A 72,089-nucleotide genomic window follows, 5' to 3' on the forward strand; every position below is an offset into this window, starting at 1 on the left:
TACATGAAGTACCGGTCCATGAGGTTCCAGTGCAAGAGAAAGGGTTTGGCCAAGCCAAAGTGATCGAGCAAGCAGGCCAAGCTAATGTGGCCGAGCAAGTAGGGCAAGCGGAAATTCCAGGGCAAGCGGGCCAAGCTGCAATGGGGGCCCTAGCTCGAGAAATGGCGGGGGCTTTGAGGGAATTGATGAATATGTTGAGGGCGAATAACCAAGTCAGAGAGAACGCCGTGGAGACAAGGGCGAGTTGTCTCATTAGAGAGTTTTTGTGGGCCAAACCGGATGAGTTCCATGGTGGCCTTGAGCCCAAGAAAGCGGACGAGTGGCTCGAGCAAATGGTGAAGACATTTGAGATGCTTCACATTGAAGATAGCGAGCTAAGGGTGACTCTAGCGAGTTACTGCCTTAAGGGAGATGCGGGCCAATGGTGGAAGTACGCCAAGGGTAGATTGGAACTAACATGGAAAGCCTTTGTGGTTGCTTTTCAAGATAAGTATCTACCTCCCACTGCTAGGGAGAGACTGAGGCAAGAGTTTTAGGACCTCAAACAACTTAACCTATTCGTAGTCGAGTTCGAGGCGGCCTTTACTAATTTGTCTCGGTTTGCACCGGAGTTGGTGGCAATGGAGGAACGCCGTTGCATAGATTTTGAAAAGTGGTTGAGAACCAAGATTTTGTTCAAGGTTTCCAGAAACATGATCCGGAACTATGACTGCCTTGTGGAGGCGGCGGCACATGTGGAGATTACGGTACAAGCTGAGGAGGAAAGAATTCGAAGTTCAAAGTCTAGGGGCCAAGAGTCACAGGGAGATTTTAGACACAATAAGAAGAACATGGGAACCTTTTCATCCCAATCTCAGTCACAACAGTTTAGATCTACCTTTTTCTTACCTAGTGCGGGCTTGGGGAAGAGTGCACCGGGCAATTTCTCATGTTTCAAGTGTGGCCAACCGGGTTACAAGGCCTTTTCCTACCCATAGAAGGGAGGAGGGCAACAGACGTTACCACCACCACCATCTAACCAATTTTAGAGTTAGTCTTAGAATAGAGGGCAATGACTTACTTGTTTTCAGTGTGGTTAGTTGGGGCAGATGAGGAGAGCTCTCACGCAGTTGGGAGACGCATTAGGGTCGAGGTAGGCGCAGAGCCAGTAGTAGGCTCATTCAGTTCAGGCTTTACGAGTTAATTAGGTAGTTGCTTCAGCTCAGTCAGTGCAGCAAGCCTATGCTCCGAGAGACGAACAGGTTGAACAGAGGCCACAAGGGCGTGTGTATGTAGTTACCGCACCAGAGCAGTTACCAGGATCCTCAGTTGTGAGAGGTATTTTTGTTGTGTGTAATTCTTTGGCTAATGTATTGATAGATACTTTTGCGTCTCATTCATTTATATCTACTACATTTGCTTATGCATTGGGTTTAGAGGTGGCACGGTTAACGTCTCCGCTCAGGGTAGAGTCACCAGTCGGGGATATAGTTGACTTAGACCGAGGATATTGCAGTTACGAGATAGAGGTCGCCGGGCATCGACTCTCGTTCGTCTTTTTGTTGTTAGACATATTGGGTTTTGATGTCATCTTAGGCATGGATTGGTTATCTTCGTATCGAGCTATGATTGATTGTTATCGTCAGAGAGTTACAGTGTGCACCTTGAGCGGTAACTATTTTTATTTTCTAGGGGGTCGGGTTGATAGGGTCTCATCACCAGTTTTTGACTCTCGTAGTAGGAGCAAGCTTAGTTTCCTTCTTGTAACTCTCTTGGATAGTGAGGGTGACGGGGCTCGTGTTGAATTGCCAAGGGTAGTTTGTGAATACCCGGATGTCTTTTCCGAAGATCTTACTAGTTTGCCACGCCATCGAGAGATCGAGTTTTCTATTGACTTAGTGCCTGGCACGGCACCAATTTCCATGGTGCCATATAGATTTGCACTTGTTGAATTGCATGAGTTGAAGATTCAACTCCAAGAGCTTTTAGATAAGGGCTTCATTCACCCTAGTACATCGCCTTAGGGAGCACCGACACTTTTTGCGAAGAAGAAGGATGGGTTATTGTGGTTACGTATTGATTACTGCAAGTTAAGCCGGGTTACCGTTAAGAACAAGTATCCTCTACCCAAAATAGATGATTTGTTTGACCAACTTAAAGGGTCTTGCTGCTTTTCAAAGATAGACTTAGGGTCAGGGTACCATCAGTTGAGAGTCTGGGAGGAAGACATCCAGAAAACGACCTTTCGCACGTGTTATGGTCACTATGAATTCCTTATAATGTCTTTTAGTTTGACCAATGCACCCGCTTCCTTTATGGATTTGATGAGCCAATTTTTTCGAGAATTCTTAGACCCCTTCGTGGTCGTTTTTGTGGACGACATCTTGATTTATTCTATCTCCGAGGGGGAACGCGAGAGCCACTTGTGGTTAGTGCTTGATTTGTTGAGAGAGCACCAATTATATGCCAAGTTTCGAAAATATGAGTTCTGGTTGACCGAGGTGAAATTTTTGGGACATGTAGTGTCGAGCGAAGGAGTAACTGTAGACTCTTCGAAGATAGATGCTGTGCAGGATTGGGAACAACTACTCATGGTTCTCGACAATTAAAAACTCATGAGAAAAACTACTCCCACCCATGATTTAGAATTAGCGGCGGTAATTTTTGCCCTGAAAATTTAGAGACACTACTTGTATTGTGAAAAGTTTGAGGTTTTCATCGATCATAAGAGTCTAAAGTATTTGTTTTCTCAAAAAGACTTAAATTTATGCCAACGGAGGTGGATGAAATTTATGGAGGATTATGACTTCGAGTTACACTATTATCCGGAGAAGGCCAATGTGGTGGCCTATGCTTTGAGTCAAAAATCGGTGAGTAGTTTGGCAAGCGTAGCCATTTGGGAGTGGGAAATGTTAGGCTATATCGGTGAGTTTGACTTGCATTTGGGTGAGTCTAGCAGGGGTGCTACCTTAATTACTTTGGTTGTTCAACCTACCTTGATTAGTACGGTCTTAGAGGCACAACAAGGTGACCGTGAGGTAGAGTCGATCCGTGAGAGAATCTCCAATGGAAAGGAAGAGAAGGGTTTGAATATTCACTTGGATTGGAGTGTACGTTATCTAGACCGTTTGTTTGTACTTGAGTTTTGTAAAGAGGATGTGCTTCGAGAGTTCCATCACTCACGCCTTGCGGTACATCCGGGAGGCACCAAAATGTATCATGATCTTAGTCGTTAGTTTTGGTGGAGAGGTATGAACGGGATATCGCCTTATTTGTATCAAAGTGCCTTACTTGTCAACAAGTGAAGGCCGAACATCAGAGGCCAGCGGGTTTGCTACAACCCTCACTAATAGCCGAGTGGAAATAAGAGCATGTTACCATGGATTTTGTAGTTGGGCTTCCTCGAACACAACAGGGTAATGATGCTGTTTGGGTGATTTTCGATAGGTTGACTAAGCCTGCGCATTTCATTCCAATGCGCACTAACGATTCAGTTGAGCATTTGGCAGAGTCGTATATTAGAGAGATAGTTCGACTTCACGGGGTTCTTATGACCACTGTATCAGATAGAGATCCTTGTTTTACCGCTCGGTTATGGCAAAGCATTCAAGAGGCGTTGGGAACTAAGTTGACCTTCAGCACCACTTACCACCCTCAAACTGATGGGCAATCGGAGCGTACCATCTAGATTTTGGAGGACATGCTTAGAGCTTGCATCTTTGACTTCAAAGGGTCTTGGGAGAGACATTGCCATTGATTGAATTTTCTTATAACAATAGCTATCAAGCTAGCATTGGGATGACATCGTTTGAGGTCTTGTATGGCTGACTGTGTAGATCACCGGTTTATTGGGCCGAGGTGGGTGATACACCGTTGTTGGGTCTAGAAATTGTTAGAGAGACAACCGAGAAAATTGCTTTCATTCGAAAGAGGTTGGCTACGGCTCAAAGCCGACAGAAGAGTTATGCCGATAAGAGAAGACGACCCTTAGTTTTCGAGGTTGGAGATCACGTGTTCCTTAAGATCTCACCCAAGCAGGGTTTGATAAGGTTTGGTAAGAGTGGTAAATTGTCTCCAAGGTTCATTGGGCCTTTCAAGATATTGGAGTGAATTGGCGAAGTGGCATACCAGTTAGCCTTACCACCATATCTTTTAGGGGTTCACATTGTGTTCCATGTATCTATGCTTAGAAAGAATGAACCCGACCCTTCCCACGTGCTTGATTGGGTTGATTTAGAGGTAGACAAGGATGTCTTTTACGAAGAATGACCGGTTCCAATATTAGATACCTGGGAGCAAGTCCCACGGGGCAAAACTATACCATTGGTCAAGGTGTTATGGAGACACCATGGGATTGAAGAAGCGACTTGGGAACGGGAGGCGGAAGTATGCTCCAAGTATCTAGATTTGTTTGAAAATGCTTAATTGTTTAATTTGAAATATTCCCTAGTGATTGAGGGAAATGTATCAAAGTTGTTAATCATGTGTTGTTACGTGTATTATTATTTTAAGGTATGAGATTGCTATGAATTGCTATTACTTTGTTGAAAAGTTTCATGCTTATGAACCATTGTTGTTAGCATTATGAATAAGACACTTGGAAACCATGATGAAAATGGTGAATTTTGGTTGAGAATAAATATTGTGATTTGAAACAGTATTTAGCATGGTTTTGATCACTTGTTGTCCTTATTTTGTTTGGGAAGTTGTCTAAATTTCGGGGATGAAATTTCCTATGGTGGGAAGGTTGTGATGACCAGGTATGCTTTTTGTCTCATTCCCTTTGAGTTATGATCGGATTTACTCTGTTATAGTGTAGGGTTTTAATGCGAAGTTTTGTTAATCGTTGGGTTCGTTGTTTTTAAAAACTTACTTTCAAAATTCTCGTTCTTATTTACTTCTATTTTGAGTTTCACTCGCTTCGGGAGGTGCGAGGTTGGATCCAAGGTGTCTAGAGTTGAATTGCTGAATTTTATGTCTGGAAGTAGGACCGCACGTGTAGGGGTTGAGAGCTGCACGTGCAGGAGAGGGGCCGCACGTGCAGGGGTTGAGAGCTGCACGTGCGGGAGAGGGGCCGCACGTGCGATGAGGGAGGGATTTTTAGGTTTGGCTATTGCAAAATATGCAGGTGTGGGGGAGGCGCCACACGTGCGGGGATGGGTGTCGCACATGCGGGACTTCGCTAAATTCGAAAATTTGCTTGTTCTTTCCATCTTGGGCTGTGTGTATACCACTTTTTGTATATCTTTCTCTCTCTCTCTCTCTCTCTCTCGCTACAAACTCATTTCTCCTCATTCTCTTTACGTATCTTCCCCTAAACTAGTTTAAATCCTTGATTTCTCCAAAACCATTAACATTTTGACCCTAGTCCTTTGATCAAAGTTGAATAACTTCTCGAGGGCTTCGTAGTGTGCGGTGGAGATCAAGTTCCCACACCGTTGATTTTGGGGGTTTCATTTCATTTCTTCTTTAAATTTGAGATAGGGATTTTCTTAGAGTTATATATATATTTTTGAAAGACTATATTGATTTAGAACAAATTTTGGGAAGTATGGAAACTTTATTTTCAACTCATAAATTGAATATGATTTTTTTTTTTTTTTTTTTTTTATAAAAAAAATGTGGGTTTCCAAAATGTTTCATATGAAATCATGAGATTTTGAGTTATGTTGTTATTGGAGAATGTTTTCTTGAGATAATAAAATTTTTATGAGAAGGAAACCTCATTTATGGAAACCCTAGAAAATTTGAGATTTTCTTTTGAGAAATATGGTGATGTTATGATATTGATGAATGTTGAAATGAAGAATTTCTTAGTGTAAGAGGGTTTGTTGATTAAGAATTGTTGTTGAAAGAAAAAAATGTGACATAACCATGAAATGATTAATTTGTTGAGAATACTTGAATGTGGTAATTTTATTGCTCTTAATGGGTTTATATGGATATATGGTGATCTTGTGAATTTCATTGGAAAGGGAAATGGAAATTGTGATCACGAATGGAACAATTGTGTGGAAGTATTGTAAATGTAAGAATGTTGCATTCCATGGATAATTGTTGCATTACATGGATAATTGTTGCATTGGCATTTCAATCCATTTTGTTATTCCAAGTTTTTGTATATAGAAAATGAAAGTTTGCATTTGAAAAGGGAAATGTTTGTGAAATGAGATCTTCATTGATTTATTTTGAGGTAAATACGTTGGTAAGTTCGGATAGAGGGTGTAGATGAAATTGTTAAAGTTGACTTGAGTGTCTAGGGTGAAAGACCGAAAACTCGTGCGGAGTAGGTACCACGTGCCTTCCGGTTAGCTACTGGTAAAGTGGGGGATTGGTAGTGCTAGTTATGCTTACTTGCAGACACTCACTTAGAGATTACCTGAGTCATATTTACCGCCGCTTGGATTTGATGTAAAACTATGAAATTGTTAAACTTTTAATATCTTTGTGTATGAAGATTTTTCTTTAAGGGAATAAAGATGCGAATATCTTTCAAAGACATAGCATGGCATGTGCATTTCATTTCATGAGAATTGTATAAAATGTATATACTTTGTTAAGAATTTACTACTGGGCTTTATGCTCACCCTATGGGATCTTGGTGCGGAAAAAGACATAGTCAATCCGCTAAACTAGGCCGTGGATGTATATGTTGAGAGCACAATGCTCTTGCTTTGTTTTGTGTATATTTTGCTAGCCAAGAGCTATACTTGTATGGTTTCGAGCAATTTTTTTTGTGTAACTAGGCTTAAGCCCTGGAATTTGTAGCCCTTGAGGGCATTTGCTTATTTTTGATTAAAAGTTCTACATACTATAAATTCATGTACTAGGAATCGTTGAATGTATATTTGCATGTGGAACTATTTTGTACAAACCTCATGAACGTGTACTGCATATATATTGGGGATTCATTTCCGGTTTATTATATGGGATAGTGGTGATTAGGTTATCATTATGTAAATTTTTTTTTTTTTGGGGCATTACAAGTTATATATGGCTATTTTTTTTTTGACTTTTTATATAAAGATTTTTAAATTCCAAAATTATAGATATGGTTAGATGTGCTAATATTTTTATCTTAGGTGTTTAGGGTTAGGGTGGCTGCTGTGCGGGGGCACAACAACCACTGCTGTGCAGCAAAATGAGTCAATTTCGGGACTCATTTCGATAATCCAAACCATTCACATTTTAGAATACATTAAGTAGAACATGTCTGTAAAAAATCAAGTTAATCGGATATTGTTTGCCCATTCATCCACTCACATTTGTATAATAATAATTGTGATTTAAAGTATAAAAATGAATACAAATGAAAGTGGATGAATGTGTAAACGATATTCGATTAATTTGATTTTTTGCAGACATGTTCTACTTAATGAATTCTCAAATGTGAACAATTCGGATTATCAACATAGGCCCGAAATGGGCCCATTTTGCTACACAGCAGTGGTTGCTGTGCCCCCTGCACAACAACTACCCCAAACCCGTATATTTCTTAACTTTCAAGATTTAAAAAAAAAATAAAAAATTAGGAAGTTTAGATTAACTTTAAAGTTTATAGTCTTATGCCATTATAATATATAGATATGAGTATAGATAGATAGATATAGATATAAATTATGTACTAAATTTTTAGGATGATTTATTAATTGAGTTCAGTTTTGACATAATTATTGAGACTTTGCATGGTCTGATTATTAATATTGATGTATAATATGTAAACTATAATATGTAGTGTGTATCCCTAACAAAGATGTCAAATAAATTATTAAAATTGACATAAATCAATATATACATAAATAATAGATTATAATATATTAGATTAGAAAGCATAGATTGGAGAGAAGATATAATGGCCTCGTTTGGGAAGTGACTATTTTAGAAATTTTTTGACTTTTTGACTATTTTAATAGGCTATTTTAGTTTTTGTGTTTGGGAAGATGGGATAGATTTTTATTTGAGTTGGTGTATTGAAAAATGTGTTGAAATGATGTTTGTAATTAAAATGACAATTTTATCCCTATTCTCACATTTTTCAAAGTAAATCAATAGGGGCAAAAATGTAATTCTACTACCTGTCACTGTGACAGCCTACCACTGTCACAATGACAGCCACTGCCGGCCTAATTTTTTTTTTTGTTGAAAACCTTTTGATCTGGTGGCTTTTAGGCTATTTTTGCTTTGGAGGCTATATTAGCCTAAACCACCTCTTCCCAAACAGCGCCAATGTGAATATTTCTAATTTAAAAGCCATAAATCATGCATTTTGAAATCCATAAATCAAGGGATAATTACCTTTTAAATAATTAATTAAATAGATTGGTTAATAGGCTTTTTTGTAATCTACTTAGTAAACTAAAAATTCAACAATTTTAGGATGGAACTTTGAAATCCTCGTAGGCCTCCTCATTAGAAACCTCTTTTTTCTTATATAACATATATATTATTTAATTATGTGAATAAAGGTAATCTATTCCATATTTTCTTTGTTTTATATATATATATACTAGTATATTATCAATGCTAGGATGGAATTTAAAAAACTTATTTATGATTATGTCAAACATATTTTTAAATTGTTAGCATAAAATATACGTAATTTTAAAAGAAAATGTTGACATTATATAATTAAAGTAATAAAAATAAGAATTTATTACATTTGTTCGAAATTCACTGAATAAATAAAACAAAGTAAACTAAAATCTAAATTGTTGTGGGTTTTTATCAGCATTCCTGCATTATCAACATGATAGTTAGTACTATAATTCATGAACTACACATATATTATGTATTTATAAAATGTTATACTTACATATATATATATATATATATATATATATACCTTCTAAAAGATATACACATTCTTCATACCAATCTATATTTAAAACAAAGGTTACGCACGGTGCACAATTTAGTTGACTTTGCATTGTTGGTATAGGTATAAATGCATAGGCACGATATTGACATGACACAGTATAATCGTTAATCATTCTAACTCTATTATCCTATAAAATTTTGGAATTATAACAATGTGTTTGAAAATGTAGGAATAAGTTATTTATAATAAATTATATAGTTTTGCACATTTGATCTCATATTCTTCAAATATGATGGTTGACATCGCAAGATAAACTTTGCCTGTTTATCTTGAACAATGAGATTTATTGAACTAGTATTGTCTTTGACCAAAATGTTAACATTGTATCTAAAAAAAAATATAAGAAAAACTTGTTAAAAGAAAATATTGTATTTAATAAAAAACTTAAAACACTTGTTAAGTTTGAATTATTATTGTACATAACAATTATTTACATAAAGAAAATTACCTCGTTACAATCACCGTATTGAAAAATAAATTAAGTTCAATCACAATCACAAAATATAATCCAATCATCATCAATCAAACAAAGTGTAAAAATACAATCACAGTATTGAAAAACAATGAAGTCAATTGGTAATTAAAAAATAAAATTATTTTTTTTTGTAAAAAAAATATACAAATTAAGTTAATTGATAGTTAAAAAGCACAACCTTTTTTTTTTTATATAAAAAATACAGTGATTACTTTATGTGAATCTAATTAATACAATCTATTTTTTTTTTCCAAACAACATAGACTAAAAATACAATCACCATGTGATTGTATTAAAAAAACATGAATACAATATATTTTTTTTCCAAAAACGCATTAAATAGAATGTAAAAAAAAACATAATCATTTAAAAAAATAAAATCACCTTGTGATCAAAATAGAGTATAAAAAAACATAATCACATTTTTCCTCATAAAAAAAACCAGTGAAGTCACTTGATAATTAAAAAACACAATTATTATTATTATTATTATTATTATTATTATTATTATTATTATTATTTTATCAAAAAGCATAGTGAATTACAAACCCAATCAGAAATTAAGCACAATTATTTAAAAATAAATAAAAATACAGTGAGGTAAAAAACTCAATTACAAAAAATAATCTAATCATTACCATTAATATCTAATCATCATCAATAATTAATATTTTATGTGAACCTAATGAATACAATCATTCTTAATCAATTTTAAAATATAATCACTATGTTAAAAATAAATGATTTACTCACAAAGCTAATATCCAAAACCTAAGGAATACAATCACTCTTAATCAATTTTAAAATATAATCACTATGTTAAAAAATAAATGATTTACTCACAAAGCTAATATTTAATCATCATCAATAATTAATATTTTATATAAACTTAATAAATATAATTATTTTTAATCAATTTAAAAATATAATGACCATATTAAAAAATAAATATTTTACTCACAAAGCTGTTGTAGCTGAACTCTCTTTCTCTCCCTCTCCCACAAAACTGCTGCTGTTGATAGTAGGGGTGAGCATGGTCCGGATTGGACCGGGTTTGAGTAAAACCAGGACCAATCCGTTATCTACGGATCTTGAAAAATTGGAACCAATCCAATCCGTTTAAATCATGGAACCAATCCGAACCAATCCATTTAAACACCGATTAGATCGGTTTAGGACCACGGATTTACATAATTAAATAACAAAAAATATATATACAACACTTTAATTTCATAAAAATATAAATATAGCACCATATTAGTTTCACAATAGCAACATGTCTTTTCGTAATAGCGACAAACTGTTTTAGAATTTAAACAACTATAAGAAAACTAGTTCCATCATAAGTATTTAGACCATTACAAATTAACACTAAAAACTAGCAAACAAAAGTAATAAAAGAAGATACTATGCAAGTTTAGGTTTGGATTTAAGTTTTCTATGAAATAAGAGAAGATACTATGTAGGAGGGTGTATAATAAAAATATAGACTATTTGTATACAGTCCGGATCGGTTCCAATCCCGAACTGTGGGGTTCAATCCGGAACCAATCTGTGAACTACGGATTTTTAATTTTTCAATCCGGAACCGAACCATGGATTCCAAAAACCAATCCAAACTTATTGGATTGGACTGGACTGGATCGGATTACGGATTTCACGGATTCCTAGCTCAGCCCTAACTGATAGGAAGGCTTTAGCTAATATCCGATCATTCTTTAGGGCTGCTGTGGCCTAAAGAATATACAAATTAGAAAAAATAAAATTATTTTTTTAAAAAATATATATATAAATTAAGTTAATTGATAGTTAAAAAGCGCAACTTTTTTTTAATGAAAAATATAGTGACTACTTTATGTGAATCTAATAAAAACAATCTATTTTTTTTTTCAAACAACATAGACTAAAAATACAATCACCGTGTGATTGTATTAAAAAAAACATGAATACAACTTCTTTTTTTTTCAAAAAACATAGACTAAAAATACAATCACCGTGTGATTGTATTAAAAATACATGAATACAATATATATATATATATATATATATATATATTCCAAAAACACATATTAAATGGAATGTAAAAAAAATAATCATTTAAAAAAATAAAATCACCGTGTGATCAAAATGGAGTGTAAAAAAACACAATCACATTTTTCCTCTTAAATAAAAAAACATGAATACACCATGTGATTGTATTAAAAAAACATATTTATCCAAAAACACATATTAAATGGAATGTAAAAAAATATAATCATTTAAAAAAATAAAATCACCGTGTGATCAAAATGGAGTCTAAAAAAATAGAATCACATTTTTCCTCATAAAAAAACCAATGAGTTATTATTATTATTATTATTTTTTATCAAAAAGCATAGTGAGTTAAAAACCCAATCATAAATTAAGCACAACCATTTTTTTTAATGAAAATACAGTAAGTTAAAAAATTTAATTACAAAAAATAATCTAATCATAACTATCAATATCCAATCATCATTAATAATTAATATTTTATGTGAATCTAATAAATACAATCATTCTTAATCAATTTAAAAATATAATTACTATGTTAAAAAATAAATAATTTATTCACAAAACTAATATCCAAAACTTAATAAATACAATCACTCTTAATGATTTTAAAATATAATCACTATATTAAAAAATAAATGTTTTGCTCGCAAAGCTGCTGCCGCTGAACTCTCTCTCGCCCACAAAGCTGCTGCCGCTGATAGAATATAATCACTACGCTAGGGCTGCTATGGCTTTAGGTTGTTCTAGCTTTAGGTTTCTTTAGGGTTGTTGGGTAATAAGGGGTTATTTATAACAATGATAGAGATCATTAATTTTGAAACTCTAAAAAGACCACTAATAACGCGTCCGGATCCTCTAGAGTAACTCTCTAGAGTGATCCTCTAAGAACTACAAAGTACAACCAATGCCAAAACCTAGCATTACATCAAAACTGGCTCATTATATGGACCCATCTCTAAAAGCCCAGAAAAGTCAATAAGAGATGAGCAACACAACCTCCATATCTCTTGGGGAACAACAAAATGACATTGACCACTTTCAAACCCCTTTCTCAAAAAAAAAAAAAAAAAAAAATTCAATCCCCAAGTTGCTCTTCTTTACGTCAACAAGCGAGTTTCGCTCAAAAAAATTCACAGGAGGATCATTCCCACTACAACAAAAAAAGATTTTTACGACGCACAATACATGTCGTAAAAACCCTTCTACGACGTGCAGCGCGCGTCATATTATGACCAATCATGAAAAGTCATTCACTTTCAACGACATGCTTCGTACGCCGTTAAAAATTGTTTAACGGCAAATTTTGTATGTCGTTACTTTTTCTACGACATGCTGTAGTACGCCATTAAAAACTATGTAACGGCAAATTTTGTATGTCGTTATTACTTTTTCTACGATAACTTTTGCACGCTATTAATTGGTGAAACAAATAATGACATGTTGTAGTACGCCGTAAAAAATATATACAATGACCTATTTTGTCTGCCGTAGATAACCCAAGTTTCACAGTATTTCTTGCATGCCGTAAAATATGTTTAGTTAAAAAAAAAAATAAAAAAATAAAAAAAAATCAACAAGTTTTATTTCACCTGTACAATATAAGAAAACATTACAAACATGCTTTATAAACATATATATATATATATATATATATATATCAATCGACCATCAAAATATTGTTTCGAACATCCAAAACAAACTATCCATAAGTTCTAAGTATCCAAAAATTATCTGTGCATTCCAAATCATCTAAAAATTATCTTTCTAAACATTAAAAACTATCGAGTTCAACACCATCCAAAATGTTCTAAATCATCCAAAAAAAAACTATCATTAAGTTCTAAACCATACAAAATTTATCCAAATATCTTCTTGTTAGTACACCATCATGAGCTGATTCAATTGCATTAACACTCGACTTGTGCCCTAGAACAAGCACCTGACAGATTCAATCCACCTGGCTCAGACAGTTCCTTCACCTTTTGGGTCTCTTAGCACCTTCATGGTACCAGATGCCTCCCCTATAGGACCATTTCCAAGGTTTCTTATTCTTCCTTTAATTGGAACTTAGGCCGCTCTCTGTCAAAAAAAACTATGCAAAAGAAATACTATGCACCTGCAAGAATGGCTACAGTGGAAAGTAAAATCAATTGGTTACAAAGTGTTTGGGGTAAAATCAGTTTCAAATAATACCAAGAAAGCACTCATGTAACCAATACATTGCAGGTGCAAAATAAAAATAAAAAAATAAAATTAACCAACCATTACATCAACTAAAAGTAATTAAGTGCTCAAATAAACCAAAAGAGATGATAATCCTACACTTAGTGATAATCTTCATTTATGGGGATAATAAAAATTCATTTAGTTATATATAACAACCCTTAAAAGAATAACAGAAAATAAAGTGAGAAATATAAAATGCACCTAAAGAGAGGACCAAAATGAAGGTGATGGATGGAACAAGATTGGTCATGGCAGTAGCAAAGGTTGCTAAGGTTAAAACCATACTACCCATGCCAGATTACCGTAATTGCTTTATTACAGAATAAGTACAGCTTACCCAAGTAATCTACAAAGAAATGCTTGGCAAGCTGCTATATGTTACATGGACTCGGGTACGGGTGTCGGGTGCGGGTATGTATCTAGAGGTCGGACTCATCAAATCATAAATTTAAGGATACGCGGACTCGGCAAAAAAATGTCATATTTTTATATTTTTAATCTAATATGTGAGATAAATGGTATTATATTTAACTTATAGTGTCAAAATGACATTTATAGCAATTATATAACAATATATACATATAATAATAGTGTTATATACAATTATATAAGAAGTATCCGTTGAAAAGTATCCGACACATATCCCATACCCTTGTCCGAGTGTCGGGTGTCCGACACGGGTATTTGATTTAATTTGAAGAGTCCATGACCTGCTTTTCCTGTAATAAGAAAAATTCAAATAACTGTCAAAATGAAATTTTAAATCAGTACATTACCCACCCATATATATATATATATATATATATATGAATTGACGATAATCTCAATACCTATATTTGTCCTTTTATCATAATTTTCTTCCCTAGACCACTGGTTTTTCCTATTCTTGAGATGAACTGTCAAGGAGTCCAGAGCAATAGGAATATGATTTACTAAATTACTTTCTTACCCAAAAAATTAAACCAAACAAACAATTTTTCAAGAACACATGATATCAAAATTTTCCTTCTTCATCATCATTAAATAGGCCAATGTACAATAGAATTTATTACTCTATATATTGTCTCACATATACTGTAACTTAGTTGACAGTATGTAAAGGCCAAAAGCTAAGCTCATGAGCTTCCTGATTTACAAAATCATTACTTCACTCAGGTATGCATAAGAAATAAAATAAGGTTTTAGCCATATCTTTATATACAGGTTTGAAGCAATTAAAGAATGCACAAGAAATACTATGCACCTGCAAGAATGGCTTTGAAAGCATTGCAACAAGAAGTTTACTAAGAATCTGCAAGACTTGATTTCTGATATACTATGATTAGAAACCCATCAAAAGTAAAACCAGTATAATGAAAAATAAAGATCAACCATTTAATTTTAGCTTGCATGATATATAAAATTATATGAAATCTATCAAAAGGTAAAGCAATAGAATGAAAAATAATGATTGACAACCTCATGTTAGATGCTTTGCCTTTGGAAATTTGAATACATACCAAAGCAGCATGTTCCTCTTGTATGTGCATCAAATACTATCGTGATTCTCCCTTGCATTCTGCAAGCTTTTGGTCACATTTGCTTTTCATTTCTTGAACAGCTTTATCAGCCTGAAGGTGAAGCATGCAAGCAACATGATTCACAACCAAAAGAAATTGCAACTAACCAGGATTATGACCATACCTTTTCTTTCTCAATATTGACACCCTCCAGCTTCCCAACTTCAAACCTCTTGCGGATATCATTAATGGCCTGATGGAAACTCCACCAGAGTCAATCAAAAGAAGCTCGCTCATTGTTTACAAATATAAAGTACACAGTGAAGGGTGGCACCTGGTCATTTTTCTGAGATAATTCTTTCAAATGCCTTGACAATTCTAATTGTTTACTTTCTAGCATCAGATCGTGGTGCTTCTTTGCATCTGCAAGTTGCTTCCAAATGCTTGATTATAGCATCTGTGTGAAAAACAAGAAGCAAGTCTACTAATAAAAATTTAGATAAGAAGCCAATTGCTGTTATCATGTGATAGGCTTGCAACTCCTAGACACTAATCCACATGCAAAAACACTTCTGCAAGCACATGAGTATAGAAGTATGCCGCTGTTTCAAATTGGAATGGCTTATTTAAAACTCCAAATGCATTAAAATTCATTAAATAAATCATTAAGTTAAATGTGTGATATTACTACTATCACTAATACAGGAAGAGCGGGGTGGCAGCAGCAACAAAGTGGTAATAGAAACCGAGCTCAATTCAACTCACTCAGCACGCCTTATTGTTACAATAACTGTTCAGATTGTCTTCAAATGTTAATGATATTATGACAACCCATATTTTGGTCAAATCTATTAATTTCTCAAATAAGGAAAGGTACCTCGGCTGCACCTTACTCTAGGCAAGATGTGAACCATTAGGTATGTTAACCTCAAAGTGTTTTCATGCAGCTTTTTTAGGATGCAAGCTTTAATTTGCTACTCATTAATACATTATTTCAATGACTTGGTCTTGAACCAGAGTAATTTGAGTCTTGATGGAGTAGCCAGTCCAGAAACAGACCATAAATAGAAGCAGTCAATGAAGACGCTAGCTCTATAGCTAATGAGGATTCATCTATTCTATGCTAAAAAACACAATTTAGGACAAACAAATCAATCAGGTTGGATAACTTGTTATAGTTTCCATGGAGAGCAAAGCTAGACAAGCAAGTGACAGAAAGGCAAAGTTGAAGGTACCAGCTCTTAGGTTTTGCTGGCATAGAGGCTGCATTCCTTCCACTACACTCCTAAATGTGAAGTCATACCTTTGTTTACCCAAAATAAGTGATATTCGGAACTTTGATTGCCAATGTCATTAAGTCTAACCTTTTAAACCTTTGTTAACACTTAAGATGAGAACAAGTTTAGTTTTCATTTTTTTTCCAACTCTTTCTTGTTCTCCATGGATATATATATATATATATACTTCTCCAATTGTGCTCAAGTCAAAAAAGTTTTTTCCAAAATCAAAACCTCATCATACTTGACCATAGAATAGAGAAACAGCAAATATCAAACACTAATCATGAATAGAAACACTAGGAAAAAAAAATTTGTAAATGCAAGAATCTGAAATAGATCAAACAAAATCCTTTTCATGGACACATCCAAATGGGTCAGAAATAGTAACAGACAATACCATGCCAAAACAATAAAAATTACACCAATAAACTATTTGAATCAATGAAAAGTTGAATAATTATCATATAGTCATAAATGAAATGCTTAGCAAAAAAACATCACAAGTTGATCAAACCTGCGTCAGGAACACATGTAGCTAAGGATGAGAATTTGGGTCAACTGTATCAGGAACCATTAGGAACCATTAGGTATGTTAACCTCAAAGTGTTTTCATGCAGCTTTTTTGGTCAAATCTATCATCCTACCACGCAGGAAATTCAGAAAGGCGGCAAAGATGAGATGTTTTGAAGCAAATTCACGTAGGATGATGTGAAAATTCTTAAATGAAGAAACCGTATAGACACATTTTAACCTCTCTGGGGTTAATGATCTATTTCAATGAATTCATATTTAAGTTCTAAACCTGTTTGCTTCCAACAAGAGAGAAATTTGACCGAAAAATTTAAAATTCTGAAGTACTGATGACAAATTGAGTAAAATGATATCAGTGAACTAGTCTTTAGATTTTGAAGATTTTTACCAATCTGTCTTGGTAAAAAAAAGGCTCTAGAAGTGATGTCCAGTCACTGGAAAAATTTAATATATAACAGAAGTTTCATAAAGTATATCTAAATGCCAAACATAAACAAGCTGTAAACAATTCAGTCTTATGATTTCAACATGAAGCAACAAAGAAAGGTAATAAGGGGAAAACTATGAGAAAGTAAAGAAACAAAAAAGAACTCTAAAGCAGCATGCAACAAGAGATTGAACGCAATAAATAATAAGAAAGTAAAAACAATACTGACGTGCATGATTCAGGGATAACAACAATTCCAATTTCAACCAAAATTTGTAGTGCAGACAGTTGTGCAACATCATCTCTTCTAACTGGATAATTGCCCAATATATAATCATGTTGTAACTGTCACAGTACAACCAAAATCATCACATTCAAAAGTCAAAAATGATTTAAACTTCAAAAGCATTGCTCAAAATCTACTAGTGGTTAAGAAACAGAAGCAAAATAAAAGCATGATTACATACTTGAACATAAGATAACTGTACAAACATTGGTTCTCCTATAGCTTCATCCGACTCCCGAAATAACTTTTTTTAAATGTCAATTTGCAGTGCAAGATTTCTCCTTTACTTCGGTCCTTTGCTGCCTTAAATTCAGCTAGCAGATCCCCAATGTATTTGTTATCATCCAACCCAATATACTCCTCTATATGACATCAAAATGCATATTATTATGAAAACAAAAGAAAATATATATATATATATATATATTTTGGAACGCAGGTAAAATAAATACCATTTCCAAGATCAGGTGATTTAGAACCAGCAATAACCTTCCAGCACTCAAACAGACTGAAGCTAGAATATGCCGACAATTTAATAATCCCTGTAAGCTCTTGAAGTAGTAATGTTGTTAAACAATACTCATAAACCACAAGAAAAAATCAATAAAGAACAAAAAGAAGATGCATACTGAAATGTTATAGAAGCGAACAAGAACACAGTAACTATCTACCATTTGAACCCAAAAAGTGTCAATTTTTATAAGTATATCCATAACTGTTCAAAGCCAAACACATATGGTTCAAATATCTCAAATGTCAAATCAAAATTTTAGAACACAAGGGGACCAATAACGACATGTATACAGTTAGAAAAATGTTTGAGGGCACAAAATCAGTGGCTCAAATGGCTTGAAACTGCCAAAACGATGCTGTTTTGGCTTGTTTTTTCGCCCAAAATGACGTCGTTTTGACAGTTTCGAGCCATTCGAGCCACTGAATTTCGGGCCACCAACCATTGCTGATACAGTTAATGGACTACCACATAACAAATATAGCAACAAAGGAGGCCATTAAAATTACAAAAGCATGTAATACAAACAATATGTATTTTAACAAGTCAAACTTATACAAAATAATCTAAAACTAACACTATAAAAGGAAATAACTAATAAGGCATAATAAACTCAAATTTTGTATGGCTAGAAGGAATATCTAAAATAACTTACTTCCTACTATCATTTAGATGACTACTAGATCAAATGCATCACATGCAGAGATTGCAGCAACTGGTGGTGACGCCCTTGAGCTTCTTGAAACAAGCAATGATCTTGTCGAAATGTAGAGTCTCTTGACGCCCATCTCTTTTCACAACATACATCTTTAAAAAGCTCCCAAACTAGATAGATAGTAAAGAATTTTCAGAGAGGACTTTCATCGAATAGGTTTGGTGCACAATGTGGCTGGTACAACCAAATCAAACAACAATCAGATACCCAATTACACACATATACAGACTTTGAATTTCCATTTCCTCCATTAGGGTTTGGAAATCGAACAATTAGATACCCAATTACACACACACACATATAAAAATCACTGAAGCTTTACATATATATATAACTTTGAACATAGATCATGAACCAACAAAAATTGAACACAGATTTGGCCTCCATCGTTCATCTCGGTGGTTGTAGCAGCGGAGGAAGAGCCCTCACATCTCAGATCTACCATAAATCCAACAGATTTGAAGCCTTCATATCTCATATCGTCGTCGTCCAAGAATGGAACGAAGATGGTGAAGACGGTGCTGATGGTTGTGGTGTACGGTGGATGTGAGGGTGAAGATGGTGGCGGCCATGGAAGAGGAGTAAAGGGCAGGGGGACCGTTGTCGATCTGGTGTTTGGAGTTTTTGATACCCAAGAGTTCGAGTTTCTGATTTTTTTTGGGCAAGAGTTGGAGTTTTTGATTTTGATTTTGATTAAATTTTTTTTTTTTTTTTAGTGTTTGGTGTTCAATATTTTTATTTTGACGCCTATTTTTATTTTGATCATACTATTCATGCCAGAAATTGTATGTCGTGAAAAGTAAAATATTTTTAACAGTTAGTATATGTGCGTTGTGAAAAGTGTACTTTTTAACAGCTGACTTTTTGTGCGCTGTAAAATGTTCAATATTTTTAACGGCTGGTGTATGCGTGTCGTGTATAGTTGATGTATTAACGGCATGCCAAATGCACGTTGTAGAAAGTTTTATTACTTACGGCTAATATTGTAAGTCGTAAAAAAATCATCATTATTAGCATTCACGGCATACGCAATAGACACGCCGTGGTTGGAAAATTATTTACGACATGAAAAAAAAGAAAGTCGTGAGAAACCACAGCTTGCATTTACTATATGTCGTTAATATGGAGCCGTAAAAACTCAGTTTTGTTGTAGTGTCTCTTCTTTCACCCCGAGTTAGCTGGACATTGTCAACGGATTCTAACATCCTAACTGTCAACTGATGATACAATTTTACAAACTTACTGAATCCCTAGGTTTCCCTTTGCAACTTGTTTTGTTACTCTATGATAAAGAATGCCTCCTACTTTTGGAAGAGGTCGACTTCATTTCTTCAACATTGGTAGAGGTAGGGCTATCGGATGTTTCTGAATTGCTAATCTCACTTTGTCTCTCTCTATTTGACCAGAGCTTTGAAAAGACCTTTGATGTAAGCAAGCCTTTCACTTTGTTGGTTGTAACTTTTTCAGCATTCATTTTGGCAGTATCACCACCATCTCGTAACCTTAGGGTAGCAAGTTTAGCTTTTAAAGCCTTGAGCTTCTCTGCTGTTGGCACAGCATCACAATCCTCTTTCGTGTTGGTTGTTGTAGATCTTGAGCTCCCGTTGGACCCACCTGAGAGTAAAGCTCTGATGGACTTGGCTAAATTGGGTGTGCTGTAACCACCATATGATGATGTGGCCCTGACCTGCTCAAAGAAGAGAACCTGCACGACAACTCTCAAGGGAAGCCGTTCATTTTGCATGGCATACATGTAGGCATCCACTAACAACTTCTTGCAATCCATCAACCCACAATTTTTTTTCCTTTCGCTTTTGCTAATCCCTGGGTGCTCCTTCACCAGACCGTCAGTTTAGCAATAATGGTAATGGAAAACTGTCATGACCCAAACCCGCCCTTAGAGATTTAGTGTCGTAATCGGCCAGTAATCCTTAGATTACCAAAGGCCTCTGAACAAATTAAAATATATTTAGGGGCTGATGGAAGCAAATATATAAAACAAACATAGGCCATTGAGTTGTGCAGACATACATGGGACAGATAATTTTAAACTTTAATAACATACATGTGACGTCATTTACATATACAAATAAAACAAAAGTGGAACCTAGCCCAGTGCACAATCAAACAGTAACTTGTTCATAAACCAAAAGAAAACAACGTTTTAAACACTTGGTCCACAAAATTTGGCTTTTCTAAGGGAACTTCCTTGGGAGGCACGGTGGCTGGCTGACCCAAAACTCTCCAGGCAGTAACTTAGGCCTGGTCACGCGCCTGCTCACCTACATACATAATATAAACAGTGAGTAGAAGCCCAGTGAATAATAACAGAGTAAAGAATTTAATGAATGATGTCATACATCAGATTACAAATTAGAAACAAATTCAGATTCACATACTTATTTAGAGATCATAGGCAGTTGTATATGGTACATCCATTTAGCTATCATATCATATCAAATTAGTCGGTACTGCCAACCACAAGGGTCCACATCTTGGGCACAAGTAGCCATGGTATTCTTACCCACAGGCGAGGGCCACGTGAACATAGGCCTCGGTATAGTTACCCCCGAGCAAAGGCCACGTGAATATAAGTCACGATATTGTTACCCCTGGCCGAGGGCCACGTGAACTAAGGATGCCACATATATATTTCAGAAAAATGAACATTCATTCATGATTCATAAAATAGCATTTCAGAAAACAGATCGTACTATATCAGTAAGAAAATACTTATAATTAAACATAGCTTTGCTAGGGCTGTTCAAATATCCGCTTAGACCGATGAACCCGACCTGACCCGACCTGACCCGACGATAAATGGACGGTTTCGAACTTGTGTTCGGTCGGAAATGGATAAATTAGAGTATTTTTTTTCAGATTTGCGGTCGAGTGACGGGTTTGGTAAATAGAAATCCGTGAAACCCGATCCGACCGACCTGTGTATTTAAGATAGTATCTTCACTTGTCATATTATAATTGGTATTCCCAGTTTACATTTATCACAAACCTAGGGTGCTTCACCAAAATTGATTTCTCTCCCCATCCAAACGTCCCCTCTCTCCGCCCAATATTAATTTCTGACACTCTCTCACATGACATTTATTAGACACTCTTTCTAACTCTCACACTAAACATTGATTTGATTCCACTCACTCTCTCTTCTAATAGATTAATTGTTCTGCCTCTCCATTTCTCAACTATCAATTGACTAGAGAGGCTCTTCCACCAATTCATCTCTCTCTCTCTCTCTCTCCATTCCACCGTCTTATCTCTCTCTCTCTCTCTCTCTCTCTCTCTCTTTCTCTCTCTCTCTCTATCCCCATTGATAATGAATTAAAGAGTGTCCCCCATCTCTGTTGTTTCATCTCTCTTCCTACCATTGATGGTGCATTGAACCCTCTCCATATTCAAAGTTTGATTTACATCACCTCACCTAAAACCCCTTTTCCCAAAATGCTGAAGTTGAAGATTGGTGACATACAAATTTTGAACAACAACATACTGAAAAAGTTGAAGATGAGGATCAGCGTCATGGTGATGAAGATGATGATGGATGATTTGGTTTGTTGTTGGCTTTATTTGTTGAAAACTCTCAAATCTGTAATGGTTCATATGATTTTTTTTTTCTTCTTTTACTTCTTGTTTTTCATCTATATATATGCTTCATTTTTTCCTTCTTTGAAGATTCTCAGATTTTCTTACTCTCATTTTTATATATGATTTACATTATGATTTTCTTTATTTTTCTCAAATCTTGGTAAAAAGACAGAGACTTGGGTTTGAAAAAAAAGGAAGAAGTCTACCATTTCTACCCGACCATGTCTGACCAAAATCCGACCGTCCAACTCGGTTTCGAATAGTGCGGTTTTGAATAGCTATATGGTCGAAATCGGTTGTTGAAATGTTCAATCCGATAGCTTCGGTTCGAGTGACGGACGAATGGCGCATCCGAGCCGAACCGACCCGTGAACACCCCTAAGCTTTACAGAGTTATTACTCACACTTAGCTCCAATAGCAGATAGAAAGATCAGATAACTTGTGGCGCATGACCTACACAGATATAGAACGAAGACGTACTGAATTACACACCCAAAATCATTAACTTAGTTCTTACTTATCTTGGTGTGTTTTTACTTGTTATTCTCATTACTATGTCTTAATCTCGGCCTAGGAATGCCTAGGATGCAATGAAGATGCTCAAATGCACTTGGAAACATTTAATAGAACTTGCTGAAAACAGGGGTCTCGCTCAAGCGCAACTTCCTTCGCTTGGGCAGACATGCAAAATGTGAGTGATTGCTCGAATGTAACTTCTGTAGCTCGAGCGGTCTGTAAACTCTGTAAAAGTACTAGTTGCTTGATTTTTCCGCTCGACGTTCAATCGACGCTCGCTCGAGCGTGAGACTCAGGTCCTCACTTGAGCGCAACTTCTGTCACTCGAGTGGTCTGCAAAACATGTAAACTTCTGGGAGCTTGCATTGCACGCTCGAGCCAACTTTTGATCGCTCGAGCGGAAGTGCAAGATCACCGAGTGGTTGCTCAAGCGTAGGTTCTGTCGCTCAAGCGGAGTGACAAAATCTGAAATTTCCAGATTGCTTTTCCTAGCTTAAAACTCTGATTCCATGTTGAAATTCATGTTTTTTTGGGCCAAAAACTTAAGGAAACTTGTGTAATCTTGGAAAACATGGAGAATTAAAGATCATTTCATGAAGCCAAGGCCTAAAAGCTTGCCAATTGAGCAAAATCAAGCTCAAACCTTTGAAAACATAACATACATGAAGGACCTTGGTTTCAAAGCTTCCAAATCATGAACTATTGAGATATTTTGGTTGTAAACTTCATGAATTCTCAAACCAAAAGCAAAATGAACACATGCATATGAGGTTTCTTTAAAATTCAACTTACAATGCCATGAACTATGCATGCATGCATGTATTAAGTTCTAATTCATCAATTCTAGCTTAATTCTCAAATTAATCCATCTCTTTCACCTAAATTCTTACATGAACTAACTCAAGTATGCAACTAAGAGTTTGATTCCTTACCTAAGATGCATATTTGCTCTAGAGTGCTAAAATCCTCCAAATTCTCTTCCAATGTTTAGCAATTCCTCTCTTTTCTTCCTTGTTTGTTGAATTCAATTCTTAAGCTTTCCTCTCCTGCTCTTCTCACATTTTTGTTCTCAAGACAAAAAAATGAGAGAGTGTAAAGTGTAGTCAAGGGTCCACTTATGCCTTATATAGGCTTGATTAGAGAATTAATTAATTAGGCTTAAGTGAACATTAATGATTCTAATTTAATTTGTTTCAAATTGAAATTCAATTAAACCTACCACAATGTTCTAAAAGTTCCTTCTAACACATAACCGTAGTCAATTTCGTGATCGGATGTCGATAAGGCCTTCAATTCACAGAACAAAGCAGAAACACAAACAGATAATCCAACGCAAAACAGATAGAATTTCATATAGCATATAACACATGCAGTTAATGTAACATTTCACCTTAATTACTTGTTAGGCATTCTTAATCATGGTTTAACACTTAATCATAGGTCGGGGTTGTTACAAAAACATTTTAAAAAATAAAACACAAATATTCAAGCTCCGACTCCCCCTTCCCCCTTTAAAAAAGAAATGAAAAAAAAGAAAGAAAAGAATTCACCTTAAGATACATGTGTCATGACCCAAACCTGCCCCTAAGAGTTTGGACATGACCGGCCTTATGTAGGCCTCAAAACACATAGATCAATAAATATTTATACAATACCGGGGCCTAAAACGGAAACAATTCTAATAACCAAATAAAATGCCCATTAAGCAGTGTTTAAATGCCAGGATCTCAAAATATTTTTCATCACATGACTATATTATATACAAAGACCACATATATATACAACCCAATTCATGGGGATATAGCCAAAATGTTGAGGATTCAAAAGTTATACATGTTAACAGAATGTCTAACAAAAACACTAGTGACCTAACAATGTGTGCTATGCAAGGGAACTCCACAAAAGGCAAAAGGCTTCCTTTGAACTGGTTTAATACAACAGGGTCAAAAAAAGGCTTGCGGAGTTGAACTAGGGCTGGCCCCTGGGTTGATCACCTACATAAATATACATAAATATAGAGTGAGAAAGGCTTAGTGAATAATAACAATGTAAGGAGGTTTATGCGTATGAGCGCAAATCATGCAAAACATAATCATAAATCATAAGTTAGTCTTATTCATATTCTCATTTCTAAACGGCCTCGGGCCTACATAAGACAAAACAACTTTAGGCACAACACAATACAAAACGGCCTTGGGCCCATCATACCAACAGCTGTTCGGAATATTATAGGGTAAATGGAGCATCATCATGTCTCCATCTCCCTCGGCTTGAAGCCATAAGCCATAAACAATCCATGAGCCATAAACAATCTATATACTTATAGGGTAGATGAAACATCGACATGTCTCATCACCCTCGGCCTTAGGGCCATGAATTACAAGTAATCCATTTCATAATGGCCTCAGGCCCATTCTTTACAATTAAAGCGGAATGACCTTAGGTCTATATCATTTCGTTGTTCAATCATTCTCATTATTCTAATCAAAACACAGTTGATATAACATGTGCCATTCACAAGTAGCAATAGAAGAGTCGTAATCATAATACACAAATGAGGCATATCATTACACTACTATTACTCACTATGATGTGAATGAACAACAGTCCCTTCCTGTACGTGACCTACTATAGACGTCCCTGAACGCCCCGGGAAGGTGAGTCCCGTTCTGTTCATTTGGGGTCACTACAGTTCAGGACTCTCAATTTGTCATGGTTCTAAATCTGAACCAAAGAGTCCAAATCCGGAAAATCGTTTTGAGAAAACGGATTTTTAGAAAGAAGTGTCAAACATGGACTGCTTTGCCAGATACAGAGTCACCACCTAAATATTTTATTTTTTTGGGGGAAATTTAGGAAACCCTGACTCGTTTGCCTAAGGCCACGTGTCCGTCATTACCAAAGTTGCTTCGGCTCAGGAACTTGGGTACGATTGGGGAAGGTCACTTTGTGAGCACCCCCGCTCGCCCGATCAAAGATCGGCCTCTACTAACCATGATATCTATTTTTGAAAACATTATGCGTTCTTATTCCGGTTATTAGCCTAGATTTACTATGTGATGCGCACAGCATACAAGTATAGACTGGATCGCCTGAATTGGAACAAAACATTTCATGTTTGTTTATTTTGAAAATGGTTTGATGGTCCTACCCGCAAGTAGGCTAAGACGTGGTTTTGCCACCCTCGGGTGGGCTTAGAAAACATGATTTTGCCACTATCTAGTGGGCTTAAAACTCACAGTTAACAAATTGTTCCAATTCAAATAGCCCAACCTTCACCCACAAGCATTCAGGCAGTTATATCACATAAGCACATAGCCTCATGGTAAGCATGCTATCATGGCAGTCACTCACACGCATGCAAGGATGCTAAAGCATAAAACTTACCGAATACTCCAAGCCAAAACAGAAGCTAATTAGAAATCCATGCATGATCCTAATTATACAGAAATGCCTAATGCAACACATGCAAAAGTGCAACTATAGCAGGCTCGGCTATTCTAAACATGGCATATGAAATGCTACAGCTAACATGTATTCAAATTAGAATTGAAAATACAATGCAGTTAGTATGATGCGCCGAGCCCGGTGCATGCAAAACAGATGAATGAATGCAAACATGCTGTCATACTGTATGCTAATTGAAACATGCCCTAATCTAACCATTATAAGCGGATAAATAAAAGGGAGAAAGACGTGGGGTTGGAAGACATACATCACACACACGCACGCTTATTACAGTTGTGCCCTCGCGCAGAGGGTCCGAATAAATAATATACAGTCCCAAATGAATAATTACAGTTCGAATAAATACAGAATCCTAATTAATTAACAAATTAATCTAGGAAAGCGATAAACTAGCATGCAAGCTATGGACTGCCTCGGCTCTGTTCCGAATGATGAATGATGCATGCTCCGGTTGCCTTTGTCAGAAAATCCCTTGTGATGCCCCGGTTTGCCTTTGTTTGCAATTGTTCTTGGAATGCGTGCCAAGCTCCGGAAGGCTTCCGATTTTTGATTTGCTGCAACAGAGAGCAACAAAGGGACATGGCAAAGTATTTTCACATATGTATGCATGACTACTCTTCAGGGAGTGTAGTCCTCGATCCTCGTGTCACCAATCACGCATCTCGATGCATGATGGCCGAGAAGTTGAATTGCATGACTCGATATGGAATGAATGCACATGAAAACACAATAGGGCCTAGACTCCATCATGGATAATCCGGAGTGTCGGCGACCAGGAATTGAGACACGTTCCGTCACTCGGAGTACAAAACGTCCCTCGTTTCCCGTGCTCGGGCTAACTCCTATCCCAAGCACAATGCAATATGCATGACATGCATGAATGCAACTAATATATAACCTAGCATGCACGATGCTATGAAATGGCATACACGATGCACGAGGTAACATGGCATACACAATGCGCTAACATACAACCTAGCATACACAATGCTATGAAATGAAATGGCATACACAATGCACAATGGACTTACACTAACATGAGTGGACCTCAGCCACACTCACATCAGTAGCCATTAGATGAAAATGAGATACTCGAAATGCGTGCACACGTGCACGCAAACCGAGGACCGAACCTAAGGCACGAATGCCACTCTACCAAAGCATGGCAAGGCATGGAACATGGTATGCAAACATGAAAATTTCAGCACTGAAATGTGATGCAAAATGGTCCCGAAACATGGAAACATGGTACCCGATGCATGAAATGAACCCCGAAACCCGAAACTAGGCACGTGGAATGACTTATAGCTATACAAAGCATGCATTATTTGATCATGAAGCATGAAGACAGATTCAAGGAAGTCCCAAAACATGCATATTTTCAGTTTATAACAAGTCCCAAAAACAAACACAAGTAGGGCTAATCTATCATGCAAAAAAGGCCCCAAAAGAGGGACAAAGAAGCAAGTGGCAGCTTCCGGCCCCAAACAATGAAGAGCCCTTCAACAAAGTTGAAGAGGGGATCAAAATAATGCACTTTACAGTTTATGAAAAAGTCCAAAACAGTGCACAAGTAAGCTTAAAACACTATGCAAAAATAGGCCTAAAAGAACGTTTAAACACAAAGAGCAAAAATGGAGCCTCAAAAAGCAAAGGACCCTTGATCAAACATGAAGAGGGGGTCAAAATATGACTCTTTACAGTTTGGGTCGGAGCCCAAAAATACAAGCACAAGGAGCTAAAAAAACATGCAAACAAAGGGGCCAAAAGAGGGATAAAGAGGAAAGTGATAGAAGGAAGTCTCAAATAGTGAAGATCCCTTCAACAAAGTTGAAGAGGGGCTCAAAATAAGGCAATTCACAGTTTATGTCAAAGCTCAAAAAAGTTTACAAATAGGCCTAAAATACTATGCAAGAAAGAGGCCTAAAAGAGGCTTTTAACACAAAGTGTAAAAAAGAAGCCTCAAACAGGGAGAAACCCTTAATCAAACATGAAATAGAGCTTAAAATAAGACTATTTTTAGTTAGGGTCGGAGCCCAAATATGCGAGCACAAGGAACTAGAATATAGATCAAAATAAAGCAAGAAAAGAGAAAAAGAAGATTTACCCTTGAAGAACCAATCTTTGACAGCCTTTGGACCAAGTTTGGGGACTCTTAAGCTCTAGAAATGGCCTTCGAGCTGCTGGAATGGAGTGAGGAGGAGGGGTGCTATGGGTTTTCGAGTAAAGGGTGTAGGAATGGTCCAAGAACAAAAGGGTTTTGATGTTTGGAATAGAAGGGAAGAGGGATTGAATACAAGAGGCTTAGAACAAATTTTTGTAACCCTTAAAACTAAAGGGGAGGGGCTAGTTTTATAGGCAAAGGAGTGGAGAAAAGGGGGGAAATTTCAAATTCAAGTTTCCCCCCCAAAAGGCTAAACCCTCGGACATGGGTGAAGTGCAAAACAAAATACATGGCTGGAATGCACTTGGGACAAGGATCATGGCCGGCCAGCTCAAAAGGGCAAAAAAGGCCATTCACCAAATAGGTGGCTGGCCTGCTAGATTTTCTGGCCGGCCTACTACTTTTCAGAACAAAAAATGGTTCTACCGGAAAGAAAGGTGGCCGGCCGGTGATTGAGAAGTCCAATGGTGGCCATTCAAGTGTCCAAATTAAAGCCCCGGAAGTTAGCTTTCCAATGGCGCAAACCTTGCATTAAAATTCCTCCTGTGGAAAAAGTTATGCTAGTTTCCGTGAAGCCACGTAGATTCGGTCCTACCCGGATCCATGCCGAACTTCTCCCAACCTTGTTTTCTTCTCTCCTCTCCTCTTCTCTTCAACTCCAAACCCCTAAACAAGGTGTTTTGAAAGATTTTTCAAAAGATTTCATCTCTCCTTCATTCATTTCCACTTTGTCCTCGCTCGGTTTACCAAAAAGCGCGACATTTAACAAAATGCGAGCGTCGGGACATCGTAGAAACTTTATTTCAAAAACGCTTTTGAAAGAGAGGGTTTCATGGTCTAAAATCTTTTGATCAAGATTGTTTTGGTCCAAAAAGGGGTATGAAGTTGAGATTTGACTCTCTCTCCTTGCCGAAGAAATTGAACCTTTGCCCTGCGCATCTTTCAAAACCATCAGTCGCGTCCAAGTCTTAAAGGCGGTCAAAAATGGGGTGTCTACACCTACACATAACATACAACTCATAAGTAAGTCACTTTTCATTAGCCTTTCTCCTTATTCAATGTCTGATTTGTTTAATTTGCATTCAATTGTAAGCATTTCAGAGGGATCAAATGTACACATTAATAATTGTAAAAGGTCAAACAGAAGCAAAGAGGCTGACAAAAATTTTCTCCATTGGCCGCACGTGCAGAAGTCCCCCACTGCACATGCTTTTATTTTAGAATGCTCAATTTGCCTCCCTTGTTTTCCGCATGTGCGGCTATGAGCCCCGCACGTTCGGCTATAAATCCCAGACGTGCGGTCATGGGCCCCGCATGTGTGGTTTTGGGCTTTATTTGAGCAGTTCGAAAATTCAACAATTTCAGCCTTCTAAAGACAATTCAAAGCTCTAAATCAAGCAATTTAAGTCCCCAAAACATAGTATATGAACATAACAAACATGATTCTCATGCTCAAGTAAATCGTAACTCTTTTTAAATTGCATAATTACAACCCCGAATTGTCACATTCATTCCATGTCTTCATCTTTCCATGATTTACCAAACATATACACAAACATACATACATGTATGAGATCAAAGCATGCAAACACTAAAGATTAGAAGGTAGTTTCTCTCAAATTACTCAACATAACTTAAAACACAAGGATCAACTCTCAAATAAAACAATTACCATGAATCTTGATGGTTTGCATGAATATTTCCCCAACCATGGTCACTATTTCAAAACCCTTGCTTGGATGAGTGGAAAAACTCCATTTTAAAGCTTGATGCTAAGCAATTGGAGAGAGATTTAGGGTATTTGAGTTGATTTACACTCACCTTGAACTTCAATCGTTGAATTCCTTCAAATTCTTCAAGCTCTTTGTTGATCTCATCTTTCTCTCTCTCTCTCTCTTTTCTCTTCTCTCTCTTTTTTTTCTCTTATTTTCTTTCTCTAGAGCTCTCCCAGGAGATAGTTTTATAAAATGTGAGTCTAAGTCTCTTCTTTAGGTTCATATATGTATCTAAGGCTTGAATTATGAGCCTAATTTGGTTTATTTAAGTCTTGAGCCTAAATAATTCAATTTAATTTGTTACGAATCAAATTTTTACAAAAAATCTTATCATGTCCTAAAAATCATGCTGATCATAACTGTAAAGTCAATTTCTGTTTATCGCGCCTCTAAGGCTTTCAATTTCTAGTTGAAATGTCTCAATTTCAACAGATTTTCTTATAACCGACAGATATAATTTCATAATCATATAATTCACATTATTAAACTCAATTTCACATGGAATTTCACATCAAGCATATAATTACACATATAAGTAAAGACGTAAAGCATGTAAGAGGGTCGGGTTATTACACTCTCCCCCCCCCTTAAATAAGTTTGGTCCCTCAAACTTGTGTTACCTCAAGTTGAAAATAATTTCGGATACCGTTGCCTTATTTCTTCTTCTTGTTCCCAAGTAGCTTCCTTCCCGTAATATTCTTGCCATTCCACTTTCACCATTGGAATTACTTTGTTCCGTAGTTGTTTCACTCGTCGATCTAATATTTGAATCGGTTTTTCTTCATAGATCAAATTGTCATCCAAGGCAATCTGACGGTAGTCTATGACATGGGACGGATCTTTTAGGTAACCCCGTAACATCGATACATGAAACACATTATGTATTTGCTCCATACGTGGTGGAAGAGCAACACGATAAGTTATTGGACCCACCCTTTCTAGAATTTGAAATAGGACAACATATTGGAGTGCTAATTTACCCCCTTTTATCGGTGTGACTTTCACAAAAACATAATTACCCACTTCGAATTCCAAATCCCTTCGTTGATGATCAGCATAACTCTTTTGCCTGCTTTGAGCAGTTTTCAACCTTTCTTGAATAGTTTTAATTTTCTCTGTCGTCAATTGAACAATCTCAGGCCTAAACAACGATCTATCCCCAACTTCGGTCTGGTACATGGGAGAGCGACATTTTCTTCCATATAAGGCTTTGTAGGGGGCCATTCCTATGCTTGAGCAGTAACTATTGTTGTATGCAAATTCTGCCAACGGTAGATAAGTTTCCCAACTCCCGTGGAAATCTAAAACACACATCCGAAACATATCTTCTAATGTTTGTATGGTTCTTGCAGATTGGCCATCTATTTGAGGGTGGAAGGCCGTATTGAATTTCAACTCTGTTCTCATAGCATCCTGTAAACTCTGCCAAAATCTTGATACAAATTTTGGATCTCTATCAGATACAATCAAAACGGGAACACCATGTAGCCGCACAATTTCATTCACATAAACTGTAGCAAGTTTATCCGCATTGTATTGAGTCTTCACAGGTAGGAAATGAGTTAATTTAATTAATCTATCAACAATAACCCATAAGAAATTCATACCTCGAGGAGTTTGCGGTAGGCCTACCCTGAAATCCATAGTCAAATGTTCCCACTTCCACTCTGGGATTGGAAGGGGTTGAATTAAACCTTCTGGTCTTTGGTGCTCCGCCTTTACTTGCTAACATTGCAAACATTTTGAAACAAATTTCGTAATTTCTTTCTTCATATTCGGCCACCAAAAATTTTGCTTTGCATCTTGGTATTCCTGGGATGCATTATAAATTTTGATGCATGTGCTTCCGCAGAATCTTCCTCTTAATTTCTGGCACATTTGGAATACATAGTTTATCTTGAAATTTCAATACCGAATTCTCAATTATGAATCCAGGCTTTGGCTTTGTTTCTGTTTCATTGCAAATTTTCCTTAGAAACTCATCTTCTCTTGCCGTTGTTTGATTTCTTCAATTAGTGCCTGTTGGGCTGACATTGCTGCTAATATTGCATCTCGATTATATATCACAATCTCCACATTTATTCTTTTCAAATCAAGTAGTAACTCCTTCTGTCCCATGAGCAAACTTGCTAAATTCCCCATACATTTTCAGCTAAGCGCATTTGCAACTGTATTAGCTTTGCCAATGTGGTAATGGATTTGCAGGTCATAATCCTTAATAAGCTCTAACCACTGTCTTTGTCGCATATTTAACTCCTTTTGGGTAAAGAAGTACTTGAGGCTTTTATGATCAGTGTAGACTTCGCATGTAGTACCATACAAATAATGTCGCCATATCTTTAAAGCAAAGACCAATGCAGCTAGCACTAAGTCGTGTGTGGGATAATTCTTTTCGCGAGGCTTAAGTTGGCGAGAGGCATATGCGATAACCCTTCCTTGCTGCATGAGTACACATCCCAATTCTTTGTAAGAAGCGTTACTGTAAATCAAAAATCCCTCGGTACCGAATGGTAAGGCAAGAATTGGTGCTATAGTTAATTTTGTCTTCAACTCCTAAAAAACAGATTCTCTTTGTTCTGACCACTTGAACAAAACACCCTTTTGGGTAAGTTGGGTAGGCGGCATAACAATTTTAGAGAAGTCTTTAACAAATCTTCGGTAGTATCCGGCTAAACCCAAGAAGCTATGCACCTCTGTCACATTAGTAGGAGTTGGAAAATTCACAATAGCTTCGATCTTGTGTGGGTCAACAGAAACACCCTCCTTCGTTATTACATGCCCCAAGAATCCCACTTCATGTAGCCAAAACTCACATTTCTTCAATTTTGCATACAGTTTCTTATCCCGAAGGGTCTGAAGAATTAACCGTAGGTGGTCATCATGAGCTTCCATACTTTTCGAATAAATGAGAATGTCATCAATGAACACAACTACGAAGTCATCTAAATAAGGCTTAAAAACATGATTCATTAAATCCATGAAGGCCGCCGGTGCATTGGTAACCTTAAACGACATAACCAAAAATTCATAATGTCCGTAGCGGGTTCGGAAAGCAGTCTTCTTGATGTCTTCGGCTTTTACCTTTAATTGGTGATACTTGGATCTCAAATCTATTTTTGAAAAGACTTGTGCACCTTGTAGTTGATCAAATAAATCATCAATTCTAGGTAATGGGTACTTATTCTTGACAGTTACTTTATTAAGCACCCTATAGTCCACACACAGCCGAAGGGTCCCATCTTTCTTTTTTACAAAAAGGACTGGTGCACCCCAAAGAGAAGTACTCGGGTGAATGATCTTTTTGTCAAGTACATCTTGTAATTGGACCTTTAACTCTTTCATCTCAGCCGGTGAAATTCTATAAGAAGTTTTGGAAATGGGTTGAGTTCCCTACACTACATCAATTGTAAACTCAATTTCACGATCCACTAACTCTCCTGGTTACTCCTCTGGAAAAACATCTGGAATTTCACGAACGATTGGAATTATGTCAACACCCCCATCCGCTGGTTGTCCATTCAAGATGCTACACAAATATCCCTGACAACCCTTTTATACTAATTTGCATGCTTTCATTGTGGAAATCAAGTAAGGTGGGGGGATCACCCCATGCCCCTTAAAAGTAAACTCAGACTGTCTCGGAGGTTGAAAAGTAACTTGCTTGGACATATAATCAATAGTCACATGATATTCACTTAACCAATCCATTCCCAAAATTATGTCAAAGTAAGCCATATCAAGAGGCAACAAATTGGCATTTACCTGAACATCCCCAATTAAGATTTCACATGCAAGATAAATAGACGAACATACCATAGAATCCCCCGATGGTGAAGATATACACAACACATAAGGTAATGGTTCCATAGGCCTATTTAAATGACTAGCAAATGTTTTTGACACAAATGAATGGGTAGAGCCCGAATCAAATAATACATGAGTGGAGTGACCACTAATAGAAAATGTACCTGAGACGACAGCCCATGTATTCTGCACGTCACCCGGAATCAGAGGAAACACTTTTCCCTGTCTAGCAGTGTCCCTAGCATTGGTGGGTTTTGTAGCTGTCTTTGTGGTTGGGGTTGGAGTCAAGCCGGCCGAACTTGTGGTGGTTCTATACCCATTTTGTCGGTCTCTTTGAGGGCAATCCCTTAATAAATGACCCGTTTTGCCACACTTTACGCATGCCCCCGTCACCTGGTAGCAAGTCCCATGGTGTCTCTTTCCACAATTTGGACAAATTGGTATCGAGTCACGAGTGGAGGTGGAAGTGCTAGAGGTCCCCGAATTCAGTTTCTTACTCGGTGGTGCGGTTGATCCCCTTGGTGCTTGAGTATTTTGCCTCTTCCCTTTCCACTCGAAAATCTGATTTTAGGTGGCAATATTTCCCTCAGCCATAACTGCCCTTCCCAACACATCAACATATGTAGGTAATTTCAACACATTGATCTGGTCGAGAATGGCATTCTGTAGTCCTCCTTCAAATTTTCTTTCCTTCTTGTAGTCTATATCCACTGTATGTGGTGCGAAATGGGCTAATTCTGCAAATTGAGCTTCATACTCTACAACAGTCTTGTTCCCTTGTCTTAAGGTCTCAAACTAGGTCACTTTCTTATCTCGCATACACTGTGGAAAATATTTGTCATAGAAAAGCTCCAGAAATCGGGCCCAAGTCAACCCTTGGTGTTCAATTCTCGTAAGCATCCACCATCTACGTGCCTCATCTTCAAGGGTGAAGGTAGCGAGTTGTACCTTCTGAGCTTCGGTGCATGGAAAAACCTCGAACAACTTTTCCACACCCAACACTCACACCTCTGCCTTCATTGGAACAATCCCCCCTTTAAATAAAGGTGGTTTCATCTTCTTGAATTCCTTTGCAAGTGTAATTGTTTGATCTTCAGCCTAATGGTCTTGCACCACTGGCGGTGGTATAGGCACGGGTGGCGGCGGTGGCTGTTGTTGCTGTTGCCTTAGAGTTTTTGCCATTTCCAGAATCATCCTTTCCATTTTATCCAATCGCACGGAGGTTGAATCCTCCGAGTCATCCATCCTCATCTTCACCATGATCTACATAGTAATAGATTATAATACACACAAAAGATACACAAGTGTTCATGGATAGTAATCATTGCAGAATTCATGTCATTGATTATTGCATATACAAATCTCGTTGCTATATATCATTTTGTATGCACCAAGAAGAAACATGCATGTAACTTAAGCCTTTACTAGACTCCTTAAAGCTCAATGGACTTGTGTGTGAGATAGAAACTCGTGCTCTGATACCAACTGTCACAACCCAAACCTGCCCTTAAAAGTGTGGACATGACCGGCCCATGCGTAGGCCTCAAACCAAATGATCTATAAATATTTATACAATACCGTGGCCTAAAACAGAAGCAATTCTAATAACCAAATAAAACGCCCATTGAGCAGTGTTTAAATGCCAGGATCTCAAAATATTTTTCATTACATGACTATGTTATATACACAGACAACATATATATATACAACCCAATTCATGGGGATATAGCCAAAATGTTGAGGATTCAAAAGTTATATATATATATATATATTAACAAAATGTCTAACAAAAACACCAGTGACCCAACAATGTGTGCTATACAAGGGAACTCCACAAAAGGCAAAAGGTTTCATTTTAACAGGTTTAATACAACAGGGTCAACAAAAGGCTTGCGGAGTTGAACTAGGGCTGCCCCCTGGGTTGATCACCTACATAAATACACATAAATATAGAGTGAGAAAGGCTCAGTGAATAATAACAATGTAAAAAGGATGTTGATTTCAAAACCCTAGCTTGGGTGAATGGAAAAACTTCATTTTAAATCTTGATTCTAAGCAATTGGAGAGAGATTTAGGGTATTTGAGTTGATTTACACTCACCTTGAACTTCAATCGTTGAATTCCTTCAAATTCTTCAAGCTCTTTGTTGATCTCCTCTTTCTCTCTCTTTTTTCTCTTCTCCTCTCTCTTTCTTTTCTCTTATTTTTTTTCTCTAGAGCTCTACCAGGAGATAGTTTTATAAAATGTGAGTCTAAGTCTCTTCTTTAGGTTCATATATGTATCTAAGGCCTGAATTATGAGCCTAATTTGGTTTATTTAACTCTTAAGCCTAAATAATTAAATTTAATTTGTTACGAATCAAATTTTTACAAAAATTCATGCTGATCATAACTATAAAGTCAATTTCGGTTTATTGCACCGCGAAGGTTTTCAATTTCTAGTCAAAATGTCTCAATTTCAATAGATTTTCTCATAACCGACAGATATAATTTCATAATCATATAATTCACATTATTAAACACAATTTCCCATGGAATTTCACATCAAGCATATAATTACATATGTAACTAAAGATGTAAAGCATATAAGAGGGTCGGGTTATTACAACATGTCAATAGCGTTGTAAAGTCCATCATGGGATAGTCTTGAGAAGTCTGATACCATTTGTGCAAGACCTACAAATTTTGACAAAGGAAGATTGGGATCTTTACCAATTTTAGCAAGGTAACCATCAATGAGCTTAGCCAATTTCACCGTGGAAGCATTTGAAACAAACTCAAGTCTTCGAATCTCCTAGAATTTGTTTTCCTCGGAAAAATCTATCAAAGTGCTCTTTTCTTGCGTCACAAACTCCTTTACAAGGTTTTGTACTATATCGATGTCATATATTGTTGTTTCCCTGGCTTGAGCTCGAATCAAAAGGTCAGCCACTGTGGCCTCCGCAAGCTAGTGACCGATTCTCCTTTTCAGTTCTTTCCTTCCAATTTCTCTACATTTTAATGCGATAGAAACTTGTAGTAATCTAAGAAACTACAAGGTACACTGTTTTTCTCTATAGGAAGGTTCCAAATTGTGGTCACGACCACCATCCGATTCTTTATGACATCATCACCTTGTATTGTACCGTTGTTGAAACCCGACAATCTTCTCATGACGTATGCTTTCAAGGCTTCTTTGATTACATCACCAGACATTTTTCCCTTTGTTTTAATCATTGTTATGACCCGTTTATATAAATCAATTTGAAGATCACAAAGGTCCTCTACCCACCAGTCCTTTGGAACAATCTATTATTTTCTCACCCTGTTCAAATGCGGATCATTTCCATTCTTCATTTTTTTAAGGTTATAAGTGTAGGATCATTCCACTTTTGAAGTCTCAATGGAACCTTTGGATGCTATAGAGTCTAGGCAGTGGCTAACTACTTTTAGTTCCTTAGTCCATGGAAGAAGAGACTTTGTAGTTTGAAGAATGATGATCGAGTCTTTCCAACTCCGAAAGATGCTTGAATTAAGGAAAACTTCGATCTTGTAATGAGGTTCCCTTTCTCAACGATTTTGTACATCTCAAGATATTCCAATGCACAACGAGTAGCGACCACGTTGTATGCATTGAGAGTCACCATCATACCATAATAGAACTTTGCACATATTTCAAAAGCAGCTAGTCCACCAGTAATGTCGTGAATGAAGATTTCATCATTGTTTTCCTCTTTCATAACTGCAACTAGTTTTTGCAAGCGGGCACTCCTCGACAAGAGAGGAAACTACAGAATATGCAGCATTTTACCATTAGATAACAAATGTATATATAATTGAAGGGCACACAAATTTGAAATTATATCATATTTAGGGATCAAAATTGGTTATTCCATTTTCCTTTTGGATCATCTATCCAGACATATTCAATTAGTCACATAGATTCACCTGCTATCAGATAACAATTTGGGTGTTTCATTCATTTCATTTTCCGGTTGATAAGTTTCAAAACATTGATGTGGATTCCAATTTTGAATTTGTTCATATATTGCAAACCTTTTAAAGCTTTTACAACAACACAAATTGAAGTTTAAATGTAGAAAAATATTTAATCAATATATTTCATTCCTCACAAATCACAAGTATTTATGAGTTTCATACCTTATGCAGATAAAATATCACATCTCCCACATTAACCACTATGTCAGTTGCCAACTCAGTTGCTATGTACCTAGACGTAAAAATATTCCCTAGTCATGGATAAAATTGACATACATTGAAATTTGTATACTTTATTATAGTATGTAGGAATCTCAGTTAATCAACAAAAAATGGAAGTCCAGAAAGATGTTAGATCATGGCTCTCAATAGATAAAACACAACCAGTCATTCACAGCAGGAAGGACCTTCAAGAGTATTAAAAAATTTAGATATTTGTGATTATGTATCAATTTTAACGAGTAAATAGCAATCCCAATCAAACAATCAAAGACAAATCAATACAAAGATTTAACATGGAAAAACCACAATTAGAGCGCCTCCAACTGTGATAAAAAGCCACAAGAAAAAGGCACAAAACAATCCACTAAGAAGACATAAAGGAATTACACAAGTATACTCTCAATTACCTAGCGAATCCACGCCCGAATCGAATCGACCCTTATGTGCCTCTTCCAGCTTCGTCTTCACCTCAGAATTGTCTTGTACAATGTTGAATCCACAACGCCGATGTCGAATCCACGACGATGAGCCACTCCAGAATCCACCAAAGCTACAGGCCCAAATTCCACGGAATCTACCAAAGAACAACTCTCTCTCTGTTGAATAAAACAAACTAAAAAAACCCTTTAATATAATCCATTCAATTCATGATTAATCTCTCACAGATATCAAAGGAAACAAGCAAAGAAGCTCCAGATAAAATCCCTAATACCCAAAAAGAAGATCTGGAAGTCGTAACCCTAAAATTTGATAAAACCACATACTTATAGAAAACAGGTTCGTGAAGGTCGCTCTAGCGAAGGATCTCTCGCTCGAGCGAGGAGACTAAAACGCGCGTTTTCCAAGAGTTTTTGCTCGAGCCACCAAAGTTTAGCTCGAGTAAGAAAAGCATCTTCTCAGTATTTTTACAATCAGTGCAAACTTCTGGGACGAAAGATTCTTCGCTTGAGCGCACATTCCTTTACTTGAGTGAACAAACAAATTCAACAACATTTTTTTCTTTTTTCTTTGGAGGTGTTGCCCCTCGACCCCGCCTGGGCGTTGCCCCGAACCCGCTAAGGGGCGCTGCCCCCTAGACCCCCGCGACCTGATCGGGCAGCTTGATCTCCGACATAGTTAGGGAAGTGGCAAATATGAAGGGATTAAGATCACAAACTCCTCTGCATAGGCACAATTCGGGTTGGATTTGAATCTAAAACTCATAGCCTCACTAAAATAAAAAGATCGAATAGAATTACAACTGAAAGGAGTTTTGTCAAACGAGATTGCCAAGAATAAAAACCTAACAAGTATAACAGTCTCTCAGAATTTGAGGTCAGTCTCAAAGAAAGTAATGGAATTTTCAAATTATTCTTTTTTTTTTTCCTTCTTTTTTTAGGGAGGTTCAAAAAGGTAACAAAAATCATGAATCAGGAATAAATATATTTTTGCTTTTCTTTTCCCAGTTTTTCTAGCCGCAAGTGGAGTACTACAAGCATTTCAAGACTTAAAGAAGACTGCCACCGAACATAGAACCAACAACTCTGAAAAACAACTTTCCAGAGAGAATTAGTAGGTGAACTTGTAGAGAACCTTCTATTGGAAAGTTCAACACGTTTTAGGATAAGCCTAAATTCACAGAAAGCTTGGAGCTGAGGTATCATGGATGTCTTCCAGGAGAAAGAAATCTTAGCAAGAAATAAAAGCAATCAAATGGATATGCAATGTTGTCTATACACAACTAAGGAACTATTTCCAATCACTTGCAAGTGCTTCCACATTATAAACTTTCCCAAAAATCCTGCATAATAAATTCATAATTTTGGGTACATACTTCACTCAGCTTGAATGCATTCTTTATATTTGTAATAGCATAGTAACCATACTTCTAATTAAAAGGGAGTAAGTAGTTACGTGTGACACCATAGAAAATCAATCAACATCTGTGAGTATGAATAGATAAGCATTCAAGTTTAAATTACAAACACTAAAGGTTATAAGAGTGTAACAAAGTAAGAGGACCAAACCAGCATAATCAACCAATGTGGATGTTCTTCCATGCTAATGAAAACATAAAATTATTAAATGAAGCAATAGTCAAACTCGTGTCACTACAATAGCTAAACTTGCACCTCATGAGCAAAGTCACAAAATGCTAAAGGATTTCTATACAAAATTAGGACAGTAGTATGTTATTTAAATAAAATACATTTAAGATTTGTATTCACTTGTGCAACTTTCTTGATGTCCTATAAATTACACATTTTTATTAAGATTTCTATCTCCACACCCTTCTTCTTATGTGTTCGATCAATGCTATGTGATAAAGGAGGTAGTAGGTTTATTTTTGTCAACATAACAAACAAAAAAGGCAAAACTTTTTCCACATGAAATATATAAGATAAAGAGTAATGCTATAAATAAAATAAAATGAACTTTTTTTACAAACCTAGTTTACAAACTGATGAGGCAGATGGGTTGTTCCGATAATTTAATTTCACTCGGTCCCATTCAAATTCGAAGACTTATTTACTAAGTGCCACGCCAGTAAAAAAAGTTTGTAAAAAAATTTGTTTCTATATCATTTTCCTAAGATAAAACCATGAAAGGTTTTCGAGAAATACATATTTTGAACAAGTATTCCCACGTGCACTCATCAACTCCATTCCCATCAAATGAAAGTTGTTGCAGTTTGTTTGATTGCATTGTAGAGACTTTGTCACAGTGAAGTAAAGAACAACTAGTAAACTATACTACAAAGTTGTATTAGAAGAGAATATAATATTTTGATCATTAGGTTGCTCAAGAAATTGCGGTAGCTAGTTGTATCGAATGCCATAGAAGTAAATCACTGCTTTAGAAAAAATTAAAACAAGCAAAAGCAACAACACAACCAAAAAATATACTAATTCATGCAAAAAAAATGAAAACAGTAACTAACATTAATGAAAAAGAGTCTCATACTGACCTAATATTGTCCCCATCAGTCTGAAATGAATCAAGCTTTGATCCAAGTTCATAAACTTCATTTTAAATGCTAAAGATCTGTTTTCACCTCTAAGATTTCAGTACCCAACTTCAACCAACTCACCAATTCTGCTACCATGGCCGCAAATCAAAACTTAGGAACAACGTTGGAAAAGAAAAGAAAAATCTCAGAGGTGGGAATTGAACTCTAGAATGAGTCCAACGTTTTGGGTTCAAGGAAAGAATGATGGATCAAAGGAAAGAAAACCAAGGCAAGTGAATAGAGAGATAATGAGGAATGGTGTATTTTTTTTAACAAATCGTTCTCTTGATTGGGAAGAGACTAAAAGAAGAGATTATTGCTTCCTTGGTCAGTAACAGAGTCCTATGGAGCCCGGGCACAAAAGGTTGGTCCAGGAGACATAACCAACAAAGTCATACCCTCTCAAACCAAGAGACAAATTGTTTATCTTTCTCTATTGTATATATATATACATTGAATTATCTATATATATGAGTCTCATGTCCAATGAAGCACAAGATTTCAGGACCCAAACGTTAGAATCCACATTCCTTTGCAAATTCTCTATCACCAATGAAGTTGGGACCTACCATAGAAAACATCATCTTGGTATAAATTGAATAGACCACCAAATTGGCATACAACAAACATCAATTGTATTTGAATTTTAAATTAATGAACAAGCCAACACTACTACAAACAACATTGTTTCAAACAAGAAGTGAAACAAAGAAAGAAAATGAAAATTATCCAAAACAAAGCAATCCCAAATTAACCTAAAGTCAGAAAAACCAAACCCAGATTTGAATATGCATATATATGATATATGTAGCTCAAAAAATCAAAACTTTGAAACAGACCCGTTGAAGATCAGATGAAAAGAAAAGAAAAGAGTTGAACCTAGAGCGATCTGTGTAGAAACCAGATATGAAGTTGTGAATGTGAGACTGTACACAGTGAATGAGTAGAGTTATGAGAAGTATTTAGTGTTATGTGGGGGGGAGGGGGGGTGTAAACGCGCCCCGAGGACTCCCGAGAAAAATCTCATTTTGTTCTCTGGCATACTACAGTTCGGACTCAAATGTCACGGTTCTGAATCTAATCTTATAATGTGCGATGTAAGACCAATAAATCACCAAAGAGTCTAAATCCGGCAAATCGTTTTGGAAAACTAATTTTTGTAAAGAAGTGCCAAACATGGACTTCTTTGCCAGATACAGAGTCGCCACCAAAATATTTTATTTTGGGAAAATTTAGGAAACCCTGACTCGTGCCTAAGGCCACGTGTCTGTCATCACCAAAGTTGCCTCGGCTCGGGAACTTGGATATGATTGGGGAAGGTCATTTAATGAGCACCTCCGCTCGCGCGACCAAAGATCGACCTGTACTAAACATGATATCGAATTTTTGAAAACACATGCGTTCTTATTCCGGTTAATTAGCTAGAATTACTATGTGATGCACACAGCCAAACAAGTATAGACTAGATCACCTAATTTGGAACGAAGCATTGCATATCCGTTTGTTTGAAGATGGTTTGAAATTTACTACTCGCAAGTAGGCTAAAATGTCGATTTTGATAAATTGTTCCAATTCAAGTAATCCAACCTTCACCCACAGGCATTCAGGCAGTTAATGACGTAAGCAAATAGACTCATGGCAAGCATGCTTTCATGGCAACATTAACACATATGCAGTATGCTAAAGCATAAACTCTCACAGTGTACTCCGAGCCAAAACAAAGAACTAGTTAGAAATCAATGCATGATCCTAGTTCATGTTAAAATGACTAATGCAACGCATGTAAAAATACAATTAAGATAGGCTCAGCTATCCTAAGAATGTCATGTGAGATGCAACTTGGTGCATGTATTCAAATTGGAATCGAAATACAATGCAGTTAGCATGATACGCTGAGCCCGGTGCATGCAATACAGATGGATGGATGCAAACATGCAAGCATAAGGTATGCTAAATGAAACGTGCCCTAAAACTAACCATCGTAAGTGGTTAAGTAAAAGGGAGAAAGAAATGGGGATTGGAAGACACGCATCACACACACGCACCTTATTACAACAATTGGCTCTCTCGAGGGAGAGACCGAATAAAGAGCTAACTAGCTAACCTAAGCTAATTAAACTAATTATTATAACACAATTAATTAACTAATCCTAGTTAACTAATTATTACAAAACGAATTGAAATAGCTAAACGCATTAACTAATTAAAGTACAAGCCAAAGCACAAGCAAGCTATCTAAGCATGGCAGCTAAGGAAAGCAGTAAATCAGGAGCCTCAGAGGGAGAGGAATGCATGCAAGCCTGGTCGCCTCGTTCGGAAATCCAATGCGATGCCCCGATTTGCCTCTGTTTTCATTTGTCCTCAGAAACTTGCACCAAGCTCCAAAAAGCTTAAACTTCACCTTGGGAGTCCTGTGGGAGGGTGGCTGACCACTTTTGGTCTCTAGAGACACCTATCAACCACTTTTGATTGCTGAAAACCAAGAAAAGTGGTCGGCCAGCTACTTTTTCTGGCTGGCCGACCAGTTGTTGCTGCTAAACTGCAATTTGCTGCAACAGAGAGCAAGAAGGGGCATGGTAATGTATTTGCAAGATATGTGTGCACAACCACCCTCCCTATCATGTCAGGAACTGAAGGGAGTGTAGTTCTCGACCCTCGGGCCACCAATCGCGCATTTTCATGCATGATGGCCGAGAGGCGAAGTTGCACAATTCAATATGGAAATGAATGCACAAAGTAAACACATAAAACCTAAAACTCTATCATGGATGATCAAGAGCGTCGGTGACCGGGAATTAAGGCACGTTTCATCACTTTAAGTATGAAACGTCCCTCGTTTCCCGTGTTTGGACTAACACCTATTCCAAACACAATGCAAGCAAGCATGGCATACACAATGCGACTCAAGCATGCAAGTATGCAATATGACTTAAGCATGCAAACATGCAATGCAATATGAACAACCTAACAAGGCTAATGGCATGCATAATGCTAAAGCATGTAACAACTCGCATACACAATGCTAAATGCTAAGAACTAGATGGCATACTCAATGCAAGGCATTCATGAGGTTCTAAGTATAATGTAATGCATGCATGCACAATGCAATGCAACAAGGGCAACTTGTGTAATATACCAAGCATGGCATGCTCAATGCAATATACATGGTATGCTCAATGGACTTAAACCAAAAGGGTAGACCTCAATCATGCCCAAATCAGTGGCCATTGGTGATGAAATGAAGGCACATAAAGCTAGGCATGCATGCACAATGCATTGGCTATCAAAGAGGCCTAAGAGCACAACTCTCAAGAAGGCTCAAAGAGTGACAAAAGTGGAAGTGTAACAATACTAAGTGCACTAAAATGAAGCAAGAAATGATGCCAAATCATTCAAACAACATAAGTGAAGCATGCTAGGGTCCTAAGGCATGAAAGCTAGCAAAGAGCAACACAAAGGAGGCATGCAATACATGGCACAAATGCATAAACTAAGCATGGACAGAGCTCAAGTAGGTCAAAAGAAGGACTAAAACATGCTGAGATAAGGGCCCAAAGGCCTAGGCATGCAAGCATACGAGCTAAGCTACGAGTAAGGCAACAATGCACAATACTCAAAGGCATTCAAAGCATGAATGAAGTAGGAACATAAGCATGCTATAAGCTCTGAAATGTCATGTTAGATGATGCTAAATCATGTACACAACACAAATGAAGCATGCAATGGTGCCCAAAGCTTGAAGCAAGCAGGAGCACTTGTACTCTAAGTATACAAAACATGAAGCATGTGGCTAAGGCAACCTAAAATAGTCCTAGTACATGTTAAAATGAGTCTAAAACATGCATGGAAGGAAGCTAAAACATGCTAGCATGAGGGGCATAAGGCATGATGCATACAAGGCAAATAAGGTGGATTACATTACACCTATTAAGACCAAGCATGGGATGACTTAAGCAACAAAAATCAGAGTTATATCATTGCATAATAACCCAAAAAACACACTGAAATGAGAGCTCGCAAGCAAAGGCATGAAGGCATACGCAATTGTTCATGTTAAGGCATAAAGGGGAAAACCCTCTAACGCATTGAATAAGTGAAAGATGCAAGTGTATGGCCACACTATATGGACTGAAATCACATTATAAATGATGCCAAATCATTGAAATAGGCCAAGTAGCGCATGCTAGAGGATTCAATACACAAAGCTAACAAGCTAGATTGAACTACAGCTATACAAAGAAAGACATGGATGACCAATACAACACAAATCAAACCTTAAACATGCTAAAACATGAACAAAGTCTTCATGAAGCTAAGCCAAAAGCATGCTAAAATGACATGTTACAACATGATGCATACAAAGCTAGTTTAAGGGATTTACACTACAAGTGTATTAGGCATGCAAGAGCCAACCAAACCAACCCAAAACAGATCTAAGGCATGTTAAAATAACACCAAAAACCTACTGAGATGGCTCCAAAACAAGCTAGAAACACATGTTCAAACATGAGGCATACAAGACTAGATTGTGTGATTTACACTACAAGTGTATTAGGCATGCATGAAGTGACCAAGACAAGCAAAAACAGTGGTATGCCATAGCAAAATAACCATAAATACATGCTAAGAACAAGCTATTAGTAAAGATGCTCAAACATGAGGCATATTAAGGCATGTATTGAAGACACAAGGAGAGGGGATGGCCCTCTCCTTCTTAGGACCTTAAAACACCATCCCCACCACTGAAATCCCTCTGGATTTTAGTAGTGAGAAGGCCAATACAAGGTGTCCCGAAGCTCACAAAAAAGGCTAAAAAATAAGGCCAAACAAGGCCTAAGAGGGGGTAAACAACCCCAAACACAAAGTGATCTTAAACAAAGATCAAAAGCATGCAAAAATAGAACTTTTATCAGTTATAAGTTAAGCTTAAAATAGCATGCAAGATAGGCTAAAAGCTTAAGCAAGAAAGGGGGATTTAAAGGTCAAAAGCTCACCCTTGAAGACCCTCTTTAAGCTTAAGCTTGAATACCATCCCTTGTATGGAGGATGGCTCAAATGCTCTCCAACTGTGCCAGTTGTCCTAAAATATCTCCAAAAAGGTGCCAAAAAGCAGCCGACCACTTGAAGTGGTCAGTCTGCTAGTAAAAGTGGTCGGCCGACCACTTTAGGTGGTCAACCAGAGCAAAAACTGGTCGGCCATAGGTGGGAGAGGTCAACACACTAAATGCAAGGTGGTGGTGTGGTGGCCGACCAGAAAAGATGGTCCAAAGACCAAGAAAGCCAGTTATCTGACAAGAAAACTAGCTAGAAAAAAGAAAAGTGGTCTCCAAGGAGAAATACTGGTCTCCCACCCTTGTACCACCTTCCAAACAAGGAAAGCAAGGTTTGTACCAAAGACAAACCAAAGCGGATGAAAGACGAGAAATCGGGAGGCAAAACACGCGGCCAAAAGCCTTGAAAACTAGCTGACGAGCATCAAAAGTGGTATGCAACGACAAAAGTGGTCTCCCGGACCACAATGTTCCTCTAGGCAGAGGCAACAAGGCGTGGTTCAAAAACCACGCTAAACAGAGAATGTTAAGCGGTCCCGAGACAAGGCGCATGGCCAAAGGCTCCAAAAACCAGAAAATAGTCTTTGTAGACACCCCATTTTTGACCGTCCTCAAGACTTGGACGTCATCGTTTGAACACTCAATGATCATCCATACTCGTGTTCATTTTGAGTTCTCGGAGGTCTCGGTAGCGCGCCTTGCCTCAAGATCTCTCAACTTGTCTATTTTGTGCTTGGTTGTGGACCAAACACTTGTGTTTTTGCTTCTGAGGGAAGAGGGTGGCTTGTTGGCCGTTCCCTCAAACCATCGGCCAAGGCTTGAAGCCATCAGCCTTGTTTCCTTGCCATCGGCCAAAAGTGTTGGCCGATCGGCACTCCATTTGGTCGGCTAGCACTTATATTGGTCGATCGGCCATGTTTTCTAGACGAGCCTTGTTCATCTGCTTTATGTAGATATTTTATGCTAGCTGGCATGCACCATGCACAATTCACCCCCTCCATACACGTGTATGGAGGGATTTGCCCCTTTGCTTAGCTTCCTCAAGAAGCTTTGCTTTTGGTTCTCTATAAGAGAGAACCATCTCCTCCCTCCTCTAGGGTTTAGAAAATTGAGTCTTGAGGGATAGATATACTTTTGTATCTATTCTTCTTTGTTTAGCCTTGTTTTGTACTTAAAAGTGTAGTATTGTCTTACTATTGCACACAAACACCTAGTAATACACCATCCTCTTGGAGCTGAGGTCTCTTGAGGTTGATTTCAGAGTTCTTGGGTTGGTTTGAACTCAGAAAACCTGCTGGAGCTTTGTTCTTGAAGTGGTTCTACAAGGGTGAGCATTCTTGCTTTTAATACCCCATTCTTGCTTAAGCTTTTAGACCTTCTTTCTTATTGTTTTAAGCTTAGCTCTTAACTGATAAATTTTTTGATTTTTGATGCTTTAGATCTTTGTTTAAGGTCTCTTCTTGGTTTGGGGTTGTTTACCCTTCCAAGGCCTTGTTAGGCCTTGTTTTAGGCCATCCCTTTTGGCCCTTGTTCTTAGCTTTGCATGACCTTTCTACCACTAAAATCTAGAGGATTTTCAGTGGTGGAAAGGTGGTTTTGAAGTCTTAAATAGGAGAGGGTTATCTCCTCTCCTTGTTGTCTTGAATGCTAATATAAATGGCTTATATTGGTAGCACATTTGCTTAGCTTGTTTTAGCTGCATTTCAGCAAGTATTCGGTGTTATTTTGCCATGTTTTACCTCTGTCTAAGGTTGGTTTAATGGCTTCTTGCATGCACCATGTACTTGCCTTACAACCCTTCCATTTGCCTTAACATGCATCATGCTTTAAGCCATGTTTCTAGCATGATTTTGGCTCGACTCCATGAAGCTTTTAGCCTTGTTGTAACATGCTTAAGCTCTAATTTGAGTTTTTTTGACCATATATGCCATGCTTTGTATAGCCATAAGGCATTCTAGCTTGTTAGCTTTAAGTGTCCAAGTCACTAGCATGCTTTACTTGGACCATTTCAATGACATGGCATCATTTGTTATACCATTTCAGTCCATGTTTAATTCTTGAACACTTGCATTTATCACTCCTTTAATGTTTTAAAGAGCTGATGTTTTATGCCTCTTGAATGGATCATTGTGTATGCTTCCATGCTTAGGTCATTTGGATGCCATCTAAGTGGGTTTTTGGCCTTGTTTTACCATGCAATAACTCTGTTTTTATTGGTTTATGTCATGCCATGTTTGGTTTTGATAGGTGTAGTGTAACACCCCTTTTGTAGCCTTGCATGCCTCGTGCTTTTGGCATTGTGTTCTACCTTGTGTTGGCTAGTTTCGAGCATGTTTTTGGTCTTGTTTGGACCTGCCTTGGGATAGTTTTAGGTCCCCTTGGCCCTTTGGGGCTTGTCTTGCATGGCCTTGGTTTGAACCCCTTGGCTAACCTTGAGCTTTAGGCTTTCTTGCATGCTATACTTGCTTTGTTTGGTTGGTTTGGCACCTTTCCATGCATGATTTCAGAGCTTACCATGTTTGTCACATGTCCATATTTGTCCCCTTTTAAGTGTTCTTGAAAGTTGCCCTCCTATGCTTAGGTGATAGGCCAATTGGTATGCATGCTTGTATGTACCTTTGTCTTCATTTCCACAGCACTTCGGCCACTGATTTGGGCATGTTTAAGAGCTGTCCACTTTAGTTTAAGTTCATCTTTCCATGTTGTTGCATGCTTGCTTCATTTTGCATGTTGTTGCATGCTATGCATGTTTGCATATTTAGGTTGTATGCCTATTGCATATTGCATGCTTGCATGCTCATATTGCATTAGATTTGTATCGTGCTTGAGTTGTTTGCATGCTTGCTTGCATGCTTAGGTTGCATTGCATTATGTGTGCATTCCTTTGCCTCTTGATCAAGCATGATAGAGGTTGGGGCCCATTATGTGTTTTTGTATATTTCATTCCATATTAAATTGCACACTTGGCTCCTTTGGCCATCATGCATTGGAATGCGTGATTGGTGGTCCGAGGGTCGAGGACTATACTCCCTTGAGTTCATGACATGATAGGGAGGGTGGTCGTGCAAACATTGTCTTGTAAATGTATTACCATGCTCTATCTATCCTCTGTTGCAGCAAAAGGAGCATTTTACAGGAAGGGATGGCCGATCGGCTGTCTTCAGTGCCGATCGGCTAATAATATTTGGCCGAGAGCCTCATTTTGGGTCGAAGACCAGTTTGCCTTGGCCGATGGTCCTATCTTCTGGCCGATGGCCTCCCAGAATGTCCACAAGGTGGTTCAGAAAATGTCACAAAAGTTGGCACAGTTCTCAGAGGTACAGAGCAGTGCAAACAGAGGCAACATGAAGCATGGCGATGGATTTCCGAGCGAAGCCGTCTGAGCATGCATTCATCCCTCGTTTCGAGGCCATTTCAGTGTTTTAATAACTTAGAATAGTTATTTATTTCGATTTGGTTGTGTAATTAATTAATTAATTAGCTTGTTAGTTAGTTAATTAGATTAATTTGTGTAATTCTTTCAGACCCTCCGTCGAGAGGGCCCAATTGATGTAATAAGCGTGCGTGTGTGTGATGCATGTCTTCCAACCTCCATTTCTTTCTCCCTTTTACTTAACCGCTTACGATGGTTAGTTCTAGGACATACTTCATTTAGCATCCTTATGCTATGCATGTGTGCATCCATTCATCTGTATTGCATGCACCGGGCTCGGCGCATCATATTTCAATTCCAAATTGAATACATGTATCAAGTATTGCATCTCACATGCCATTTTAGAATAGCCGAGCCTATTCTAGTTGCACTTTGCATGTGAAGCATTAGCCATTTTAATATGAACTAGGATCATGCATGATTCCTAACTAGTTTCTTGTTTTGGCTCGGAGTACATTGTAAGTGTTTATGATTTAGCATCTTGCATGTGTGTGAATGTTAACATGATAGCAAGCTTGCCATGAGGCTAATTGCTTATGTGATATAACTGCCTGAATGCCTGTGGGTGAAGATTGGATTACTTGAATTGGAACGATTCATTGAAATCCGTGTTTTAGCCTACTTGCGAGTAACAAACTTCAAACCATTTCCAAACAAACGGATATGCAATGCTTTGTTCCAAATTAGGCGATCTAGTCTATACTTGTGTGTTGTGCCCATCACATAGTAATTCTAGCTAATTAACCGGAATAAGAACGCATGTGTTTTCAAAAACAAGATATCATGCTTAGTACAGGCCGATCTTCGGATCGGGCGAGCGGGGGTGCTCATAGATGACCTTTCCCTCTCGTACCCAAGTTCCCGAGCCGAGGCAACTTTGGTGATGATGGACGCATGGCCTTAGGCAACGAGTCAGGGTTTCCTAAATTTTCCCAAAATAAAATATTTAGGTGACGACTTTGTATTTGGCAAAGCAGTCCATGTTTGGTACTTCTTTCTTAAAAATCAGTTTTCCAAAACGATTTGCCGGATTTGGACTCTTTGATAATTTATCGGTCTCGCATTGCACTTTGTGAGATTAGATTCAGAACCGTGACATTTGAGTCCGAACTGTAGTAGCAATGCCCAAGGGCGCGTCTACAGTTTCTGGCGACTCTGCTGGGGAGTTAGAGAACTTGACTCGAACTCATGATATCGTGTTTTGTTCGCATTTATGTGTTTCTTCGCATTGCATTGGCATTGTGTAACAAGTCCGCGGGGGACCTCGCTACAGCTCGGACTCGATTTGTGTAGTCACGGTTCTAAGTCTGAACCAAAGAGTCCAAATCCGGCAAATCGTTTTTGAGAAAACAGATTTTTTTGAAAGAAGTGCCAAACATGGACTGCTTTGCCAGATACAGAGTCGCCACCTAAATATTTTATTTTGGGAAATTTAGGAAACCCTGACTCGGTGCCAAAAGGCCACGTGTCCGTCATCACCAAAGTTGCTTCGGCTCGGGAACTTGGGTACGATTGGGGAAGGTCACTTCATGAGCACCCCCGCTCGCCCGGTCATAGACCGGCCTCTATTAACCATGATATCAATTTTTGAAAACATTGTGAGTTCTTATTCCGGTTTATTAGCCTAGGTTACTATGTGATGCGCACAGCATACAAGTATAGACCGGGTCGCCCGAATTGGAACAAAACATTTCATGCTTGTTTTTTGAAAATGGTTTGCTACCCGCAGGTAGGCTTGAAACATTTGATGATTTACTCCAATTCAGATAACACAGCCTCCACCCACAGGCATTCAGGCAGTTAAATCATGTAAGCACATAGCCTCATGGTAAGCATGCTATTCATGGCAACACTCACACGCATGCAAGGATGCTAAAGCATAAAACTCACCGAGTACTCCAAGCCAAAATAGAAACTTATTAGAAATCATGCATGAAACCTAAGTATACAGAAATGTCTAATGCAACACATGCAAAAATGCAAACTATAGTAGGCTCGGCTATTCTAAGATGGTATATGAAATGCTACAACTATCATGTATTCAATTTGGAATTGAAAGTACAATGCAGTTAGTATGATGCGCCGAGCCCGGTGCATGCAATACGGATGAATGATGCAAACATGCTGTCATACTGTATGCTAATTTAAACATGCCCTAATCTAACCATCAAAAGCGGATAAATAAAAGGGAGAAAGACGTGGGGTTGGAAGACATACATCACACTCACGCACACTTATTACAGTTGTGCCCTCACTCGGAGGGTCCGAATAAATATACAGTCCAAATATTACAGTCCCAAATAAAAGAATATTACAATCCGAAATATTACAAAATTCTAATTAATTAATTAATTAACTAAGAAAGCAGATAAAACTGGCATGCAAGCCAGGGACCGCCTTGCTTCTGATGGATGATGCATGTCCGGATTGTCTTGCGCGGAAATCCACCGGAATGCCCCAATTAGCCTCTGTTTACACCTGTTGTTCTTGAAAAGCGTGCCAAGTCCCGGAAAGTTGCTGATTCCTGATTTTGCTGCAACAGAGAGCAGGAAAGGGGCATAGCAATGTATTTGCACAGATATATGCATGTTTCGAATCTCGTGCCACCAATCACGCGTACCGAGGCATGATGGCCGAGGAGTCGAAATGCACAACTCAATATAGGATGAATGCACATGAAACTATAGCTGAAACCTAACTCCATCATGGATAATCCGGAGTGTCGGTGACTGTGGAATTGAGACACATTCCGTCACTCGGAGTACGAAATGTACCTCGTTTCCTGTGCCCGGGCTAACTTCTATTCCGGACACGATGCAATATGCATGACATGCATGAAATGCAACTAAGATATAATCCTAACATACACAGAATGCTATGAAAATGAGATGCCTCGAAATGCGTGCTCACGGGCGCGCAAATCGAGAAAATGGTAGAATGCAATGAAAATGAAATGCCTCGAAGTGCGTGCACACGGGTACGCAAACCGAGAAAATGATATGTGTCTCGAAATGAGTGCACGCGGGCACGCAAACCGAGGCGATGATATATGTCTCGAAATGCGTGCACGCGGGCACGCAAACTGAGGCGATGATATGTGTCTCGAAATATGTGCACGCGGGCACGCAAACCGAGGCGATGATAGAATGCGATGAAATGGCATGGAGATGACAAATGGGCTTATACCAACATGAGTGAGCCTCAGCCACACTCACATAGGATGCCGGCGGATAAAAAAATGGAGTGCCTCGAGATGCGTGCACACGGGCACGCAAACCGAGGCGATGCATACGCAATGCAAATGACATACAGAATGCAATATGGACTTATACTAACATGAGAGAGCCTCAGCCGCACTCACATAAGATGCCGATGGCAGAAAATGAAGTGCCTCGAAATGCGTGCACACTGGCACGCAAACCGAGGCAATGGTAAAATGATGCGAATGACATGGAAAATGCGACATGGACTTATACTAACATGAGAGAGCCTCAACCACACTCACATAAGATGCCGATGGCAGAAAATGAAGTGCCTCGAAATGCGTGCACACTGGCACGCAAACCGAGGCGGTGAATACGCAATGCAAATGACATGGAAAATGCGACATGGACTTATACTAACATGAGAAAGCCTCAGCCACATTCACATAAGATGCCGATGGTAGAAAATGAAGTGCCTCGAAATGCGTGCACACTGGCACGCAAACCGAGGCAATGATAAAATGATGCGAAATATGGAAAAAATGATATGCAAGCATACTAATGGAATTTCAGCACTAAAATATGGGGGAAAACAGTCCCGAAATGAAGCGAAATGTCATGAAATGCAAGGAAATGTCCCGAAATGCAACATTAGGCACCCGAAATGGCCTATAGCTATGCCAAACATGCACAATATGGACATGAAATGCAAAGACAGAAGCTAGACAGTCCCAAAAGATGCACTTTCACAGTTATAAACATGGCCAAACAGCAAGTATAGGTAGGGGAAAAATAGCATGCAAGGATAGGGGCCAAAAGAAGGGTAATGAAGCAAGTGATACAAGCAAAACCCAAACTGAAAAATTTCCTTCTACAACACTGAAGAGGGACCAAAAATATGAACATTTACAGTATATGTCAGCCTCAAAATCAGTATACAAATATGCTAAACATGTGATGCAAAATGAGGCTCAAAAGGTGCTAAAACATGAAGTATATAAAATAATCACCAAACAGAAAAAAAGTGTTAATGAAACATGAAGTATAGGCCAAAATAAGACAACTTTTAGTTCGGACCAAGGTCCAAAAACAGAAGCAAAGAGGGCTACCAATTTATGCAAAAATGGGGCCAAATAGGGGATATAACTACAAGTGACATATGGAGACACCAAACAATGTTGAGCCCTTCTCCAATGTTGAAGAGGGGCTCAAAATAAGCCTTATATCAGTTTACCACATGCTCGAAAATAAATTGCTCATGGGCCAAAAATAGCATGCAAAATCATGACATACAAGATGATCAATGAAGCAAGTGTATTATGGAGGGCTCAAACAGGGTTGAGCCCTTAATGAGAAGTGAAGATGAGCTCAAAAGATGGCCCTTTTCAGTTAGGGCCGGAGCTTGAAACCAAAAATAAGTGGGGCTTAGAAATATATCAAGAAAAAGGGTCAAAAGGGTAAAAGTGTAACTTACCCTTGAAGATTCAAACTTTTGTTGCTTCTTGGATGGATTTGCAGATTCTTTAGCCTTCAAGAATCCTTCCTTGTTGCTGGAAATGAGATAGTGGTGGTAGAGCTTGGTGGTGTAGAAGGAAGGATGGTTAGGGACTTAGGGTTTTTTGAAGAATTGAGAAGGAAGAAGATGGAGTTGGCTATGGAAGCTTTTTGGAGAGTTTTTCGAACCCTAACAAAGAAGGCCACCAGCTGGTTATAAGAGTTCAAAAGGGGGTGTAAAGGTGGGGGAGAAGGAGAGCAAAACTCCCCCACAAAATATCCCCCGGACACAGAAAATATCTGGGGGATATTGCCCCACAGCTGTAAAGTGCACAGTGGGAGGAACACGGCCGGCCTCTCACTTTTGTTGGAGGTGGCCGGCCGGCCACACCCCCTAGCCGGCCGGCTAGGGGTCAAAAGGGTCAATGTGATTTTCTGGCCGGCCAGCTATTGGGGAGGTACCCCTATATGTGTACAACACAACCATGTGGTTAAAATTCCAAGAAAGTGGGTCCAAAGGGTTCAACATTGGCTCGAAAAGAGGGGGTCAAAAGGGTCAAGTTGAATTACTGGCCGGCCATGAACTTTTAGGGGCCTCTCATGTGTGTACATCACAGATATGTGGTTGAAAGTTCAAGAAAAAAGGTCCAAGGGGTTCAACATTAGCCCGGAAGAAAGGGGTCAAAAGGGTCAGGTGACCTTAATGGCCGGCCACCAACTTTTAGTGGCCTCCCAAGTGTGTAGATCACAGATATGTGGTTGAAAGTTGGCAACACTAGCTCCAAGGTATTCAACATTAGCCCGGAAGTGCGAAAAACGGGCGCTGGGAGGCTCCGGAAGAGAGATAACTGGTTGCTGCAACAATTGCTGGCCTCCCACCCTTCAGTGACCTTCCCTGTGATAAAACAGAGGTACCTGCCAAAAATGAACGAAAACCGTTGCAAAATGAACGTTCCGGGGCCAAAACACGCAGTTCGGGGTCCCGAAAATGGGCTGTTAAGCACCGAAAATGGTATTCGACCTCGAAGTGGGTTTCTCAGCCCCCAGTGTCCCTCAAAAGGGATGAAATAAGATGTATGCCAAAAATCAGAGCAATAGGAGATGGTTAAGCGGTCCCGAACCGAGGCACACGGCCTGACGGTCCCGAAAACCGGGAACCGGACTCCGAAATGGGCAAAATGACCTACGACCACCAAATGTAGCCTACGGACATTGAGAGATGGTCTACGGGACCTCTCCCTCCCCTCAGGAAAAGAAACAGAGAAAACCGAGTCTGGCTCGCAAACCGAGACAAGGCACAGAAAAGGGTTCGGAAGTCCGGAGGCAGGGCTCACGGCCGCGACTCTGAAACTTCTGAACAAGCACATTATGCAACATCACCGAGCGCTCCATCGGTGACGTCTGAGTCTTAAGGTCGGTAAAAAATGGGGTGTCTACACATTGGTGCACATAGGACACCGTGTTTGCCGTATGCTATTCCTGAACGGTTTGCCGGAGGCTTGCTTTAAGAAGCGTGCCCTAAGGCTGACCGGTTACAGGCTCTGCCACGACAAGAACATAAACCTCAGTTTTTACCGGGGCACCCTTTTTGACCATTCGACCTAGTACATATCGGAATCCATAGTGACTATTCCAAACTAGGACGGGTTGCTTACCTGGTTATAGGTTGCTTGAAACCGCTGTGTGCGTAATGAAACCCTAGCTCCTGACAAAGTAGGACAGGGAAACCCTACCCCAACATAGGGGTGTTTTGGCTCTCATTTGCCTGTTATGTGCTGTCAGAGTGTGTCTCTACAAGGTTGCATGTATCAGTTTGCAAGTTTGAGTATCAGGCCTGAGGGCATCAGTATTTGAGAATCAATTATATTTGCGGGTATCAGATTCAGTTTTGGGGCAGTAATCTGGGAAACAGTGATCAGTGGTCGAATATAGTTATTCAGCTATGCTTATGTCTATTCTAGTGAAATTGGGATGAGATGGAGCCTGTTTTCTCTTTCAGTTCAGAGATTCGGTTCAGAGCAACCAGTGTTCTTCGCTGAGGCAAGGCAGAAAAAGGCCAGTCAAGGCTCACCGGTTCATCAGATCCGTCAGTCACCAGTCACTTCATCTCTGTTCAGTTCAGTTCAGTAGACTTGCAATGACGCAAAATTCAGAAGAAATTGTAGTCATGGCAGCAGCATTAAACCAGGGAATCACCATGCAGGATGAGACCGATGTTGAAGTGCAACACTCACCCAGGTCACCTGCTGCACATCCAATCTGGGAACCCCAATTCTTCCAAACCCGTGAGCCCACCACTTTTGAACTAATGGGAATGATCGGCGATCTTCAGAGGTCTGTGGCTGATCTAGCCTACGGAATGTCGACTCCGCCATCAACCACGTCATATGCCAGGAATTTCATGCCGGAAGAGCCCCCGCTATTGGGGCGGATTGTAATTGAGCTCAGCCAACCTAAAGCCATCCCAAGTTCCGGCAATGACATGTCAGCAACAACTGGGCTTTGCACTGAGGTGGCAACTTGTAGACACCCCATTTTTGACCAACCTTAAGACTCAGACGTCATCGATTGAGCACTCGGTGATAATGCGTATTGTGCTCGTTTCAAGCTTCGGAGTTTTGGCTGAGAGCCTTGCCTCCGGGTCTCCAAACTCTTTGTGCTTTGGCTCGGTTTATGGACCGAACCTTGTTTTCTCTTCCCGGAGGGAGGGAGAGGTCTTGTAGACTATCTCGTTGTGGTCGTAGACCACTTTTTCCCGTTTGGAGATCAGTTCCCAGTTTTCGGAGCCTTTGGCCGTGCGCCTTGTCTCGGGATCGCTTAACGTTCTCTGTTTGGCGTGATTTTTGAACCACACTTTGTTTCCTCTATCTAGAAGGACACTGTGGTCTGAGAGACCATTTTTTTGGTCGTATACCACTTTTGGTGCTCAACAGCTGGGTTTCGAGGCTCCCGATTGCGTGCTTTGCCTCCCGAACTCTCGTTTTGCGTCCGTGTTGGTTTGTTTTTGGTACAAACCTTGTTTTCCTTGCTTGGAAGGTAGTACGAGGGTGGGAGACCAGTTTTTCCCCTTTGAGACCACTTTCCTTCCCGCCAGCCGGTTTTCTGGTCGAGAAACTGGTTTTCTTAGTCTTTGGGCCACCTTTTTTGGTCTCTTACCCCACCATTGGCTTACTTTCAGTATGGAGACCACCAATTCCCCCTGCCGACCACTTTTTTCCTGGGAGACCACTTGAAGTGGTCGGCAGCTCTCCTCCTTTTTTGGCAGACTGTGTGGATGCCAGCTGTGCCAGCTAGAGGGCACAGACTGTATCCTCCATATATGTGTATGGAGGGATTGCATCCAAGTTTTAGCTTCTCCAAGAAGCTTGAACCTTTGTTTTTCTATAAGCAAGGCTCTCTCTCTCCATGGGAGAGGTTCTGAAATTTTCCTAAGGCATAAGCATATATCTCTCTATATCTCTATATTTGGTGCCTAAAGAGTGTGTTGTTCTTCACTTTTGCACCACAACCCTTAACCATACACTCCCATCATTGAACTGAGGTTCTTGGAGGACATTTTTGGAGGTTAAAAAGTTGATTCTTGGCTGAGAAATCTGCTGGTTTTGCAGTGCTTCAAGGGTAACCTCTTTTCTCCCTTTTAAGCTTTATTTTGGTTGCTCTCTTGGTCTCATTTGCATGCTTATGTAGGCCTTGCTTTCAACTGGAAAAAGTTTTGTATTTAAGTGTTTTTGATGTTTGTTTAAGGCCTCTTGGGTGTTGAGGGTCTTCTACCCTCTTGCATGCCTTGTTTGGACTTGTTTTGTGCCATGGTTTAAGGCCTTTGAGCTAATCCTCGCTTGGCCTTCTAGCCACTGAATTCCAGTGGATTTTCAGTGGTATGCATGTGGTTTTGAGGTCTCAAATCAGAGGGGGGTGATCCCCTCTCTTCTTGTTTTGTTTGCTTGCATTTTTGGCCTATCAAAGGAGCATGCATCTTCATACTTTCAAGGCTTGGTTCAGGCACTTTTTCATGACTTTAAGGGCCTGCCTTAGCTCTGTCTATGGCTGGTTTGGCCACCTTGTGTTTGCTTCTTGTATGTGTAGTGTATTGCCATTTGTGGCTCATCAAAGTGGCATGTCTTTCTAGCATGTATTGGCTCCATTTCAGTTGGTTTTTGGCCATCATTTGACATGTCATGACTCTTTTTTTGGCTGGTTTGGTAGCCTCTTGCATGCTCTATATGCTTGTAGTGTAAATCTTGTTTACTAGCTTTGTATGCATGATGTTTTGGCTCATTATCCTAGCATATTTTGGCTATTCCCTAGCATGATTTTGTTCTTATTTTGGGCTGTCTTAGCTCTGTTTTGAGGCTTCTTGGTCGAATGAGGCTTGTCATGCATGCTTGTAGTGTAATAGCCTTGACTAGCTTTGAGTTTTGAGATCTCTTGCATGCTTAACTTGAGGTATTTGCATGTTTTGGCATCATTGAGAATGAGATTTCAGAGCATGTAGGGCTATTACACTTCCATATTTTCCACTCTTTAAGTGCTCTTAAGGGTTGTGCTTTTGTGCCCTATTTGTGAGCCATTGCATGAGCCTCATTTTTGTGCCTTTCAAGCCATCATCCCAACTCATTTTTGCTACTGTTTTGGCCTGCATAGGGTCTGTTTGGGGTTAGTTTGGCCATTTGAGCATTATATTGCATGCCTCTAGTGTAATACACTTCACTGGCTTTGACGCTTGAGCCTTTCAACATGCATTACATGGGTTGTTGGCATGATTCTAAGTCATTTTGCATGCCATTTCAGTGTTGGAACATATGCCATTGTACCCCATGTTTCATCCTTTCAATGCTTTTGAAAAGTTGTGTTTTGAGCATTAAGCTTGGGCCGATACGCATGCATGTTTGTATAGCATTTTGAGTTTCTATCTTAGTATGCATGGCCACTGATTTGGACATGGCTGAGGCCTATCCATTTTGGTTTAAGTTCATTGTGCATTGTGTATGCCATATAGTTCATAGCATTGTGTATGTTAGTATGTTAGTTGCATGTTTTAATGCTTGTCCCTTGCATCGTGTTCATATGCTTATTTCATTGCATTGAGTGTTTTCATGCTTGAGCCGCATTGTGTATGCTATGCTGTGTTGTTTGTTGCATTGTGTTTGGAATAGGAGTTAGTCCAAACACAGGAAATAAGGGACGTTTCATACTCGAAGTGATGAAACGTGCCTCAATTCTTAGTCGCCGACACTCTTGACTATACATGATGGAGTTTTAGGCTTTATGTGTTCGTGTGTGCATTCATTTCATATTGAATTGTGCAATTTGGCTCCTCGGCCATCATGCATCGAGATGCGTGATTGGTGGCCCGAGGGTCAAGAACCACACCCCCTTGAGCTTATGTAATGAGAGGGAGGGTGGTTGTGCATACATGTGTTGCAAATACTTTGCCATGCCCTTTTCTTGCTCTCTGTTGCAGCAAACAGAAGTCTAGCAGCAAAAACTGGTCGGCCGACCAGATAAAGTGGCTGGCCGACCACTTTTTCTGGTTTTCAGCACAGAAAGTGGTCGGCAAGTGGCCTCCAATGCCAAAAATTGGTCGGCAGCCCTCTTACAGATTCCCATGATGGAGTTTCAGCCTTCTGGAGCTTTTTGTACTGTTCTGAGACCAGTTGCAAACAGAGGCCAATCGGGGCATCGCGATGGATTTTCGCACGAGGTGACTGGGCACGCATCCTTCGTCATCCAAGGCAGAGTTGAGGCAGCATATTTCGTATAGTTTACATACTTATTCAATTGCTAACTTAGTTAATTTGTTAATTAGTTAGAGTTGTGTAATAATTAGCTGTAGCTTGTTATTCATTCTGTTGTGTAATAACTAATTTAACTAGATTAGCTTAGATTAGCTAGTTGGTTCTGTATTATTCATTCAGACCCTCCGTCGAGAGGGCACAACTGTTGTAAATAAGTGTGCGTGTGTGTGATGCATGTCTTCCAACCCCCATTTCTTTCTCCTTTTTATTTACCAGCTTACGATGGTTAGTTTTAGGGCATGTTTCCATTAGCATCCTTATGCTCGCATGTTTGCATCCATTCATCTGTCTTGCATGCACCGGGCTCGGCGCATCATACTAACTTCATTGTATTTCAATTCATGTTTGAATACATGTATCAAATTACATTGCACATGACATTTTAGAATAGCCGAGCCTATCTTAGTTGCATTTTGTATGTGTTGCATTAGGCATTCTTGACATAGCTAGGATCATGCATTGATTTCTAACATAGCTTTTGTTTTGGCTCAGAGTACTCGGTAAGTGTTTATGCTATAGCATCCTTGCATGTATGCGAGTGACTGTCATGATAGCATGCTTGCCATGAGGCTAACTGCTTATGTGATACAACTGCCTGAATGCCTGTGGGTGAAGGTTAGATTACTTGAATTGGAACAATTCATTGATTACGAGTTTTAAGCCCACTCGAGAGTGACAAATCACCATGTTTTCTAAGCCCACTTGAGGGTGGCAAAATCCGCATTTTAGCCTACTTATGAGTAGCAAACCGCTTTAAAAACAAACATGAGATGTTTTGTTCCAACTTAGGCGATCCAGTCTATACTTGTATGCTGTGCGCATCACATAGTAATTCTAGGTTAATAACTGGAATAAGAGCACATATGTTCTCAAAAACAAGATATCATGTTAGTAAAGGCTCATCTTTGATCGGGTGAGCGGGGGTGCTCATTGCATGACCTTCCCCTCTCGTACCCAAGTTCCCGAGCCGAGGCAACTTTGGTGATGACAGACACGTGGCCTTAGGCACAAGTCAGGGTTTCCTAAATTTCCCAAAAATAAAATATTTAGGTGGCGACTCTGTATCTGGAAAAGCAGTCCATGTTTGGCACTTCTTTCTAAAAATCAGTTTTTTAAAACGATTTGTCGGATTTGGACTCTTTGGTGATTTATCAATCTCGCATTGCACTTTGCAAGATCAGATTAAGAACTGTGACATTGAGTCCGAATTGTAGTGAGCCCAATGAACAAAATAGGATTTTCCCGGGACGTTCGGGTGCGTCTACAGTTTCTGACGACTTTGTTAGGGAGTTAGAGAACTTGACTTGAACTTATGATATCTTGTTTTGACTACACTTATGTGTTTCTTTGCATTGCATGTGCATTGGTGCGCCTAGGACACAGTGTTTGCCGTCTGTTATTTCGGAACGGTTTGCCGGAGGCTCGCTTTGAGAAGCGTGCCATAAGGCTGGCCGGTTACGGGCTCTGCCACGATGGGAACACAAACCCCGATTTTTATCAGGGCACCCTTTTGACTATTCGACCTAGTGCATATCGGAATCCATAGTGACTATCCCAAACTAGGACAGGTTGCTTACCCGATTATAGGTTGTTTGAAACCGCTGTGTGCATAGTGAAACCCTAGCTCCTGATAAAATAGAACAGGGAAACCCCATCCCAACGTAGGGTTGTTTTGGCTCTCACTTGCTTACTATGTGCTTTTAGAGTGTGTCTCTACAGGAATACATGTATCAGTTTGCAAGTCTGGGTATCAGGCCTGTGGGCATCAGTATCAGTATTTGGGAATCGGTTATATCTGCAGATATCAGATTCAGATTTGGGGCAGTGATTTGGGAACAATGATTAGTATTTGAGAACAATATATTCAACTTACAAATGCCAACTGTGTGTTGTCATGCCAACTATGTGTGGTGTTTATTTAAGCTGTTATGCTGTCCATTTTTCTGGTTGTTTATTTCCTTATTATGCTTTATTTATCTTTTTGCTAGGTAGTTTAGCACAATTGCTTTTGACCAAGCAGATATTCCCCAAGCACTTTGGACTAGAGGTCGCAGACTCTATCGATCTAAGGATCTAATAGACGGACAACCAGTGTTCCACTCTTTACCCCCGGTTGCTAGACGGAGGTCAGTAAGGCACAGTGTATCGATACCGCGGTTGCCAGATCAGTGGTCCTTGAGTAGTCAGGTTGAGATTTCCAAGTCTACTATAGAGACAGATATACAGGCAGCTCAGTTAGATCAGGGCAGTATGGCGGAAATGGAGGAGATGATGCATCAACTCTAAGAAAGTATGAGAACCATACAGCAGGACGCTGCCCGTTAAGCAGAATTTGCCAAACAACAGGCCGAGGTCATGGCTCAACAGGTAGAGTTAATTGTCAGGCTACAACAGCAAACTGGAGCATCCGCTTCACACCAAGCTCCTTCCCCGCCAAGAGTGCCAATACTTGGGGAAAGAACTAATTTCCAGGAAGATATGGACATTCCAACAGGGCCGGTTCCACCCCCAATCCTACCCTAGCTATCCAAAGCACAGACCAACCTACTAGATTCACCCTTTGAGTTCGAGGTGGACCCTACAGCGTTGAAAGTGAGCAAGCTTGAAAAGTTGTTCAAGAAATCTCAGGGTGTGAAGTCCATTCCAGATATTGAGGATGGGTACACCGACTCGACCATGACGTTGCCAAACCGGTTAAAGATGCCACATATTGATCGTTTCGATGGGTCTGGAGATCTCATGGTGCACCTATGGCTGTTTTCAGATATTTTAAGGCCGATGGGCCTCTCCAGATTACAGAAGCTTTCCCTGTTTGGTCGGACCTTGTCGGGTGTAGCGGCTATTTGGTATGCAAAACTGGAGGACTCCGTTTAGAGGAACTGGGAGGAGATGGCTGAGGCCTGCGTAGCCCAATACTCCTACAATACACAGATCGAGATTACAACCCGTGATCTCGAGACGACTAGGCAGGAGCCGAAGGAGAGTTTTTTCGATTTTGTGACCCGCTGGAGGGCCAAGGCCTCGATGATGACCATTAGGCCGACTGACAAAGATCAAATACGGATGATTGTGTACAACCTCTAGCCAAAGCTCATGCAGAAGATGATCGTCCTCCCTCTCCCCACTTTTGCGGATCTACATGAGATTGGGGTGCAGATCGAGGACGCTTTGAAGCAGGGTCTGATTGACAATGACAGAGAACAACCTAGGAGGACTTTCAACAACAGTACGAATGCGGGCACAAGCAGTGCTGCAGCTGCCAGAGCTTCAGATGTGAGTATGGTCACCACCACCACCCCAAGAACCCTTATAGCTACACTATTCACCGGTGCGTCCAGAAGTAACTCACAAACAACCAAGTACTTACCTCAAGGCCAGAGAACCTTCACTCCACTATACATGTCCCTGTCCAAAGCTCTGGGGGTTTTAATTAAGAAAGGGCACTTGAAGCCCCTGGAGCCGCGGCCATTGCTAGAAACACTTCCCCCCTCCCATAACCCAGCTAAATGCTGCGCCTTTCACCAACAGCATGGTCACAACACCGACCACTGCTTTAGATTGCGTTATGTGATTCAAGATCTCATTGATAACAGGGTGATTGTGCCTCCGGAGAAACCTAATGTCACAACCAACCCTCTCCCACCACATAACCAAGATCCACCTCCCAAACGCATCAACTCAATCCACACTGGGGTTGTGTCATATGACCCTAGCATATATATCACCCCTTCTCACCTACCCAAGCCGGAGATGTTCATTCCTAACAGCACTGACTTTTGCATGTTGGACATCTCCCGAACCCAACTTGAGCCAATGGTGGTGATTATCGAAGGTAGAATAGGGATGACTTCGGAGGAAAGTGGGACTGCTGATTTAAAGTCTGAGGAATTTGGAAGCTTTGCTGAGGAGGTATACAATCCGAGTGGCTATATTACGTCAGCAGGCCAGGTTAAGCCGAATGTGGAATTGCCAGTGGGGGTAGAGATTTGTGTAATACGGGAGGATGGATTTGATCAAAGGCTAGATGACTTAACGGATCTAGAAGAGGACATTGCTAACCTTCAGTTTTTCAATGAACAAGATCCAGGAGACATGATAGTCAACTGGTTTGATTTTGATGGGTCAGCAGAGGCTACAGGGTGGCTTGATGACCAACCAGATATTGTTGAAGAATCTCAACCAGAATAGGGCCCGTCAGGGACAAGGACATCAGCTGTGGCCGGAAGGGCCGGGAATCAGAATGCATCGCCGAAGAGCGCCGGTGCCAAGAATTTTGCTCGGGATTTGGGCATTTTGAATACAGGAGATATTGAAAAGCAGACTGCACTGAAGCATTTTGAACGGGAAGGGATCGAAGATTCTGAGAGAGCCAGAAAGGCCAAAGCCCCTATGGGGACTGAACGTCCTATGTGCACAAGAACAGAGCATGCTACGAGCACATGGATGGAAGGTGCTGTGAGTACAGGGATAGTTGTAACAGAGCCGGACAGGTGTCTGTCGGCTGCCGATGGCATGTGGTGGGAAGACGATGACCTATGTCTTGTCCACACCGATGAGGACTGGGGGAATAACCAGCCGGATGATACTTGGTATATTGGCGAAGTTGACCACATGACTAGGAACGGGCGGTATTTCAAACCCCCACACCTAGATCAACCAGAGGCGTCTGGAAAGGACAAGGAGGTAGAGAAGCAGAAAGAAAAGCTACTCGAAGAAGAGGCTGTGTTGAAACAGTTGAAAAAGATACAGGCAGATATCTTCATCTGGGGACTGCTTATGGCTTCACGAGTTCATAGACAAGCTGTCCTATCTGCAATGGATAAGGCCAAACTCTCAATAGACACCATGCCTGAGTAGCTGGTAGGATTGGTTTTTCCAGGAGGGGCTTCCCCGATGTTGACCTTTTCTGATAAGGAACTACCACCGAAGGGTGCAAATCATAACAAACCACTCTACATCTCTGTGGAGTGTAGAAACAAATGGATATCGGTGGTTCTTGTCGACACAGGATCTGCCATCAATGTGTGCCCGTCAAGGACAACATACGCAATCGGGTTGAAGCTCGCAGACTTTGTGCCAATTGCCCAAGTGATAAGGGTCTACGATAATACTAGCAGAGAAGTGATGGGGACCGTGAAGATTCAAACTCAGGTTGGTCTAGGACAACACGATATTGGCTTTCATGTCTTGGACGTTCCTGCAACCTTTAATTTACTCCTAGGGCGGCTGTGGCTGCACCAGGTGAAGGCAGTCTCTTTCATCTTGCACCAGATATTGAAATACCCCTACGGGAAGGGGGTGGCTATTGTTTTTGGGAATTCGTCAATCCATCCATCGCCAGAAGTGTCTACACTGATTTTGGAAATCGAGCATGGCACGGAGGATGTGTTCCTATCGGGATTTACCCTAGCTGAGGCCCGGGTCGTACAGAACATCTTAGCTGTTGATGAGGGGTTGTACATTAGCGCTCAGTCAGTATACCTCATGAACAAACTCCAGTACATCCCTGGGATGGGACTAGGAAGAAGTGGCTGGAAGGGCATCACAATATCGGCCGAAGTGCCGCACAACCCGCATACCTTTGGCTTAGGCTATCTACCTACCAAAGAGGACTGGGTGAAGAAAGGCAAGGAGATGGCTGGGAGAGCCAGAGCAAAGCAGGCGGGGAAGCCTTATGAGTTAATGCACCGACCCATCCAGGGTACCCTAAATGGACGCTTTGTCTAGAAGGGGGAGGATTTTTCATTCTACAGCTTCCCAGAGACATGGTTGAATGCAGAGAAGCGTCACTTGCCAGGGTTTGAGATCTTCTTTGACCTGCAGTTATCCGGGAATGACGTTGCCAAGGAGCAGACAGACCCATTAGCTGAAGTTGAGCAGTAAAAGGAAGTGGATTCCGAGAGCACCGAGATTGAAATGGGGGTAGCACTGGCTTGTCTACTTTCAGATCCTCTGATTGTACAGAAGTGCTTAGGGGATAACTTCCCGGTGTCCATGATTGGGAATGAAACGGCAGCGAGCCCACTTTCAAACATTTTGGATGCATCCATCGCACCCTCTCTCATCTGGCAGTACAAGGAAGGATTTTTATCAAGCAGCACCGGGTCAGGTAGTGAGTCGGAATCTGATTCCATCGAGTCTGTGGAGTCGGAATCAGGTTCCAGATTTCCATGTCTTGGACGTTCCCACAACCTGTAACCTACTTTTGGGGCGACTGTGGTTGCACCAGGTAAAGGCAGTTTCTTCCACCTTGCACTAGATATTGAAATACCCTCACGGGAAGGGGGTAGCTATAGTTTTTGGAAATTCATCAATCTATCTGCCGTCGGAGGTGTCTATACCAGTCTTGGAAATTGAGCACGGCACGGAGGATGTGTTCTTATCGGGGTTTACTCTGGCTGAGGCTCGAGTCGTGCAAAACATCTTGGCTGTTGATGAGGGGGTGTATGTCAGCGCACAATCAATATACCTCATGAACAAGCTTCAACACATCCCCGGGATGGGATTGGGAAAGAGTGGCCGGAAAGGCATCGCAGTATCGGCTGAAGTGTCGCACAACCCACATACCTTTGGCTTGGGTTATCTGCCCACCAAAGAGGACTGGGTGAGGAAAGGCAAGGAAATGGCTGGAAGAGCCAGAGCAAAGCAGGTAGGGAAGCCATATGAGTTAATGCACCGACCCATTCAAGGTACCCTAAACAGACGCTTCATCCGAGAGGGAGAGGATTTTCCATTCTGCGGCTTCCTAGAGCCGTGGTTGAATACAGAGAGGAAGCGCGTGCTAGGTTTTGAGATCTTCTTTGACCTGCACTTATCCGGGGATGATATTGCCGAGGAGCAGACAAACGCATCAGCTGAGGTTGAGCAATGTAAAAATATGGATTCCGAGAGCGCTGAAATTGAAATGGGGGTAGCACTGGCTTGTCTACTTTCAGACCCTCCGATCGTACAGAAGTGCTTGGGAGATAACTTCTCGGTGTCCATGATTAGGAATGAAACGGTTGCGAGCCTACCTGCAAGTATTTTGGATGCATCCATCGCACCCTCTCTCATCTGGCAGTACGAGGAGGGATTTTTGTCAAGCAGCACCAGGTCAGGTAATGAGCCAGAATCTGATTCCACCGAGTCTGTGGAGTCGGAATTAGGTTCTAGCTCGTCTGAGTCTGAGTCCAGTATTCTTGGGGGTGATAACCCGGATGCCACAGTCCTGTCTAGGTCGTCTTTTCTTTCTTTTTTGAGTCTGTTGTAACAGAAGAATCAGACGATTTGGAAATGCTTAATGAGAATGGAATGGATGTCGTTTCTGAGTACTTTTCTGTGCCCTTGATTTATTGTATTGATCAGGACTTTCAAAATTTTGATGAAAATGACGGGGAAGAAATTCCTCCGGTTTTGCAACGCTTAATTGATCAAGAGCAGGAAAGATTTGTTAAACCTTTAGTTGATGAAATCACTACTGTTAATGTTGGTACTGAGGAGGACCCGTGGCTAGTCCAGATCGGGTCCACGTTGTCTTCAGAAGAACGCAAGCGCTTAGTCGCTTTATTAAAAGATTTCAAAGATGTTTTCACGTGGTCCTACGAAAACATGCCTGGAATCGATCCTAAGATTGTACAGCACTAGATCCCCCTTGACCCAGAAGCCCGACCCATCAAACAGAAACTCAGAAGGATCCGCCCGGACTGGGCCCTCAAGATTAAAGAAGAGGTTATCAAGCAAATTGACGCAGGGTTCCTGCTGGTATCCGAATACCCAATTTGGTTGGCCAACATTGTTCCGGTGCCGAAGAAGGATGGCAGGATCCGGGTATGTGTGGATTTCAAGGATTTGAATAGAGCCAGTTCGAAGGACGACTTTCCCTTGCCGCATATTGATGAGTTAGTGGATTTCACAGCGGGACATGCTTTGCTTTCGTTCATGGATGGATTCTCGGGCTATAATCAGATAGTGATGGCACCTAAAGACCGGGAGAAGACTACTTTCACCACCCCGTGGGGGACTTACTGTTACAGGGTGATGCCATTTGGGTTGAAGAACGCTGGAGCTATATATCAACGGGCCGTGACCACAATATTGCACGACATGATCCACAAAGAGGTTGAGGTGTATGTGGACGACATGATTGTCAAGTCTAAAGAAAGAGAGGGCCACTACACCGCCTTGCAAAAGTTCTTCCAAAGGATCAGAGAATTTTGGTTGCGACTGAATCCTTAGAAGTGTAGTTCGGTGTTACAGCAGGGAAAATGCTAGGGTTTCTGATTATACAGAGAGGTATCGAAGTTGACCCTTCCAAAATCAAGGCCATCTTAGAAATGCCACCACCAAGGACTGAAAAGGAGGTGCGAGGTTTTCTGGGTAAAGTGCAATTCATAAGACGGTTTATCTCAAAATTAACCTTGACTTGTGAACCACTTTTTGGTCTCCTGAAGAAAGGAAAGAAGTTCCAATGGGACGGCCGATGCCAAGCTGCTTTTGAACAGATCAAGGAATACTTACAGAACCCACCCGTGTTGTCACCGCCCGAGCCGGGGAAACCGTTGATTTTGTATCTTTCAGTAATTGAGACTACAATGGGCTGCATGCTCGCACAAGAGTCTGAGGACAAGGTGGAGAGGGCTATCTACTATTTGAGCAAGAAGATGCTGGAGTATGAAACCCGCTACACAACGTTGGAAAAGGCTTGCTTAGCCTTGGTATGGGCTACCAGGAAGCTGCAGCACTACCTGTTAGCTCACTCTGTAATGTTGGTTTCAAGATTAGATCCCATCAAATATCTTATCGAGAAACCAGCACTTACAGGTAGGCTAGCTCGTTGGTTGCTATTGCTTTCTGAATTCGATCTGAAATATGTGACGCACAAGTCAGTCAAGGGAAGAGCGGTAGTAGAGTTCTTAGCCGATCATCCAGTGGAAGGAGGTGAAGCAGTTGAGGACTTATTCCCAGATGAGGCCATTTTGCATATCAAAGACGAAACTTAGACTACGTACTTTGACGGAGCGTCAAACCAATACGGGTATGGGTAGGAGTGTTGCCAATAGCAGCCGACAATTCCCGTATCCCTCTAGCCTTTAAACTCCGGTTCAAAGTCTCGAACAATAAAGCAGAATATGAAGCATGCATTGCTGGTTTAGAAACAGCCCTGGAACTAGGGGCAAAACGGTTAGACGTCATCGGGAACTCGAACCTTGTTGTATCTCAAGCGAAAGGGGATTGGAAAGTCAAAGAAGAAAAGATGATAATGTATCACCAGACCTTGGACTTGTTAATTCCTCGGTTTGAGAAACTAAACTTTGCTCATCTGTTAAGAGAGAACAACAGGTTTGCAGATTCACTAGCAACTCTATCTTCCATGATAGACATCCCTTTCGGAGTCCGAATGCGTCCGATCATCATTGACCAAAAATTTGCGCCAGCCTACGAGTCGATTGCTGCTATAGATGAGGTTCAAGATGAGAACCCCTGGTACTACGATGTTTGGAACTTCTTGGAAAAAGAGGCGTATCCACTAGGGGCAAATGCCAAGGATAAAAGGGCAATCAGAAGAATGGCCATTCAGTTCATCATCTGCGGGGGTAAATTGTACAAGAGAGGTTATCTGGGAATGCATAAGTTGTGCGTTGATGCCGAAGAATCAAAGCGCTTAATGGAGGCCATCCATAGAGGAGAGTGCGGAGCGCATATGAAGGGGGTAATGTTAGCTCGGAAGATCCTCAGACAGGGTTACTACTGGTCCACCATGGAGGAGGATTGTATCGGCTTTGTTCAGCGTTGCCACAAATGTCAGATCCATGCAAACCGCGTGAACATCTCGCCGTCGAAGTTATACAATATGACCTCGCCATGGCCATTTTCAGTTTGGGGAATCGATGTGATCGGGGCCGTCACTCCGAAGGGGTCTAATGGGCACGAGTTCATTCTGGTCGCGATAGATTATTTCACGAAGTAGGTCGAGGCCCAATCTTATGCGGTGTTGAAGGCTTCGCACGTTGCAAAGTTCATCCGAAACATCATCTGTCGCTACGAGGTCCCAAACAAGATTATTTCAGATAACGGTTCCCACTTCAAGAAGGAAGTGATTGATTTGTTGGAAAAATACAATGTGGCTTTTCATAAGTCATCCACCTATCGGCCGTAGACCAATGGAGCAATTGAGGCCGCTAACAAGAACATCAAGCGTATTTTACAGAAGATGGTGGAAACCTACTGGAACTGGCTAGATAAGCTGCCATTTGCTCTGTGGGGCTACCGGACTTCAATTAGAACATCTATTGGATCGACTCCATATTCATTGGTTTATAAGATGGAGGTCGTTCTACCTATCGAAATTGAGATTTCGTCATTACGAGTACTGGCTGAGTGTCAGATAGCCGAAGTAGATTGGCAGCAGAGCAGATTCGAAGAACTCATGCTCTTTGATGAAAGAAGACTGAAAGCACTGTACCATGTACAGGGTTATCAGCGCAGAATTGCTAGGGCTTTCAACAAGAAAGTCAAGTCTAGGAATCTGAAGGAAGGAGATTTGGTGCTCAAAGACAACCGAGCCCCCATCCATGACCCTAGGGGCAAGTTCAGACCCAATTGGACTGGTCCTTACATCATTAAGTCTATTTGGTCAGGTGGAGCTGTCGTTCTGATGAACCTATATGGTCTAGAGTTCTCAACAGATCAACATGGACAAGTTAAAGAAATATTACCCCTGAGAGGCTCGCTAGGCCGAAAACCCAAAAGGGCGACCTAGGCAAAAGTTAGAGCACAGAAAATTCGAAATTATAAAAACTGAGCTCGCAAGGTTGAAAACCCGCAAAGGGCGGCCTTGGCAAAAGTTAGAGCGTAAAAGGTAAGGGTTAATACACTAGTGAACCTGAGCCGAACTACGTAAGGCTTGATTCCCATCTTTGGGATATGTAGGCAACTCCATCCTGAAGTCCAGCCATAAACTTTTCCCCGATCAACTTTGTCCATTTGATCATGTTTGGTCATCTTTGTCTATTCTGCATTCAAAAGCTCGGTTGTGATCTCCGGTGCAGTGCTATTCAGACTAGGGGCAACTTTCCAGTTGCTGGGATCCGGGATTGTGCATCTCAGTGACAGATCTCAGGCGTGTCCAGTTCTGATCCATATCGAAAATGGTTTTGAAAAGTTTTAATAAAAGTTGATTTTGCTCAAATTAATCTTTTTACAATTTAGACCATTTTTGGACCAAAGCGGAAAATTTTCAATACCCACAACCTTCAACTTTATTGATTTCAATACAGAGTTTTCCTGCTCTTGCATACAAATTGAAGTTGCTTTTCATTACATTCATAAAGAAAACTTGAAAGTTCTGATTAAAGCAAATAAATCAGGGGTATAGTCAGGTGTTTCCGTGTCCCCTCCCAGAGCTGGTTGAAGCCTTTGATGCCAAGCTGGGCCCAATCTGTGCCTCTTCATTGAGCCAATCTATGCACTCATCAGACAAAGTGCAATTGAAAGTGGGAGCAGGGGCCAGAAGCTCTCTCATCCTCCATGTCGTGGCATACCAAGCTAGCTGTGCGCCTCAGACCGAAAATGCAGCGGGGTACTCTATCCCCTCTGCCGGGCAAATCTAATCATGGTCGAACTGGCGTTGGAACCGAAAAGGAAAGTAGAACACACAGTGTGTCAGGCCGATCAACTGAATCCCGAGCTGGCGAGACATACTGTAGCTCATTGCCGGTAGATTGAGCCAAGGACAGCGCCAAACAATGCGGTCTGCAAACAAATTGCACATCCAATCG

General features: G+C 39.7%; 1 protein-coding gene, 1 long non-coding RNA gene and 1 pseudogene across 2 annotated transcripts; 1 reads left to right on the top strand and 2 right to left on the bottom strand.

Annotated features, from left to right (window-relative positions):
• Nucleotides 1-2,771: 2,771 nt before the first annotated feature.
• LOC145824368 (uncharacterized) lies at nucleotides 2,772-3,667 on the top strand. Its single transcript, XM_082924007.1, has 2 exons — nucleotides 2,772-3,089; nucleotides 3,395-3,667. The coding sequence occupies exons 1-2, from the start codon at nucleotides 2,772-2,774 to the stop codon at nucleotides 3,665-3,667; spliced, it is 591 nt and encodes a 196-aa protein (XP_082780133.1).
• An 11,402-nt stretch (nucleotides 3,668-15,069) lies between these two features.
• Nucleotides 15,070-16,089, bottom strand: LOC145823532 (uncharacterized). The gene is made up of 3 exons (XR_014365816.1): nucleotides 15,426-16,089; nucleotides 15,276-15,344; nucleotides 15,070-15,202 (listed from the first exon to the last, which is right to left on the bottom strand). It is a non-coding gene; the product is annotated as an uncharacterized LOC145823532 (long non-coding RNA).
• Nucleotides 16,090-20,123: 4,034 nt separating this feature from the next.
• LOC114292860 (phototropic-responsive NPH3 family protein NPY4-like) lies at nucleotides 20,124-41,453 on the bottom strand (annotated as a pseudogene).
• Between the last annotated feature and the right edge of the window lie 30,636 nt (nucleotides 41,454-72,089).

Source organism: Camellia sinensis, chromosome 4 (assembly GCF_055761805.1).
Source record: "Camellia sinensis isolate YWXY chromosome 4, ASM5576180v1, whole genome shotgun sequence".
Classification (NCBI taxonomy): Eukaryota; Viridiplantae; Streptophyta; class Magnoliopsida; order Ericales; family Theaceae; genus Camellia; species Camellia sinensis.

Coding starts and splice junctions, on each gene's coding strand:
- LOC145824368 (XM_082924007.1), top strand. CDS start 2,772: ATGGAGGATTATGACTTCGAGTTACACTATTATCCGGAGAAGGCCAAT. Junction 3,090..3,394: donor ATATTCACTTGGATTGGAGT/GTACGTTATCTA, acceptor CGAACACAACAG/GGTAATGATGCTGTTTGGGT.